Source organism: Hemitrygon akajei, chromosome 17, assembly GCF_048418815.1.
Source record: "Hemitrygon akajei chromosome 17, sHemAka1.3, whole genome shotgun sequence".
NCBI lineage: Eukaryota > Metazoa > Chordata > Chondrichthyes > Myliobatiformes > Dasyatidae > Hemitrygon > Hemitrygon akajei.
The window spans coordinates 41,036,078-41,108,166 of NC_133140.1; the positions used below are offsets into that span (position 1 = coordinate 41,036,078).

Sequence of the window (72,089 nt, forward strand, 5' to 3'; positions counted from 1 at the left end):
CTCTTTAGCATTAGTGTTTACTAAAGCAACTAACAGAAGTTCAGTAACCATCAGAAAACAGTAAAGTGGCAATTAACGGCATCGACTTGTAAAACAATGCATCGAGGTCTTACCACTTGGCGTATTTAATTTTTAAAGGTAAATTTACAATTTCATACACTACACTACTCCCCCTTTGAAAAGTAGTAAACTATTGACTAGTCAATAGGGATTTGATATGAGAAGTACTTATGTATATAAAATTAAGCAATGTAACTACATGGACATTTTTACAGTAATCTTAATTTGATCTTTCATAAATTTTCTTAGTCTCTTCCTGCCCATAAAACACATCCCTAAGAGTTGTGTTTACATTTCTGAAGGGTCCACTCCAGGCACTGTTATCTCCAATGGATCACTTGTCCATATAGACCTCATACACATTTGGTCTCACATCCTGCAATTGTTGCTTCAGAATAATTGTCTTCATAACAATGAGTACATTTCATTGCATTTTCTAAACACAAAAATGAATCACCAAACTTACCACAAGGCTAATAAGTTCTATTCACTACGACAACAGTTTCGATAATACATTGCAGTTGGTGTATCATGAAATGAATGATGATTTTTATTCTTATTGCTTCTTCAGGCCATTCTATCTTTGTGCATCTGCTTTCCCACTATTTTTTAACCCCAATTTTCCTTGTTCTCATGAGACTGGGGGCTATCGAAATCCAAAGCAAAAATAAGCTGCTGGAGTGAATAGGGGAGAGAAAAGAAATTGTGAGATAAGGTGTTGGGGGATTGAAAACAACAGTACATCGTATTTTTTTTTTGCCTCATAGTTCACAACCCAATTATATGAACATGGAATTTTTCAGTTTTAGCTAACTCACTCCCTACCTGTCTCTAGAGATCTTTCTCTTTCTGATCTAACCAGATCCTCTCTTTCTCTCTGAAACACACACACACACACACACACACACACACACACACACACACACACACACACACACACACACACACACACACACACACACACACACACACACACACTTTATCACCAACACCCTCAGGTCTATCACCCAGTTTATTACATCTCCGCCATCTATTCAATCTGCCCATTGTTGGAGTGTGAAGAAAGTCACTGGAGAGAGAGAGACTGAAGCTAGTAGATACAAAAGTGGTTTATTCAACAAAAAGGAGTAGGAAGAGGCCTGTTTAACCTAACATTACATGACATTTTATATACTAAAGATCAAAGGACAAATCTATAGTTATAATGTATCAACAATGCTTCCTTTAAATTACATATAACTTTTACTCCTCTTTCTTCACAATCTACATCCCAGACACTCAAAATGAATGTTTAATAAGTATTGTCTGGTTTTCAATTAACTGCTGTTCACAGCACTCAGAGCCAATTGTCCAGAGCTGCATTTTAAATTCAATCTACAATCCATGTTCAGGTCTAAAGACCGGTTGCTGAAGTTAGATGCTCTAGTTGATATTTACTATACATCCTAAATCCAGAATATGCCCTAACAGTCCCTTCTCTTGGCTCTCCTGGACAAAAGTAAATTTGCAGGTAGAATTAAGTTGGCACCAACTGGCTGCCTCTTTGAGCTCATCTACAAAAAATAGCTTAATTCCTCTCTTTAATGATTTTTTTTTTTGCTTTTCAAGGTGGTTGGGGTTCTATCGAGGTCCCAATCTGCAAGTGACAGTCAAACTGCCATTTTTTCACGGCAGCTGGATTCCCGTTCCCGGAGCTTGTCGGCCAACTGTTTTCTAATATTCTCCAGGCGCAACTTGGAAAATGGCACCTCTGGGGTGCGGCCTTGTCACGACTGATTTCAGGCTGGTGTTGCCGATGAGGCATCACAGGAGATGGAACATCAGGATTTTGCTGTGGTGGACGTATGGAAAAGTGACGTGGCAGACTGTAATATCGTAACAGCGACTGTCAGTCTCTCCTTTTGCTGTGAACATGGGTGATATCCCTCTGTCCCTTGTTAGTGAGAGAGGAGAGCCTGTGGCATGTCGAACTGTCGGGTAAACAATAGATTTTATTGACTGCAGGCTGTGGTCTCTCTTTGAGTGCTTTGCTGTTGCTGGGTAGGGGATGGGCACTGACGCTTTTTGCTGAAATGGGCGGTGAGAGGGGGCAGGTTGCATTGATACTTGCATGGGAGAGGGGGCTTTCAGATTCCAATGTTTTTCTGTCATTCGTTCTTTTAGGTTTCTGCTGTTTTTCATGGTGTCTGCGAAGGCAAGTATTTCAGATTGTATATTGTACACATTCTCTGATAATAAACGGAACCATTTGAAAAGCCAACCTTAAGGAGAATCTACTCAAATAGGGCAGCAAAAATGCCCTGCTTGGAAACCCCTCCCAATTACTCTTTGTGCGTCTACACCAATGCTATCATCCCTAATGACTACCTACAAGACACTAAGCGGAGAGATTGTTCCAAGGAATTTGGCCAACAGTCTATAAAATGCAGCGTTGTCGTTCATGTGCTGTTGCTTCCTTCCCTGCTGGCTGATTGCAGTTTAATAACATTCTCTATCTTCACACTTTCAGTCTCTGACAGCTAAAATTCTGCAGGGGCTACCAATGGTCACTCTCTTCCCAGGGGCACCAGCAAGGTAACTGTATCAGGCTCACAGGCGCTCTCATCAATGTACAGGCGGGGTCTTATTTAAGTGACTGCAAGGACCTCACCCCAGTGGCACGCCCTTTTGGACTGTCTCATTGATGGCTGGCCAAACCACTGACAGGGTCCAGCTCATTTGTATTCTCTCCCCATTGATGCCATATGCAGTTTCTTTTTCTCAGTCTGCCATGTCATCAAAGTTGTGCAACCTGATTCCTCTGTTGTAACTCAGGTCCCTTGCCATCATTCTCCTTAATACTTTTTCTATTCTTGGCTGCAAAACTAATCGTCTGCCTTCAGCACCCAGCCTTCACTACAAACTACCGTTACCGTTATGCTTTAACATGGTATTCGTGGCTTGCTGTCACACTCTCTCGGTGTCCTCTACCTTCGTGTTTACTGCAGTTGTGCTTCCATCGGCTGTGGTCAGGTCTGGTGCAGCCAGCTGGTGTTCATCTCTGAGGCTCCCTGCAATGACACTGTTCCTCAGCACACTTGATCGCCCGCTCAGTCTGTGGGGATGACAAAAAGGTGAGTCAAACGCTTTCACCTGGGTCCAGCGTTTCCACTATCTACCTTGCCGAGTCTGCATACAGACACAAGTGTCTCTTGGACAGTCTTTTCCATCTGAGAGTAAACCGTACATATTCAGGCATGACCTGGTCACCTGGCTGTGGGAGAACTATTTCCTTTCCTTCCAGCTCGCTCTGATCAACAGCATGCTGCTGCTGTTGTGCTCAATCATTCAATACTTCAAGCTGGTTACAAAGGTCCTTCACATCTCCTTGTAATCTTACTAAACGAGCAGTTGTAGTTTCTTCTTGTCTTTCCACTGCCCTCCTCACACTGATGTCTGCCCACCCATTCCCTTTCTTCTCCTTACTAACCCCTTTCTGGTGAGCCTTTACTTTAATCACTGCTACCTCAGGGAGCTGCGTTACTTCTAACAGCTCCTGACTGTGTTCAACCCCTCCCCTTGGGACCTCCTGACATGACTCCCACACATCACCCTGTCGCTCCTCCCTGCTTGGGGCTGCTGTTTCTCTGTGGGCCATGTTAGCTACTCTATGGGTCACACACATTCAGTGTCCCTGTCTTGTCCGTGTTATTTCTCCTTTTCCTGAGTCTATGATTGCACCTTCCTTACTCAGTGTGTCTATCCCCAGGATAGTACCTTCATTGTTTGGGCACACGCAAAAATCTACAGGAAGCTGCGCTCGCTCAATCTCAGGTCCCTGGGGCTGACTTCTCTCTTCCCATTTCACCTCCTGCACTGGTAATGTAAATCGCCTCACCAGTCATAGGCAATGGTAGATGAATTATCAATACTGACGACCCTGTGCCCACCAACTCTTCACATTGCTGGCCGCCTAATAAACCTCTTGTGTACATCTGTGGATACCCCCACTGGCAATAGAGGCTGCTGTCAGCTGCTTGTCTGATCTCACCAGCTCTATAATCTGCTCAGCACTTAATTTGAAAAGATGGTGCTGCTGTGCATTCTGCCTGTTTTGGTGAGTGATTTTCACACTTAGCTCATTTTTTAGAGCACTGCCTCCAACCATGGCCTGAGAAGCCACAGCTGAACAAATCATCTCCTTATCTCCTTTACCCTCCCACGTCTGCTCCCGCAGTTCCTTGTTACATGTCCCATCTGCTGGAGCACAAAGCAAGTTCTCTGTGACATCACGGCAGCTACATTCACTGCAGCCACTTTACGACTTCCCTTCCCCCTCCTCTGGTCTATCTCTCTGACCCATGATACTATCAGGTCAACCCCACATCTAAAACTTCCTGGTGGGCTGAGCTCAGGCCTTCCTTCAGCATTTTCAGGAAGACTGGGTCATCCCCCTCTGGATTATCCATCCCCGAATATTCCTCATATGCTCAATATTTACATTCTGCATAATCCGTGGCAGGTTCATCAGCTCTCTGAATCACTGACGTTATCGCTCCCCAGTTACTTCAACTTCCACCAATCGATGCCTCACTTCCCCTTTAAAGAAGTGATATCGCTGCTGGTGTTTCCTGTAGTTGCCCATGTGGCATCTTGCACTCCCCGGGCTATACTGCCCCAGATATTCCTTGGACACTTTGCTTTTACCAGTAGGTTTATATCTCTGGGGTGCATCTGGTGACTTTCAATCATTTCCTCGAGTTTGCGCCAGAATTCTGAATTCCAACATGTGACTTTAAGTGAGAACAACTCTCACAAAATACTTTGCTTCTCCCCAGGAGTGAAGGGCTTACGAATGGTCAATATCAAGGTCAAGGGGTGGCTGTGGTCATCAGGGTTCTCAACATGACATTGCCTGACCTCAACTGGTGCTGATATATCTGGGGATAACCTCTCCCTCAAATATCTCCACACTCATTCCCACACCATGCAAAACATAGGTGATGGATAAAAATTAAACAGTACACACTCAAAACTGAAGAGTATGTACTCTGCAATCTGCCACTTATGTGCATCTGAACTCATAATCCCTGTTGTGTCCCTTTGCACTTAGATCTGTTACATCAAGGTTACAGACACATTCTTAAAATACACAAACAAACTCGCAAATGCGTCTGCCAAAATACAATTCCTGGAACATGTATACACACCTCCAGTGGCATCCCAAACCTTCCAAAGCTATCCTTTGCAACTGTTGGCCGGTCTCACCAAGTTAACGCACAAAGTTTAGTCTCTTACATAAACACACATGCATGCGCACATACCACACTACTTTTATATCAACCAGTTCAGTTCTCCGCTGTGTTCATGATACCTCGCAATCCCGTAGCCATGAACCTGAACAGGTCAAAGTGTGAGTGCTAGTTTTAAAAATACTCACCCACTTAGACTGCTAAGTTTGCTGGCAACACGATGGGTCACAAACACATCCCAGACGAAGCTCCCAAATGTTGTAGTGTGAACAAAGTCACTGGAGAGAGAGAGACTGAAGCTAGTAGATACAAAAGTGTTTTATTCAACAAAAGCGAGCAGCAGGTATCATAGTGAAACACTTTTGGAGAAAGTGGCCTGTTTGACCCAATATGACATTTTATATGCTGAAGATGAAAGGACAATTCTTTATTTACGATGTATCCACAATGCTTCCTTTGAATTATATATAACTTTCACACCTCCTTCTTCACACCCACACTCCAGACACCCAAAATGAATGTTTAATCAGCATCATCTGTTTTTTCAATTAACTGCTGCTCACAGCACTCAGACGTATTGTCCAGAGCTGCATTTTAAATTTAATCTACAGTCCACGCTCAGATCTAAAGATTGGTTGGTGAAGTTAGGTGCTGTAGTTAATATTTTACTATACACCAGAATATGTCCAGATTATGCCCTAACAACCACTACCCAATGCTCCCCATGGGGTCCTCTTCCCCTGTTGTCCCCATCTGCTCACCTTGACTCCATCATTTCCTTCCTCTTCACCTTCCTTTCTTATGAGGTCATAATCTGAATGTTGTCCTCACCTACCACTTCCCAAACTCTACCACACTCTCCACCCTTCCCTCTCCCACCTTACTCCATCCGCCAATCATCCCTCCTTACCTGGATCCACAAATCACTTACCAGCTCTTACCACGCATCTCCCTTTCAACAATTTACAATGGCTAACTCCCCATTATTCCTCCACCCAAAAAAATCAGCCATTCACTTCGCTCCACAGATGCTGTCTGGCCCAATGAGTCCCTCCAGCAGCTCACAAAATTTGCTCTGATTTTCTCTGGAGCAACTCCAAGGCCTTCAGCTTTGACATGACAGTCATCTGCTATACTACATTGGGCTGACATTAGTAGATCCATGCTTGCTGTAAATTCCTGTGTTTCATGTTCTGAGCATTTGAACAGACTCCACACTGCAATTATCACTTAGAGCATCCAGTTAAATCTGTGTTATAAAAACATAGAACACAGAAGAGTACAGCACACGAACAGACCATTCAGCTCACATTGTTCTGCCAAATGAGCTAAAACACAACTCAAAAACATCCAAACAGTAATCCCTCCTACCTACACTGTGTCCACCTCCCTCCATCTTCCTCACATGTTCTACCAGTCTGTTGTCACCAGCACAATCTCCTATGCGGTGGTGTGCTGGGGCAATGGCATCAACACAGGTGATGCCAACAGGCTCAATAAACTGATTAGAAAGGCTGTCTCTGTAGCAGGAGTCAAACTGGACACACTGGGGCTGCGGGAGAACAATGGACCCTACAGAAAATCCTGGCAATTCTGGACAATGTTTCTTACCCTCTGCATTCTACCTTGGCTGAACAGAGGAACACTTTCAGTAATAGACTAAGACAATTGTGCTGCTTCAATCTGCGCTATATGAGGTCATTCTTACCCTTGGCCATAAGGTCCTTTAGTGAGTCAACCAGAGAACAACCAGTATAGTTCCTCCTGTTTAAGGTAACTTATTTTTTAATTTATTTTTCTTAATTCTCTTCTAATGTTGTAAATCTGTGCACTTGTAATGCTACTGTGACACTGTAATTTCCTTTGGGATCAATAAAGTATCTATCTATCTATCTATCTTACATCTATGTCCCTATCCAAACATCTCTTAAAAGTCTCTAATGTATTTGCCTCTGCTACCCAGACCAGGCAGTGCATTCCAGGCATCCACAACTCTCTAAGTAAAATCATACCCTTCACATCCCCCTTGAACCTACTGCCTCTCACCTTGAATACATGCCTCTGATATTAGACATTTCAACCCTAGGAAACAGATACTTTCTGTCCACAGCATCTATGTATCTCTTAATCTTATCATCAGATCTCCACCCAGCCTCCGATGATCCAGAGAAAACAACTCAAGTTTCTCCAGCCTCTCATGATAGGACATTCCCTCTAAAGCAGGCAGTATCCTCATAAACTCCTTCTGAACCCTCTCCAAAGCTTCAACGTCCTTCCTATACTGGGGCGACCAGAACTGTAGGCAGTACTCCAGATTTGGCCTAACCAGAATTTTATAAAGTTGCAACATAACCTTCTGACCATTGAACTCAATGCCTCTACTAATAAAAGCAAGCATTCCATAAGCCTTCTTAACCACCTATCTACCTGTGCAGCAACTTTCAAGGAGCTATGAACTTGGATCCCAAGATCTCTCTGCTCAGGAACACTGTTAAGGATCTTGTCCTGAACAGGAGACTGTCTCCTTGCATTTGCCCACCAAGGTGCAACACCTCACATTTATCTGGGTTAAACTCCATCTGCCATTTCTCTGCCCATATCTGCCCATATCGTGTTGTATTCTTTGCCAGACTTCTTCACTGTACACAACTTCACCAATCCTGGTATCATTTGCAAATTTACTAAATGATGCATCTATGTTGTCATTCAGGTCATTTATATACATCACAAACAGCAGAGGTCCCAGCACAGATCCCTGCTGAACTCCACTAATTACAGGCCTCCAGCTTGAATAAGTCATTTAATCACTATCTTCTGTATTCTATGTGCAAGCCAATTCTGAATCCAAACAGGTAATTTGCTGGGGATCCCATGTATCTTAACCTTCTCAATTAGCCTCCCATAAGGGACTTTGTCAAACACCTTACTAAAATCCATGTAGGCAACATCCACTGCCATACCCTCATCAATCTCTCTCATCACTTTGTCAAAAAACTCAGTCAAGTTGGTAAGGTATGTCCTGCCATGCAGAAAGCCATGCTGGTTCTCCCTGATTAGGTTCAAGCCACTTTCCAATTCAGTAAGCCACGAGTCTTGTGTACACTTTGCTCTTCCCCCAAGATTCACATTCTCATCGTCACTGACGGTATTTTCCATGCCAGACTCAATCAGTTTTACCTCACTGTGACAGCATATGCTGAATCTTTTGCTTTTCGTATTATTAGGTGAGGAAAAGGTTGAAAGAAATAATTGTATTTATTTATTTATTCAGATAAAGCACAGAATAGGCCTTCCGGCCCTTTGAGCCCCACTGCCCAGCAGCCCCCAATTTATCCCTGGCCTAATCACAGGATAATTTACAATGACCAATTAATCTATTAACCAGTATGTCTTTGGACTGTGGGAGGAAACCAGAGCACCTGGAGAGAACCCATACATGGGGAAGACATACAGACTCCTCACAGATGACATTGGAACTGAACTCTGAACTCCGACCTCCTGAGCTGTAAAAGCATCGCCCTAACTGCCACAGCACCCAAAATCAAAAGAGATCTTCTGGTTGAAAGGTTTTGAAATAAAGAGAAAATCTCTCTGAGGAGTAGCTTAATAACTAAAGCAAAAACTTTGGGAAAATATCTGGATTTGAGCACAGAGCGCCTTTAGAATCTGGAACATTCTACTTGAGAAGGTACTGAAAGCTGATTCGATAAATAATCTTGAAAGGGAGTTGGAAAGGAACCTGGGAATGAGGAACTTATGAGCTTACAGATAGAAAGAGGTAATGCTGAACTAAACATAACTAGCCCATGCACTATGGGCCAAGTAATCTCCTTCCCAGCAGTAAATTTCTATGATTCAATGAATTATTCTGTACATCTAACAGAGTTGGGCTTTTACTTGCCTGTTCTACAGCAAAGCAGTCACAATGCTTCCACCAAATTTTGAAAGGGACAGAGGAGAATTTGTTGGGGTGAATTGGATTGGGTGGGTCTTGGCTATGACATAATTTGTTGCTTTGTTCCTTTAAGTTATTATGGTGCTTTGGTATTGGTGCACTGTTATGCCATTTCAGAAAACAATTTAAGAATTGTCCACATCTGTATAGGAATCCTCGAATGAGCCAGATGATGTTTTACTCCTTATAAAAAATTATTTAATTGTTCATAATTGTTAATCAAGGCAAGAGATTTAGGGCTATTATTTCTTTTTTTTTGTAATTTATTTTTTATTGAAGTTAAAGTTTTTTAAAAATTTCATTGTTTTTTTAAAAGTGATCTTCATTTCTCTGATGATCATTGTGGATTTGAACTCACACTCCCTGGATTGAACATATCAGATTATTTTGCAGCCTCTGGATTGTTGTTTTAGTGATTGACTCATTAGACCACCAAACAACAATGAGTAAAAAAAAACATGAAGGCAAACTAATGTCTGAGATCGCCTTGGGGAAGAAGTACATACAACAGTTCCCTGAAAATTGGAACAGGGTAGACAGGGTGGCGAGGAACTTTTATGGCATGCTTGCCTTCATCAGCTGAGCCATTGATTACAAGAATTGGATATCATGTTACAGCTGTACCAAATGCATGGAGTATTACCTACAGTTCTGGTCACCACACTAGTGGGAAGTACATGATTAGGATAGAGTGGGTGCAGAAAGATTCACAAGAGTATGTTGCTTGGATTAAAGTGCATGAGTTTTCAGGAGATATTGAGTAGGCTGGGACTCCCTTTCCTAGAATGGAGGAGGCTGGTGATGTCATCTGTTAGTCTCATGAGGCCGTGGATCTGCGCCTGGAATGGTTTCCAGGACACAGGCCTGGGCAGGGTTGTATGGAAGACCAGCAGTTGCCCATGCAGCAAGTCTCCCCTCTCCACGCCACCAATGTTGTCCAAGAGAAGGGCAAAGGCCGATACAACTTGGCACTGGTGTCGTCACAGGAGTTGCCAGAGTGAGGGTGAAGGCAATGTTGGACTGCCTTAGGAACCGCAGCTCTGGATTTGTCCTCAGGGTTTACTCCCAAAGCCTTTCCCATAAGTGGGTATGGCCGCAAGGCAGTGGAAGTTTGAAATCAGAGTTTTCCCTCTCTTAGATGGACTGTCATCACTATATAGGCTGACGAGCTCCATCTACCCAAATCTACCCAAAAGGAGGCTGAGATTATAATAGAGATATATGAAATTATGAGAAGCAGAGATAGGGTAGATAGACAGCATCTGTTTCTCATAGTAGACTTGTCTAAATTTAGAGAGCACAAGTTTAACAGGAGAGGAACAAGGTTTACCTGTGTGGTGAATTATTCACATAAAGTGTAGTTGGTATTTGGAATGAGCTACCAGAAGATATGATTGAAGCAAAAACAGTAAAAACATTTAAGAGGCATCTTGTTTGGTATCTGAATGAGTGAAGTATAGATGAGTATGGAATTAATTCAGAGAAGTGGGATTGGTATTGATAGGTATGATGGTCACCATAGAGGTGATGTCCAAAGAATCTGTTCCTATGTTGTACAACTCTCACTCAGTATGAGATCTGAAAATAATAACAGAATATGATTTATCATGGGATTAACAAATTGATGCTTCAGAGAAGGAAGCCACTCAGTCCATAAATTTATATGAACTCCTAATAAAGCAAAAGCATCAGGCCTATTCCTCTGCTGTTTGCTGTGAGACCTGTAAGTTATTCCCCCTCAAGTGTCTATTCAATTGCCTTCTGAAGGCACTTGCCTGTATCTGCTTGCATGACCTTGACAAGCAGTGAATTCCAGAACATAACTACAGTTCAGGTGACAAAGCTCTATGACATGTCCTCTTTCACTGCATGTTTACCTGTATCTAGTCCTTAAACCATCTGTTAATGCAAACAACTAAGGCCATTGTGGGCACACCCCATCCAAGCCAATCATGGCCTTGCCTAACTCCATCAAATTTCCTCCCAATTTTTCCTGCTTCATACAGAATAACTCCAGCATTTCTGATCTAATTCCTCATCTTTTATTCCTCAATTTAAATTCCTCAACCCTGGAACCACCTGATTACTTTTCAATAGATCTTGAAGGCTGAGGCAGGAAATGATTTAAGTGTCTGATACTCAAAGAAACATAGAAAATAGGTGCAGGAGTAGGCCATTCGGCCCTTTGAACCTGCACCGCCATTCAGCATGATCATGGCTGATCATCCAACTCTGAACCCTGTACCTGCTTTCTCTCCAAAACCCCTGATCCCTTTAGCCACAAGGGCCATATCTAATTTCCTCTTAAATATAGCCAATAAACCGGCCTCAACTGTTTCCTGTGGCAGAAAATTCCACAGATTCACCACTCTCTGTGTGAAGAAGTTTTTCCCCATCTCGGTCCTAAAAGGATACCCCTTTATCCTTAAACTGTGACCCCTCATTCTGGACTTCCCCAACATCAGAAACAATCTTCCTGCATCTAGCCTGTCCAATCCCTTTAGAATTTTATACGTTTCAATAAGATCCCCCCTCAATCTTCTAAATTCCAGTGAGTATAAGCCTAGTCGATCCAGTCTTTCTTCATATGAAAGTCCTGCCATCCCAGGAATCAATCTAGTGAACCTTCTCTGTACTCCCTCTATGGCAAGAATGTCCTTCCTCAGATTAGGGGACCAAAACTGCACGCAATATTCTAGGTGCAGTCTCACCAAGGCCTTGTACAACTGCAGTAGAATCTCCCTGCTCCTGTACTCAAATCCTTTTGCTATGAATGCCAACATACCATTTGTCTTTTTCACCGTCTGCTGTACCTGCATGCCCACCTTCAATGACTGGTGTACAATGACACCCAGGTCTTGTTGCATCTCCCCTTTCCCTAATCGGCCACTGTTCAGATAATATCGGTCACTGTTCTTGCAACCAAAGTGGATAACCTCACATTTATCCACATTAAATTGCATCTGCCATGAATTTGCCCACTCACCTAACCTATCCAAGTCACCCTGCATCCTCTTAGCATCCTCCTCACAGCTAACACCGCCGCCCAGCTTCGTGTCATCCGCAAACTCGGAGATGCTGCATTTAATTCCCTCATCTAAATCATTAATATATATTGTAAACAACTGGGGTCCCAGCACTGAGCCTTGTGGTACCCCACTAGTCACTGCCTGCCATTCTGAAAAGGTCCCGTTTACTCCCACTCTTTGCTTCCTGTCTGCCAACCAATTCTCTATCCACATCAATACCATACCCCCAATACCGTGTGCTTTAAGTTTGCACACTAATCTCCTGTGTGGGACCTTGTCAAAAGCCTTTTGAAAATCTAAATATACCACATCCACTGGCTCTCCCCTATCCACTCTACTAGTTACATCTTCAAAAAATTTTATAAGATTCGTCAGACATGATTTTCCTGTCACAAATCCATGCTGACTTTGTCCGATGATTTCACCTCTTTTCAAATGTGCTGTTATCACATCTTTGATAACCGACTCTAGCATTTTCCCCACCACCGATGTCAGACTAACCGGTCTATAATTCCCCAGTTTCTCTCAGCCTCCTTTTTTAAAAAGTGGGGTTACATTAGCCACCCTCCAATCCTCAGGAACTAATCCAGAATCTAAGGAGTTTTGAAAAATTATCACTAATGCATCCACTATTTCTTGGGCTACTTCCTTAAGCACTCTGGGATGCAGACCATCTGGCCCTGGGGATTTATCTGCCTTTAATCCCTTCAATTTACCTAACACCACTTCCCTACTAACATGTATTTCTCTCAGTTCCTCCATCTCACTCGACCCTCAGTCCCTTACTATTTCCGGAAGATTATTTATGTCCTCCTTAGTGAAGACAGAACCAAAGTAGTTATTCAATTGGTCTGCCATGTCTTTGTTCTCTATGATCAATTCACCTGTTTCTGACTGTAAAGGACCTACATTTGTCTTGACCAATCTTTTTCTTTTCACGTATCTATAAAAGCTTTTACAGTCAGTTTTTATGTTCCCTGCCAGCTTTCTCTCATAATCTTTTTTCCCTTTCCTAATTAAGCCCTTTGTCCTCCTCTGCTGGTGTCTGAATTTCCCTCAGTCCTCAGGTGTGCCGCTTTTTTCTGCTAATTTATATGTTTCTTCTTTGGACTTGATACTATCCCTAATTTCCCTTGTCAGCCACGGGTGCACTACCTTCCCTGGTTTATTCTTTTGCCAAACTGGGATGAACAATTGTTGTAGTTCATCCATGCGATCTTTAAATGCTTGCCATTGCATATCCACCATCAACCCTTTAAGTATCATTTGCCAGTCTATCTTAGCTAATTCACGTCTCATACCTTCAAAGTTACCCTTCTTTCAGTTCAGAACCTTTGTTTCTGAATTAACTATGTCACTCTCCATCTTAATGAAGAATTCCACCATATTATGGTCACTCTTACCCAAGGGGCCTCGCACCACAAGATTGCTAACTAACCCTTCCTCATTGCTCAATACCCAATCTAGAATGGCCTGCTCTCTAGTTGGTTCCTCGACATTTTGGTTCAGAAAACCATCCCGTATACATTCCAAAAAATCCTCTTCCTCAGCACCCTTACCAATTTGGTTCACCCAATCTATATGTAGATTGAAGTCACCCATTATAACTACTGTTCCTTTATTGCACGCATTTCTAATTTCCTGTTTAATGCCATCCCCAACCTCACTACTACTGTTAGGTGGCCTGTACACAACTCCCACCAGCGTTTCATAAATCAATGGGATAAATCAAATTGCTGAAGGTGTGCAGAGACCACTATAAATAATATTGGGGCAGATTTATGCACTTGCTGCCTGTATTATTCCTAATTTTTCAACCCCATCAGTGCTATTGTACAAAAGGTCTCCAGCTTCTGCAGGTGTCATGTGAAGTGGAACAAAACTGTAGCGAGGGCCTTGATCCTAAGACTGGCCTCTCTCTATTCACTGTTCTCAAAGACTTTTGAACTGCTTTTAGATAAAATCGATCATTTAAAAAATATATTTTTATATCTTTTCAGTACTGGAGTTCAACTAAAACCATCAAGATTAAGGAAAAAAACTCTAACCACTCTCCTACTTTCCTGCAGTCTTTCAAGGTCCATGGCCCAAATTATTGGCACGGGCTGACCAAGGCACATGCACACCCTTAGCTCAACCTGGATTCAGTAGGTGAGCACACTGTTGGAGCAGGAGTCTAAAACTCGGACATCCTGGGTCAGAATCAGAGATCAATATGTCTGTGTATTAAATAGTTGAGTGAAAATAAGTAGTGCAAATTAATAGAAATAAAAAAGTAGTGAGCTAGTGTTCATGGGGTCAATGTCCATTTAGAAATCAGATGGCAAAGGGGAAGACGCTGTTCCTGAATCGCTGAGTGTGTGCCTTCAAGCTTCAGTACCTCCTTCTTGATTGTAACAGTGTGAAGAGATCATGAACTGGGAGGTGGGGATCCTTAATGATGGACTCCACCTTCGTAAGGCACTGCTCCCTTGAAGAGTCTTGGATACTACAGAGGCTGGTACCCATGATGGAGCTGACTAGTTTTACAAGTTTCTGCAACTTACTTCAATCTTGCTCACTCTCTCCACTTCTGATCCCTCTATGAGGATTGGTTTGTGTTACCTTGCTTTACCCTTCTTGAAGTTGACAAACAGCTCTTTGGTCTTGCTGACGTTGTGTGGCAAGGTTGTTGCTGTGACACCACTCAACTAACTGGTGTATCTCGCTCCTGTATACCCTCTTGTCACCATCTGAAATTCTGCCAGCAATGGTTGTATCATCAGCAGATTTATAAATGCTGCTTTGGTTATGCTTAATCACACTGTCATGGGTGTAGAGAGAGTAGAGCAGTGGGCTAAGCACACATTCCTGAGGTGCGCCGGTGTTGATTGTCAGCAAGGTGGAGATGTTATTTCCAATCTGCACAGATTGTGGTCTTCCGGATAGGAAGTCAAGGATCCTGTTGCAGACGGAGGTGCAGAGGCCCACGTTCTGCAGCTTATTGACCAGGACTGTAGGAATGGTGGTGATAAGTGCTGAACTATAGTCAATAAAAAACATCCTGACATAGGTATTTGTATTGCTCAGGTGATCCAAGGCAGCATGGAGAGCCGTTGAGATATCGTCCGCTGTAGACCTATTGTGGTGATGAGCAAATAGCAGCGGGTTCCTTTCTGAAAGCAGTGGAAACAGGCGGTGATTCTGGCCATGACCAACTTCTCAAAGCATTTCATCACTCCCCACTCTTTCCTGATCTGCTGGTGATGCACAAATGCAGAAAACCTGAGCAAGCTGGCCAGTTCACTGCAGCCAGCCAACAGTTCCTTGTGGATTTGCCAGCTAAAGGTAGAATCCTCACACCCACTGACTCAACATCAAACTACAAATGATCTCAGAAAGAGAACAATCTACTGTAGATCACAAGACATAGCTTTTCTGCAAAGTATCAGCTATGTGTGCAGTGCATGAGCTACTTCAAAACAAACTTGCACTTACCTTTGTAAAAGGACATTTGTTAGGAATTTATGTATCCCACGCTGCTTAATCAGGAGGAGTTGTAAAATCTAAAGAGCATGATGTCCAAATCTCAATATCACTGATAATTTCAAGCTATTTACCAACTACACTGTTTAAAACACAGAGAATGTAAAACACTTCTGCATTGACTATTGATCTTGTCTTCGTGTTATGTTCTTACAGTATTGCTCCTTAATTCAGTTGCTTTTGATTTGCCCTAACTTTCAGAAAAACAACTACTGAATATATTGGAGATGTGTGGCAAGGGCATTTGAAATGCCCCTCCTAGCTGCTAGTCAGTTTCACTTGGCTTTTTGAATCGTATTGAGCCCTAATAATGTGCCCCAACCTTCATACAACTCTGACTTTGCCACTGCTACCAGTTTTGCCATTTCCTGTTGTTCCCGACTGGACTGTCATTTAGTTGTTAATTACAGGTAGTCCAAAAATATGGACAAATCAGGCCAGTTATGTTGAAATGACTGCCAATACTTTCATTGCCCTTAAAGCAAGGGTTCCTAACCTTTTTTATGACATGCAGCTTTATTATTAACTGAGGGGTCTATGGACCCCCAGGTTGGTAACCCTTGCCTTAAAGTTTGATGTCAAACTGTTATACTCAAGCAGTGTATGAAGTATCTTACATTCAGTGTCAGAAATCTACTACATTGTTTATTGTGTTGTGTTGGCATCCATCTGTCTCGAAGGATAATGGGTGATGGTGATCACAAGCCTGGGCGGAAGGTATGGATATCCTGAAAAGCCAGGTTGTCAAGATCCCCCTCTCAGCCTCACCTGTGTAGTCCAAAGGAAAGCTTATGAAGCAAGACGTTTGGCACCAGCTTGGCTGCAAGAAAGATGTTCAATGACATCCAGCCACCTTGAGGGCGCCACTCTGGATGTGTTGCCTGGGTTTACTCCCATAGCCTTCACCCTCTCTGAGCTGCCCACAGGCAGTGGGGCTATTTGCCCATAGCTGGGCTCTGGTTCACAAGCACCAGGGTGTTTCCACACACCAATAGGCATTGTTTATTAGATTTTAATACTCACCTTAATGTTCTTGTCCTGGCCCACTACAATTAGTTTGTGACCACATTTTTTCCCTCAGAAGTATAGAACTTTGTGAATTGGCACATTTACACCCTGCCAGAAAGAATGGATAAAGTTGAGAATTCTCTGAATCCAGTTATTTCTTCAAATCACACAGCCAGAAGATCAGTTTAAATAATACAATGCAATATGCTTCAAATTTATACTCAGGGTGTATGCTCATGGTCTTCTGCTGCTGTAGCTCATCCCCTTCAATGTTTCGATATGTTGTGCATTCAGAGATGCTCTTCTGCACAACGCCATGGTAACGTGGGGTTATTTGAGTTACTGTCACTTTCCTGTCAGTTTGAACCAGTCTGGTCATTCTCCTCCAACCAGACAAGGCATTTTCACCAACAGAACTGCCACTCACTGGATGCTTTCCGTTTTTGTTTTTGCACCATTCTCTGTAAACTCTTACAACTGTTGTGCATGAAAATTCCAGGAGATCAGCAGTTTCTGAGATATTCAAACCACCCTGTCTGGCACCAACAATCATTCCACAGTCAAAGGCACTTTGATCACATGTCCACTGCATTCCGATGTTTGATTTGAAAAACAAATGAACCCCTTGACCATGTCTACATGTTTTTATGCACTGAGTTGCTGCCATATGACTAGATATTTGCATTAATGAGCAGGTGTACGGGCATAGCTCCTGAAGAGACCAATGAGTGTATTTTCTTGCATGCATTTCTAAATTTCAAAATTTCACTTAATACTTTAAATAATGTGTTCAGTTATTACTCTGGTCAATACTAGATAAAAATTCCAGAATGGACAACAATTTCTTCTGGAATCATTGGAATTAAAACACTATAAAAGATTTCTTCATGAAATTTGATATTACTTGCTAATAATTTAAATGCTACACTTTATGTAGTATGTAGTCTTTATCAAGGGGAAACGTATCAAGCCAATAGTGTAATAAAATATAATTTTTCCAATCACTTTTTATTTGTTTCTGTATAGCTTATAGGTAGAATAAAATTTTGGATTTTAATAGTATGGCAATTAATGTCACATAGCTTTATTACCTTCTTTGTAGATAGTATTTCTTTACTTTAAATACAATTGATAGTGCACACAGAGGCAATGTTTATTTATTTATTTATTTATTTTGAGATACACCACAGAACAGGCTCTTCCTGCCCTAGTAGCCCTGCTGCCCGGCAACCCACCTATTTAATCCCAGCCTAATCATTGGACAATTTACAATGAGCAGTTCAGTTACTAACCGGTACGTCTTTGGACTGTGGGAGGAAACCAGAACACCCAGAGGAAACCCATGTTGTCACAGGAAGAACGTACAAACTCACTGTGACAAGGGGCAGAACAGAGAAACAAATGGCAGTCAGATAAAAAAAAAGACGAAGAAAGGAAAAGAAAATGGAGAAATAGTGAAAATGATTACAAATATTTAATATCAGGGAAGCAGGAGTATAAAGTTACATTTGAAAAAGAAAAGAAAAAAAATTAAATGATGTGTCACAATCTGGCTGCAACACAACGGCACAGAAAATCAAGAACCTCAGAAACTAGATCAATATCCCTTAAAGAAATGCAAAGGAAAAGCCTTACTTGTTAGATATTTAGTGACTTAAATAATTAGAATAAAACACATAATGCCCTTGAAGTAAATTTCTGGAGTACCTTAATCCAATGACTTATTTCCCCAAAGAAAATGTCAACATATTTAAAATATTAATTGAATTTTTACACAAATTTTTAAGCTTGATAGAATGATATGTCTATTTATAATGAGAATAATATTCACCTACAAAAATAGTGTATTCATGTGCAATTTAACATACAACGATACAGAATGATTGTAAAAGCACATTGCAGGGAGAAGGCTTTGCAGCCAGCAATAAAGAGATAATCGGTATAAAAATAAATAAATTTGATAGAAAGAAAGGGAACTGCATTAGATGTCACAGTAAATGACTTCTTCAAGGTTGAATGTGCTACTGTTTGATCAATATGAAGCTACTTACAAATCACATTCATTGATCACTGTAATCATCCAAAGGAATGTAGGGCGGTCACTAAAACCACATGCACTTAGTCTTAATTGCCCACATTAAAGCAATTATGTCTGCAAACTATTGCTGTCTAACATTATGCTTATTATTAATACCATCTCTTTACTTATATTGACATAAACTGTATTTACTGGAAATCAATCAAACCCTGCTCTCTGCCACACATTCAGGCTGCTGATGTTCTGAAATATTACTTCAGTAATAGCAAATATGTCTTCTTCCTCTGAATGTCAAAACTCTTTTGGTAGTTGCAGTGATAACTCTGTTAGATGATCATGCATAAGCAATTTTATGAGCTTCTATAACTCTTGCTTTCTCTGGTAATAGCATTACCAGAAACATATGACCTTTTAATGAACAGACTGCGGAATCATTTAAAATTAAGAGAATAGTTTAGAAAATATGTTTGTCTATAATCCTTCCAAGAAAATTATGCTAATTTTAGCAAATGTTTGTGTGTTTTTTGTTTGCTGTATAAATGTATCTGTGTACATTTTTTTAAAAAATGACTCTATGTTTTACATTGACTTCCATTCCAGCACAGCCTGATTATATTCAAAGCAATATGCACTTTAATTGCCATATCAGAGTTGGACAATAAATTGTACCTGAGTAACTCACCTCTAATTTCTATCATTATCACTACTGTGAGTCATCATGGCCTTGTTACATGACTATGCTGACACAAAAACAGATTGCATACTAGATAGTAATGCTTTAAGGTAGATGGAACTTCACTGTGTCACTTATTCCATAACATTCCTTGTCTTGGAAATGCATGAAAGGCCTATTAATATGGTACAGGTGATTGCTGGTTTTGGTCTGTGCTATAAAACCCAGGAGTCATAAGTAAGTGCTGAATTAAAGTTACTGTCTACTACCCAAATACTAAAATGTTCCTGGTATCCAATAATAATACCAGTTTATTACTTACAGTATGTCTCTTTACAAATATGTAATGCTTTAGTTCATCTGGATTCTTGGTGCACTTATGGGTCCAGCAACAATCTTCTGGTTTTTACTGGGTGTCAGTCTTACTAAACTTCTTATATCCAATAATACTATTATTACAGAAAGCACTTTTTTGCAAAAGGTTATGAAAGAGTTTGTCTATTATCAATGGTCATCGTCATATTATGACTGCCTAAAATGTTATTATATTCAGGAAAATAAATTTGCGTATCTAAGAGCTAAAGACTGTTTTTTCAAATTTCCTGCTCCATATTCTTCAAACACGGTAACCTAAAAGATAAGCATAAAAGGGATGACATCTTCTAACTTTTGGGGTGACCAGATTTCTGGAGCAGATACTCTGAAGGTAGTACTGTATTACGGCAAGTTGATCAAGCCTTTACTGTAAGATAAAATAATGCATTAGAATATAAATGTATCTTTTATAATTCAGAATGAATTAGAATATAAAAGAATGTACAAAATAATTCACTACAAACATTAAGAATTTCTTTGTTAACTTCAGAAACTTTTGTAAGTAATATGTACATATCCATGTGAGAAAATGCCCTAATGTTTTTCTCATTATTTAAAAAATAAAAACTGTTCTGCAATGGTTACAGATGGAGTGGAATTGCAGCAGAAGTGAATATTGTATATCTTGCACAGTATCTCTAGTGTTACCATGAAGCATATCTAGTAAATTGAAATGATCTCCTGACCAACAGACGACAGTTTCAAATCTGAAATGCAGATTCCACATTCCAGCCTAATTTAAGTTAGGGAGCTTTACTACAAGAACTAGGGGGAAATAATTATATTAGAAAGTATTTCTCATACTCTCATGAAGATAAAGTAAATTTAAAATCTAAATACGAAGTATTAGGTGAATGAATATTGTGATATACAGTAAGGGCATCCTCATTGCATGAATCCCTTGAACTGAGGTTCCATTTTGGAAGTGCAGATGTAAGAGGAAGGAATTTAGGATAACATAGTTAATAAGTTTCACCAATGGGATAGATACGTGTTTGCAGTGTTTTGCATAATACACAATAACTAAAGAGTTTTAAAGGGTAGTGACAGATTGAAATGCTTATTAGTTCATCTAAAAAATTGAGTCAATTTCCAGTGTATGTTATTCAAAAATTTCAATGTTCAAAGTAAATTTATTATCAAAGTACATATATGTCACCATATACAACCCTGAGATTCGTCTTCTTGCAGGCATGTTCAGTAAATCCAAGAACCATAACAGAATCAATAAAAGACCACATCCAGTAACTATAGTGCAAAAGACAACAAACTGAGCAAATATAAAAGAGAAAAAAAAACAAACAAAGAAATAAATAAATAAGCCATAATTCTCAATAACAGGAGATGAAAAGTGCTTGAAAGTAAGTCCATCGGTTGTGGGAACAGTTCAGTGGTGGGGCAAGTGAAATTGAAAGAAATTATCCTACACTGAGCCTGATGGTTGAAGGGTAATAACTGTTCCTGATCTTAGTGGTGTCAGTCCTCAGGCTCTTGTACTTACTTCCTGATGACAGCAGCAAGAAAAGGGTTTGAGCCAACTGGTGAGATTCTCTGACAATGGATGCTGCTTTCTTGAAACAGTGCTCCATGTACATGTGTTCAACGAAGAGGAGGGCTTTACCCATCAACAAATTTCACGACATGCCAGTGATACTAAATTTGATTCTGATTCTGAAGAACTGGGCTGTAACCACTACTTTTTGAAGGATTTTCCATTAAAGGGCATTCGTGTTTTCATACCAGATTGTGATGCAACAAGTCGATATAATCTCCACCACACACCTATAGAAATTTGTCAAAGTATTAGATATCTTGCTGAATCTTTGCAAATTTCAATGAGCATAGAGGTGCTGCCATGCTTTCTTCATAATTACAGTTACATGCTGGGCTCAGGAAAGGTCCCCTGAAATGATAACACCAAGGAATCTGAAGTTGCTGCCTCTCTCCACCTTTGATCCCTCAAAGGGAACATGATCGTGGACCTCAGTTTTCCTCCTCCTGAAGTTAATAATCAGCTCCTTGGACTTGCTGGCATTGAGTGAGAGGTTGTTGTGGTGGTATCACTCAGCTAGATTTTCAACCTCCTTCCCATATGTTGAATCTTCACCATCTTTGATTCGGTCAACGTCAGTGGTGTCATCAGAAAACTTAAGTATTGCATAGGAACTGTGCTTAGCCACATAGAGATAAGTATAAAGTGAGTAGAGCAGGGGGCTAAGCACACAGCCTTGTGGTGCACCTGTGCTGATGGAGATTGTGGTGGAGATGTTGTTGCCAATCTGAACTGACTGGAGTCTGCAAGCGAGGAAATCAAGGATCCAGTTGCACGAGGAGGTATTGAGGCCCAGGTCTTAAAGCTTATTGATTAGTTTTGAGTGGATGATAGTATTGCATGCCAAGCTGTAGTCGATAAAGAACATCTTGATGTATGTACCTTTGCTGTTCCAACGTTCCAGGGTTAAGTGATGAGCCAATGAAATGGCATCTGCTGTGGACCTGTGCTGGTCGGTAAGTTTGAGTGGATCCAAGTTGCTTCTCAGGCAGGAGTTCATGTGTTTCATCACCAACCTCTCAAAACTCTTTATCACAGTGGATGCAGGTGGTACTAGACGTTAGTTGTTGAGGCAGGTTGCCATGTTGTTCTTAGGCACCAGTGTGACTGAGGCCTGTTAAGCATTTGGGTACTTCAGACTGCTGAAGTGAGAGGTTAAATATATCAGTGAACACTCTACCCAGATGATCAGAACAGGTCTTTAGTATGTGGCCAGGTACCTCACCTGGGCCAGCTACTTTCCATGGGTTCACCCTCCTGAAGGATGTTCTCACATCGACCTCAGAGACTGAAATCATAGGGTCATCGGGGGCTGTGGGGGGTTGTGAAGTTTCTTCTGTGTTTTGATGGTCATTGAGCTCATCTGGAAGTGAAGCCCTGTTGCCACCTACGTCACCCGATTTCTCTTTGTAAGAGGTAATAGAATTCAAGCCCTGCCACTGCTGTCGAGCATTCTTTATTGGCCCTGTAAGGTGAAAACGTTACCTTTATTTCCTCCTTTTGTATTTTCATTTTTGCTAGCAGGTATACTGTGGCAGATTCAAGTTCCTGTGAAAGAACCATATATTTGGGTAGAAGTGATGTTTTATCTTCTCATCTGTTATATCTTTTCATCACATAAGAAGTAATACCCGTACTTGCTTTACTCTGGAACAGATAAGTTACATTGTGCAAGGTTTATCACATTATGCTCAATAATACAATGAGTAACTATGAAATTGCAGTACAGTTATTTAAGAACTTCTGCCTCATTGAAAATAAACGGTATTGCCTGCAGAAATAATCAGAATTTCTTTATCTTGACATATCTCCTGTTGTCACTTTAGTCGATTTTAAAATTATCATTTAGTTGTGCTAAACCTAAAACCTTTTGTGTCAGTTTGTCTAGCACCTTATCCAATTACTTCATTTTACCACTTCAATAGTCAAAGTGGCTAGGGGCTGAAAACTGAGCAGATCTCTCCCCGCAGCACCTTTCCTCACATTTCTCATTTAACCGCCTATCAAATCATCCTTTGTCTCACGAGTTCCCTCATGTTGCCTCTGTTACATCTAAAACTTTACCAGGTCACATGGGTCAGGAAGACTTAGAAGTAGATCATATAAGAAACTGTTGAACAGACTTTTTAACATCTATGAATAGACCGGTGCTATCATTTGCCTTTACCTCTGGTATCGTATTACACAAATTGATGATTCGTGAAAACTTTACATCTAAAAAATAACTTTTTGCTTTTTAAAAATTTTCAATGCTCTATTTCCATTTTGAAATGCTTCTTTAGTTTATTCTTCAGTGCTCCTACATGTTGCCATGTTTCTCTTGCATTCATTTTCTTTTTGTTATTTCCTTCTTTAAAATTCTTTGCATATATCTTTATTTTCCTGCTTTTGGTATATTTACCCTTATCTGTCTTTCTATTAGCTATAGTACTTATGTCTCTTTACAAACATACCAATGCTTTATTTCAGCTGGATTCTCAGTGCAATTATTGCCCGAGCCTCGCAGATCCAGCAACATCTTGTGTATTCTTTAGGCTTTTCTGGGTTTTAATCTTACTGAACTAGCAAAATGAATAAGAAAATTTAAAAGAAGACTTTAGAGTGGCTGAAAGAGAGAGGGTCTAAGATAAGTGGATTTGAACAGAGAAGGTTCGGACAGGCCACAAAATCTTCAATCAATGGGGGGGAAGGGGTTATGACACAGGGTGAAAAGGACTTGAAATGCCAGAGCGGGGACAAAAGTGCTGGAAAAAAATCAGCGAGTAGCAAGAACGTAGACAATGAATTCAGAAGTAGAATCAGTCATGAATTTTGGCAGTGGAACCAAGAACGGTTGCAGATAGTATAAATGCACAGAGAGGCTAAGTCTGAGGGAGATAAATGAGAATAAAGAGAAGCCAGAAATTGCAAAAGAAAAGTAAACACAAGGGGCATACATACATTCTATCAATATCTGATTAATTTAATAGCTACACTGCTACTACGATACTGAATGCCATGTATCTGGCTATACTCTACACACAACAGCCACTACACCAAGAGAACATAATCACACTCCTATTTGATGAGCACCAGGCAATAAATTCATTAATCATCATTTTATGCCTCATCAAATCTTTTCCAAGCTGCTCCATGGGAGTTATACAAATTAGCCAGAGAAAAGCCAGTAATTTTAGTTTAGCTAGGTAAGTGCTTTTTGATTGCCTTCTTGAACAATGCTTCCCTTGACAAGCTAATAAATCAGTTCTTTCTAAACCAGAAGCGCAGCAAGTGTGAACAATAAGTTCACATAGTTTTGCCACTGATTTCAGCTAAAAAAAAGAGCTAAGTGAATGGCCCAAGATCAAAGTCCCTAAGTTTATTGCAGAGTAAGGCTTTCTCCATCAAGAACAGCTAGTGAAGAGAAAGATTTTGTTTTATTATTAATGAACAGGAGAAAAAGTCCGGCGACAAAAGGAACAACTGTATGTAGCTGAAATTGCAGCATTTGACCCCAGTGTTTTCCAGGCCACCATTCAGACTTATTGTCTTGCTATTTGTAAGGGTAGAAAACAGAAGCAATATTGCAACTGTTGTATTAGGTGCCCTGCTGTGCTCCTGAAATATCTCCATTCTCACACAGTTGGACAGGTGAGGAGGAATGCTTGCACACAGCTAGGAGATACTATTGTCAGGGTAACAAATTACCAGAGAAACTGGTAATAGAGACTGCATTTAATCAGCAGACAATTGATTGCTTGACTGTTTCAGGTATTTGTGGTGTATGTCTTGATTAGTTGGGTGGTTTACAGTAACGTGAGTGAAGCCTTGCGGGTGTGCTATCTTGTCTTTTTGAATTGCAGACTTGACAGTATCATCCTTTCTGTTAGGTTGTAAATCATCTTACTAATCAGCTTGCACCAAGCCAACATGCATACGTTGGCACTCAGCCGGAGAATTTGTTTTGGAAGGCCTTTAGCAATGAAAACAGTGTTTGTATCAATAACTGTCTACTAATGCCTCATGCATATGGATGTAGCAGCAAAAAAAAACAAGTAAATACAGTGATATAGGCATTTCTGTAATAATTGCTTTAGCTGCTGTTGCCTGATTGAACGCTGTGTGATGAAGTAATTGAAACTGCAGCCAAATAAGCCAAATATGCCCACAGAAGTAACTTGAAACAGCATTTCAATTCATTGTGCACTATCAGAATGTTATCTGTCGAACAAAATAATCTTTCTCAGATGGCTTTAAGTTTCTCACAGCATTTAGCTTATATCTTCCGCATACCACTAGCTGTACTACCGAGGAGCATGCGAATGCTTCTCTTAAATTCTCCTGCATGAAAAAAAAACTCTAGGCTTGCTTTCAACAAGTCTAGACCCAAGGTATTTTAAGTACAGTTTGTCTCTTAGTTTCTTCATTAACTTTCCCTACACAGATCGCTGCATGCCTCTGAAAATAACTTGGCAAACTGGGAGCCGTTTATCTCTTTTATCTTGGGACCCGATCCAATTAAGTAAGTGCACATTTACATTTGCATCTATCAAGCTTAAGCTAAGAGAGTCTGTGGTTTGCTTTCAGTGACTAAAACCTTATTTGCAGGAAAAGTGGAGCAAAAACGTGCTATTTTGCCATTAAATATAAGCATTGACTATTATCTCTAAAGCCTATAAAATTGTATTATGAAACAAGTGGCAAAAGACAACCATCAAGCTGGATACATTGTAAAAACACAAAAATCAAATATAATTTTTATTAAATAATGGAATTATGCTGTCATATCTTTCCAGGTAATGCAGAATTGTACATATGACTGTCTCCAACCCTCTAGGTCGTTAATTGTTACTTATGTTACTCCCTAGACAACTGCGTAGAAGATTCATCAAAGATATCCCCTCTGCAAATGGCATAATTTATAGCTTTACAGAAATCAGTTAGATGTTATGTTTATAAAGAATGTATAACTGCAGGCATACTAACTAGTTAATAGTTTATAGGAAACTTACACTCTTGTTAACATTATCATGCAGAGCTTGCTTACTGTAATTCTGTAAAGACTAGCCCTTTCAAATTAGTACATTGGGTGAAATGTTTTCCTCAAATCAAATCAAAAAGTAATCACAAAATAGATGTGGATAAAAAGAAATGACCAATACTACATCAACATGTAAATTATTTAACAGCTCTTCCTCATGGCCTTTTGGTTTTTTTTTAATCTTTCCTTTACAATCTGCATCTTCCTTAATCAGGACTATCACCCTAATGGAATAATTTAGATCTGTTTCTCCTGAATCTGACTTTGGCTTGGCCTCATTTGGCTGAATTGGTGTATTGATCCTACTCTAAGCTTGCTTCTCTTCCACTGAAAAATCTCTGTTCCATTGCACTTCTGCCATTGTTTTTTAAAAGAAATAATTCTACAATTACATGAGACATCAGAACTCCTACAATTCTCGTTATTGTCATTTAAAGTAAAATTGGATAAGTATATCCAATATACTTTATATAAGTATATAAAAATCAAAAAGAAAAGAAAATGTTGAAGGTTTTCTGGGTGTCAGAAAGCTGTTAAATTTTAAAGTTCACTTTCACTGTTTTAGTCATTCCACTGGACCCTACATTCATTATGCAGACCAAACTGACGTCTGGTTGATATGGAGTTGTACAGCACTTTGGCCCACCCTGTGCATGTTCTTCCCCATCTACACTAATCCTATTTGCCCACATCAAATCTGTATCCTTCTACGCCTTGTTTATCTAATCATCTCTTAAATGTAATGATTGTATTTGACTTCATTACCCGCTCTGGCAGTGAATTCCAGACATCAAACACTTCCTGTGTAAAAAGCTTTTTCATGAAATCCTCATTAGAACTCCTTCCTCTCACCTTAAAACCTATGTCCTCTTTTTTATGATACCCCCTACTATGAGACAGTTACTCTGAATATGTATCCCACATATGACTCTTTTAGTTTTATAAAACCATAAGAGGTAGGAGTAGAATTAGGCCATTCAGTCCATCAAGTCTGCTCTGCCATTTCAAATGGGTGCTCTAATTTCCTTCTCAAGCCTTCTGTCCTGCCTTTCCCCCTAACTTTTTGTGCCCTGACTAATCAAGAACCTATCAACCTCCGCTTTAAATATACCCAATGACCTGGCCTCCACAGTGGTCTATGGCAATGAATTCCTCAGATTTACCACCTTCTGGCTAGAGAAAGTCCTCCTCATCGCTGTTCTAAATGGATGACCCTCTATAAGAGATAGGAGCAGGATTAGGCCATTCAGCCCATTGAGTTTTCTCCACCATTTCATCATGGCTGCTCGATTTCACTCTCAACCCCAATCTCCTGCCTTCTCCCCATAATCATTCACACCCTGACTAAAGAACATATCAACTCCCACCTTAAACACTCCCATTCAGCCACCTGTGGAGATTAATTCTATAAATTCACCTGCCTCTGGCTAAAGAAATTCCTCCTCATCTCTATTCTAAGTTGACATCCCTCTATTCTGAGGCTGTGCCATCTGGTCCTAGACTTCCCCACTATGGGAAACATCTTCTCCACATCCACTCTATCTAGGCCTTTCAACATTTGATAGGTTTCAATGAGATCCCCTCTTATTCTTCTAAATTCCAGCAAGTATAGACCCAGAGCCCTCAAATGCTCCTGATACGATAACCCTTTCATTCCTGGAATCATTTCTCACGAACCTCCTCTGAACCGTCTCCAACGTCAGTGCGTCTTTTCTTAGATAAGGGGCCCAAAACTGCTCACAATACTCCAAGTGAGGCCTCACTTGGAGTAAAGCCTCAGCTTTACATCCTTGTTTTTATATTCTACTCCTCTTGAAGTTAATGCTATTTATGTATCTCTATCAGTTTCCTTCACTCCAAGGAACACAAGCGCAGCCTCTCCAGTTTTTCCCCACAACTAAAGTCCTCCAATCCAAGCAATATCCTAGTGAGTCTCATTCACAGTCTCTCCAGCACAGCCATACCCCTCCTATTAAGTGATGAGCAGAAACACACACAGTACTCCAGGTGCTCTCTAACCAGTGTTTTGCAAAGTTAAAGCATAACAACCCGACTTGCCCCAACCTAGGAAGTCAAACATGCCCAAGTTATTGGAGGAGATGTGTTTTTCATAGATTGAAAGAAAGCTGTAACCTAGAACAAAATCAGTCCTTTACAGGCTGAAGTTATGTAATTAGCTGAGCACTCTGAACCCTCAGTTGTTTGTTATTTATATTAATGACCTGGAGGAGGGAACAAAATGCAAGGATTTCAAGTTGGCCGCTGATACAAAAATAATGGAAGGTTGAGATGAAGACATTGTGATTCTGCAGTGGGTTGTGGATAGTTAGTATGTTTGGACAAATTGGGTTTAATGTGGAGATGTGTGAAGTCATACACTTCACTAAGAGGAATCAAAGAGTGCTTGATTAAGTGAATCGAGAGAGACTGCTGATGAATATTGTTAGGAAGGATTCGGGTGATCTAATGCATTAATCACAAAAGTTTAGCAGGCACATCCAACAAGTAGTTAAGAGGACTAACAACATGATGGCCTTTATTGTGTAGGCACAGGAGTTTGAAAAGGAGAGGTCTTGTTACAGGGATTTTGTGAGGTCATACATGGAATACTGTGTTCTGTTTCGGTCCCTTTACCTAACAATGGATACGATAGCAGTCTAAACAAGTTCCACCAAGCTAATTCCTGGGATGAGATAGTTGGTAGGATGTGGAAGCTTTAGAGAGGGTAGAAACCAACTACCTGTCTCTGAATGTGAGCAAAACAAATGAGATGGTTGTTGACTTCAGGAGGACACGGAGCGACCACTCTCTGATGAACATCGACGGCTCCTCCATTGAGATCGTTAACAGCACCATTTTTCTTGGTGTTCACTTGGTGGAGAATCTCACCTCATCCCTCAACATCAGCTCCACAGCCAAGAAAGCCCAGCAGCGTCTCTACTTTCTGCGAAGGCTGAGGAAAGTCCATCTCCCACCCCTCCACCCTCACAACATTCTACAGAGGTTGTATCGAGAGCATCCTGAGCAGCTGCATCACTGCCTGGTTCAGGAATTGCACCATCTCGGATCGCAAGGCCCTGCAGCAGATGGTGAGATCAGCAGAGAAGATCGTTGGGGTCTCTCTTCCCGCTATTACAGACATTTACACCACACACTGCACCTGCAAAGCTAACAGCATTGTGAAGGACCCCACGCACCCCTCACACAAACTCTTCTCCCTCCTGCCATCTGGCAAAAGGTACCGAAACGTTCGGGCTTTCACGACCAGACTGTGCAACAGTTTCTTCTCCCAAGCCATCAGACTCCTCAATACCCAGAGTCTAGACTGACTTTGTAATTTGTCTTCTACTGTGCCTATTGTCTTGTTTATTAACTATTGTACTGCCCAGCACTGTTTTGTGCACTTTACGCAGTCCTGTGCAGGTCTGTAGTCTAGTGCAATTTTTATGTTGTCTAGTGTAGCCTTGTGCTGTCTCACATAGTCTAGTGTAGTTTTGTGTTGTTTCATTTAGCACCAGGGTCCTGGAGGAACATTGTTTCATTTTTACTGTGTACTGTACCAGCAGTTTATGGTCGAAATGACAATAAAAGCAACTTGAACTTGAACTTGAAAGGAAATATACCAGGATGCTGCCTGGATTAGAGAGCATGTCTTCTGAGGATAGGTTGAGAAAGCTAAGGCTTTTCTCTTTGGAGTGAAGAAGGTCATTTGGTATAGGCATATGAGATGATAATTGGTATAGATCAAGTGGATAACCAAAGACTTTCTCCCAGGGTAGAAATTGCTAATATGAAGGGGCATAATTTTAAGCTGGTTGGAGGAAAGTATAAGGGCAAGTACAGAGTTTTATTTTTTTACAGAGTGGTGGGTGTATGGAATGCCCCACCAGGGGTGCTGATAGACACAGATACATTAGGAACATTTAAGAAACTTTTAAACAAGTACATGGGTGAAAGAAAAATGGAGGCCTATGCAAGAGGGAAGGGTTAGATTCATCTCAGAGTAGGTTAAAAGGTTGGCACGACGTAATGAGCCAAAGGCCCTGTAATGTGCAGTAATGTTCTATGTTCTGAATTAGTTTATGTAGGCAGGCAGGTCCAACAAATAGTTAAGAAGGCAAATCGTTTGTTGGCCTTTATTGTGTAGGGCTTGAAGTTTAAAAATAGAGAGTTTGTTTTTATCGTTGTTCAGGAGTTTGGTGAGGCTACGTCTGGAATACTGTGCATTGTTTTGGTCCCATTACCTAAAAAGGATACAATAGCAGTTGGAGCAGTCCAAAAGAGATTCACAAGCTACTTCCTGGGATGAGATGCCTGTAAAATTAAGAGAGGCTAGACAACTTGAACGTGCATTCCTTTTTTTTTAGAAGAATGAAGAGTGATCTTATGTTTGAATAAGGTCACTCTTCATTCTTCTAAAAAAAAGGAATGCACATTGAAATTGTCATATAGGATCCTAACGAAACCAGATAGATTAGACACTGAGATGGTCTTACCAATAGGGGAGTTGCGAACAAGAGTGCAAAGTAAGTGATCAGTCATTTCAAAATGAGGTGTGTGGAAATTTATTCTTTCAGGGGGGTTCGAATCTCTGGGTTTCTCTGTTCTTGAAGATGATGGAGATCATTAGATATATTTAAGATGGAGATAGATAAACATTTGAACATTTAAGGATTTGAGGGCTGTGGGGAACCAACACAGAAGAGGATTTGAGCTCAGCATAGATTAGCTATGATCATATTGAGTGGTTTGGAAGGCTTGAGAGTCCTGTTAACTGACTCCTGTTCTTACTTTCTAAGTTGAGTTGAGTTCTCATATGCTTTCTCCACCACTCTATCAACAAGCACTGGTACTTACAGGTACTTACAGGTAACGTTCCGAGTTGAGTTCTCATATGCTTTCTCCACCACTCTATCAACAAGCACTGGTACTTACAGATAACTTTCAACCTCAAATTCCATTCGTCAATATTTCTGAATGCTCTACAATTTACTGTCTATATGACCTCCCAAAATGCATCTATATTAAAGATTATGCAGTATCAAATAATTAACAACAAAAAGGGAGAAAGAATGGAATTGAGTAATCAGCTCTTTGAGATCCAATAGATTAAAGAGCTGAGTCTTGTGTATTAGAGGGCATAGTTTGAGCATGTTAATATTTGATAATATCCTTGACCAAGCACAGTTCTTTCTTAACTCCACCACGGGCAGTCCCAATCCTGGATGCGAAAGGAGTAGGGATGGACATGGGGCTACCAAACCCATTCCATAAAAATCTACAGCTACAGAAATACCAAGAGAAGCTCCAAAGATCTCACCCCTGGGAGAGGAAGGATACCCCAAGATGGGCTACAGCAGAGGACAACTGGAAAGACTGGCACAGGATAGACAACGCTGGTGAGATGCTATCAGCAGCCTATGCCCCAGTAAGGGTGATGGGTCGAAGAAGAATAAGGTATAATCTCACAACTACATCCTGCATTTGTTTAGCATTTTATTACTTAGCATTCTAACGTACTGGAGAATTGTCACACTTGGCACTACAGAGGACTGCTGGCCAAAAGTTTGAAAACTGTATGTTTAAAGGATTATCATAAAGGAGAAGAAAGAGACAAAGGTGTACATGAGAGAACTGCAGAATGTAAAGACTGGAAGATGAAGGCACAGTGACCAGCCCAGAGGTGATGCAAATATGGGATCTCAGAGATTAGTAGAACCAGAAGCACTTGGAACTCAGGAGGATCAACATTATGAAAGGATTTGAATAAAGTGTAAAGCCGCTAAAGGACGATAATCAGTGCTGGTTGACAACAGACATAATGGATGAAGACACATTCCTAGTTATGGGAGTTAACAAACCCAACTGCTTTAAGAGTCATATTCATTTTATAGGCCAGATAACCCGTTGCCAAGGAAAATCTATATGTATTATTTCACCCATTGTTACCACGGAAGCTAATGGGAAGAGCGGCTAATTCCGAATGTACAAAATAACATAAATGCGTCTACGTCTGCAGGCACGTTTTTGCTCATCAATATCGGAAGTGATTTTTTTATACGCAGATGCGAAGCCATGATGTTCCTTGATTCTGTTGAGGACAGACATCAGTTTATGAGCTACGTATTCAGTTAGCTGGGAGGTGTTCGGCGTTAGCTTTTCGAGATTATGCCGGCGTAACTGGAGCCGCTCGTGTCAACTCGGATCTGGAAAGGGCTTTCCGAATTACTCTTGCCTCAGCCCAAAACTGAAACTGCTTTATTTTGATGTAAAGTGCGAAATACAGCTGGTCTATATATGCAACCCATGAATATCTGTACAATCTACTTTGGGAATGAGTTTATTAGATTGAGTACAATTTTGATAGACCTAGAAGCTTAACAGTATTGAGTACCGTTAGTTATACGCAAAAATATATCGTGAATCGACTCGTGAGATCAAACTAAAGAGACATGCCTATCTGCTTTCCTTACTTTTAAACTGTTTTCGCCCTCCCCTTAATAATTCTGCGTTTTTCTTTGTATCTGTATTCTTTACATAGATGCATAAACTTATGTAAATTATGTACTAACAATTTACACTTTCGCCGTAAATAGAAGTTATTTTTTAACATTTAGGGACGCAGAATCATTATTAGGCACCATTTGGGTTGGACAGCATTGTACTGTATTGGGCGGACAATAACCCATCAGTCATTAGCACGTTCATTTTCACCAAGGATTATCATTAGGAAGTGATTTATGCTGAATGAGCTCTAACATTTCTCAGCTCAGAGTTTGTCTTTCTCCACTCGAGCCAGCGCCAAGCCAAAGAAACAGCTGGGCTGAATTTTTAGCGCCTATAATTAATTAAGAGCTTCATTCCCGGGATTTGATGATTAAATAAAGCAAGACCCTTATCCCCTTTGCGATTTCACTGAAAGTCTACTCCAGCCCAGTACTCCTGATCCCACGCTGGTGGTGCATTATAATCCCTTTTTGTGAGGAAAATGCCACAAGATTGCACATAGACACAGGCACAATAGGTAAATTCAAAAACAGCCACTTGTTCTGCAGTCGCTTCTGTTTTCTCCAGCTTGCTGCATATTTGCCACTTTTTCAGAACCGATCGAGGAGACGACTCAAAAGTTCCAGTGTATTGCTTTTTGGGAGGGGAGGGGGAAGGAGTTTTGGCGGGTGAATTCCTGGTAATACTTGGTGAGCTGCCAGTCACACATGTCCTTACTAATAATCTAACTGGGTCAAGTAATAGGAATCCCTTTACACTTTTTAACTGAATTTGATGTTGTTCTGAAGTGGCAGCCTCGCTCTTGTCAGTGCCTCTAGTGGTTTGTTTGTGCAAGCTGCTGTAGCAAGATTTGACTTGTACATCTGCATAATAACAATAAATTAACAACGTATCACCTCGTTTGTCAACAGACCCCTAATATATAAAGAATAGTCCGGGTCTTTTTTTTAAACTGGAATCCTTCTTAAAGCTAAGACGAGAACAAGGACCGGCGAAAATAAAAAACTACAAAGACAAGAAATGACAAAAGGAAAGTATGAGATAATTTCTCGCCAAGGCGAGATAAAAATTAGTAGCTTCGGAATATCTTTTAAGCAGTGTAGAAAAGACAGTGCTTTGCAAATTTACTCTTGATCCCGTGGAGAGCTTGCATTCCGCATAGGAATCCAACAGGTCCGGTCTCAGGGGCCACAGTGGTCAAATCGCTTCTGATAATCCGTGTAGAGTAACGGGATCGGCCATTCAGCCCATCAGTTCAATCAATCAACCTGTCATGCCAATCAGTCAGGGCGTGAGGCCGAACAATTCGAACGAGGCGGAACTGTGTTTCAGCTCCATGTACCCGCTTTCGCTGTGACAAATTAAGCACTTAACATCTCCTCGTGATGCGAAGTTAAGCTTCCCTGAAGTTGTTTTGGTCTCGTCTACTTGAGCAGGAACGTGGACAGATTCATGTCATTCATACCTCAAAACTCACTCGCATAACAAGGTTATGTAGCTCCACAATGTACTCCGCACCATTGAGGATCTGTTTCACTGCAGCCTGCCTCTAAGCTTACAGTCAAAACGCGCGAGGTAGAAAACGTCATATCAGATTATTTTTTCAGAATAGCAACCCCTGATGCACAAGTTGGGAATCAAACGCACACTGCTCATTCGGTACTGACCATCCGGCAAAATGTGGTTTATTTCAAACAATTCAAGTTTCGTCTTTGTGCGAGCGATTTCTGGTTATAAACCGTAAGGACGCTTCCCACTGCAAACTCGAAGGTTTTGCAACCATTTTCTTGCACTTTACAAGATGATATTAACCGCACGCTTTAACAAGAAAGTTTTGAATCTGATAATGCTGTTGACTAGAGTCAATTTAGGGAAAGAAATAATTAACCAAAATATAACTATACCCCTCTAATTATTTCTGCGGTACGCATAATTCTCAATTGGACCTCAGAGACCAATATATAAGGCACATAAAAATTTGTTACAGTTTCTATAATAAAATCTATTGGTTTTCGAGGGACCCTGGGTCTCTAGATGGGACAGAGCGCATTGTACGTACAAGGCATTTTAAAGCAATTAGGAAAACAGTCGAAGAAATTATTAACTCTCTACTACGTAATTTGATTTACTTACGTTAGTGATGGCCATCCATTCATTACCACACTAACAGGACTACTCTGACATATGCAATACAGGGGCTTGCAATTCATTAGCAGCCATCACAATGTTCCCATCCGCGGCGCCAGCCAGCACTTCAAACAAAGTTAGTATTTTCTATTTTTAAAAAGTCTCATTCGCCGTCCCCTGCTTTCCGCAAATGTATTCTGTATGCTTTCTTAGAACGGTCTCCCAGTTGGGTGCATGTCAGGGGTTGGGATCAGTGAAGTGTTTCTCGCTAGGTACAGAAGCGAGTTTCCTAAATATGCTCACAGGACACAGACGGACTAACATTTCAGCCCAAGCAAACCAAGGCCTTTGATCATCTCGATCAGCTCCAGATGGACTCGATTTGTAGGCCATTTTTTAGTTTTCTCTCCAAATGATTATTTATGTAGTGTGCAAACGGCACCTTTTGCTCCCTGACGCAGACAAAAGAGCACAAGAGCAATCAGCTCACACCTTGTCCGGATACTGAAGTTTATTCCGAGGCGACGGCGGTAGATTAAATGGGCAACTAAACTTTGCCCATTTAGCTGTAGAGAGAGTACGGTAAAATAAGAAACAGCCTTGCCGATGGAACCTCTCAAAAGCATATATAACAAAAGTGGAGTTGCACTTTTTATACAGTTTTCATAATAACATTGGCTAACGCTCAAATGCTTCCACATTCTAAGTACGCTACACATTGAAATGTTAGATTTTTCCCACATGTTATGCATATGCAATGACACAAGACACCTTTACAACAACGTTCGCTCTAATTTCCCAGCTGTAGTTACAACTGTAGGATTCGGCGTCTTTTGTAAACCATAAGGCATGGATTATACTTCGGAATAAGTGGGACTAGTTGGAATATTAAATTCGTACTTTAGAAAAAAACAGCTAAGAATATATGAGATCGCGCCAAACCGTTTTAAATACATTGGTCAAACATCATTCTTTTTTAAAACGACGAGCTGCCTCGTCAGAGTTTTAAGGCCTCGTGATAAAACCCTCACAAAACCAAACCTTGTTAACAAAAACTCGTTAAGACAATGCCTTGAATATCCGAGCGTTTGTGTGCAGTGATTTGTGAAACATGATTAAATTTCAATATCTCCATAAAATTAAGAAATACCTCCACGATCTTCACCAAGTTTGCAATGAATTAAAATAATATCTCCCTTTTTTTTGCCCTTTTATTTTTTTTCTTCCTGATTGGAAACTGATACCGGGATTGTCCGGTTGAAGAGTAATGGAAACCTCAAGTCCACTGCTTTCAGCGACTTGTCCGGCTGATTAGAAGGACTTGGGACAAGCAGCACGCTGGAGGTGGCTACTAATTCTTTGACAGTTCAGGCGCAAAGATACGCACAGTGATGTTTGGCGTTTCAATCCCTTCTCTTTCTCGGCGTATCTGAGATTGGAAACGATTGCTGCCTGTTCACTGTTGCTTCACGTATTTTTTTTCTCTTCACTACGCAGAGAGAGGAATGCCAGGAATTCACGACTGGGAACAGGAGAGAGTTTTCACCTCTCACCAGTCAATGGGGGCGAGCTAGGATAGGCAGCGGAGTGTGGACGGAGCAACAGAGTCTTTACTGGGTTAGAACGGATAGGATTTATTTCAGCGGAGTAATGCCAAAATCAACTTCGCAATTTAGTTTGGGAAGTTTCTTCCTGTTTCTCCAATGGCCCCTCTCGCATTGCTTTTCGGTCACCTGGAATAGATTAATCCCCAGGGATGGAGGACATCCCGTGCCTTCTTTTGCTTTCGGTTCTTTGTGTAGAAATACAAATGTTGTCTGAATTAATATTATCAGTTTCTCTCGTTTATTGTCTTGAATTGATGTTTTATTATAAATGACGGGCATTTACTTTGTTATGCCTCCATATTAACAGATGGTGTCACACGTGTGGTGAAAGTTATATTTTATATCTAAATACGTGACTGTCATGTCTACATGGGTCATCAAAGTGCATTTTCGAAACTTGCAGACACCTCGACCCTCCCCAGGGTGATTTGTTTTACATATATTTGAGGTGTTCTTCGGATGGCCACTTTCAAAAGTAACAGCTGTAAAAATAAAGCTTGATTTAAATTTTCTTTCTCTTACCAATTCTCAGCCACAGAACTCATCCGAAACTCAGCATCGTAACACGCTAGTGTTGAAGCAATGCGGTGAGTTCGGGGGAGTTTCAGAGAAATACAACGAGCACCGTAAACGGGAACAGTGCTTCCAAAAGTGTGTGCAGTTCTTCAAAAGTCGGAACAGGCTTGCCTCATTGATGTTAAAAGTATGTTTTTCTCTTCTGGACGCGAGAGATAATAGGCAGGAAATTTTGAAAATATTATTTAATATGAAAATGGCTCAACTGAATTTGCACCACATAACTTGAATGAGCCTTCCGTCATCACCCCCCCCCCCCGCTGAATGTGAAGACGCCAAATACAAAATCATTTACTTTCGATTTTAATGGAGGAAACTGGTGAGATTCGGATGGGTTTTAGGACTAGTCTTACTATAGTTCTGCGTATATGTATATCACTACGCAGTTTAAATGCGTGAACAATCAGGAGTGCTTATTCTGCATTGTTTGCTACCACCTGTGATCAGATAGTAAATATTCCGAATAGTTGGAAGAAAAGTTTGCCGAACTCAAAGCGCCATTAATTGTATTCATTTCTAAATGGGTGAAACTGAAGAAATGTAGGCAACAGTATAAAAACTGCTGTGATGTATACACAGCTATAAATATTAATAAGTTCGGCCATCGGTCCTCTAATATAAAGAGTGCCCTGGAGGAAAACTAGAGTGAGATTATACAACAGCAAATCCCACGCAGGCCACCAAACCATATCATTCAGTCAAAAACCACAAAGTAACTGAAATTCGTATCTGATACTCCCGGTACGAGGAAATACTCATTGTGGGACACAGGAAATAGTGTTTGTAAATCTGCACTTACGCTCTTGAACAACTCATAAAAGATCATTTCTTTATGAAAGAAAATATAAAAATCAGCTTAAGACTAATACCGCCTGTAAGAGACTAATCCTTGAAAATTAAGTAAAGATTAATATAATTCCTAAAATAGATACGATAGTCACACTACTAATTTGCATAGTTTCCATGTTTTAAAAAAAGCAATTTACTACTAATTCCTTGCTTGAAATTGATCATAACTTTAAGATGTGGGTTACTTTATATGTTTTTTAAGGAAAATTAGATTGAAGAAAGCCAGATGGGGGAGGAGGCGAGGGAAACCAATAATTATGGTGCTGACTGATGATATATCGCAATCACGCCAATGCAACTAACACTTTAACACCAGATAAAAATAGGAGTTCTGATTTGAATGTCCTGGAGATTCTGAATATTTTAGTACTGTTACAAGGGTATTTATATTCGCCCCGAGACACTTTTCCACAATTTACTGAAAAGCTAGAAAGATGAAATAAGATTAATAGAAAAACCACTAGCGAAACTGTACTTTAAAGATAACTGATAAATGAAGTCGCATTTCTTCTACGTTTTGTTAGATTCGCTCCGATTACACATTTAATAAAGGCCCAGTATATCGTTTGAACGGAGAAGCCTCGGCGCAATCATTGAGGGTAATTTATGAATAATTGCAAAATAACATTGGAAAACGTTTAACTCGGGATTAACATACTGTGTCTCAAATTCGTTGAGTGTGCCTAAGGGGTGTGTGTGTGTGTGTGTGTGTGTGTGTGTGTGTGTGTGTGTGTGTGTGTGTGTGTGTGTGTGTGTGTGTGTGTGTGTGTGTGTGTGTGTGTGTGTGTGTGTGTGTGTGCGCGCGCGCGCACGCGCGCGCTACCATACACCTGAAAATGTTTAGGCTCTGAATTAATTATATATTAATGACAAGTAATGTTTTAAATATCTAATTGGTTATAATGACATCTATATAGCGATAGTCATCCAATATAGTGGAACTTTTTGTAATATTTAAAAATGTATTTCATTCATTTTGTGGAAGCATCTAAATGGTGATTTTATTGATACAATTGTTGGAAATTTTGCTACATTTCTGAAGCATAGTGTGGGTGTTCGACTTAGCTTGACAGTGTCTGTATTCCCTGTATTGTTTGTGTTAAAAGGCCGCCAGAAATACAAACATGGACAATTTGACGTTAACTAAACATATACGAGCCAACTACGATATTTACATCAGTTATTTTCCAACCATCTGACCCTTTAAGCAACCACAGATCTGACCGAAATGCACTCGTCTTACAGTATCTAAAGAGATCAGTGACTACATTCAGTTGAGGGACGGGGAACTGAAATCTTCAATTTAATTGCCACTATAGATTAGATCTTTTTTTTTCGTTTTCCGCTTTCCTGTAGCGAAATAATCAGATGGGTTCGTCATTAATATTTGATTTCCCAATCTGTTGATCTTTTAAATTAGCATGGTCGGATTCACTGCAATTCTACAGAAGCAGAAATAGGAAGCATCAAGTCGCATTTGGAAAAAATCAGGCTGAGATTTTATTTACAATCATTTCCGAGACCATTGTTTCGCAAAGAAAAAAACAACCGCATAAATTAGTAAAAGCTCTGGGTATAGTCCTTACAAAAATACAATTCAAAGATATTTTTTCTCCTACTCCCAACACACTCGATGCACAGAGACAATATTTCATACACACAAAAAAAAAATCTGGTTTTCGTCGCATCACACTTCCAAGTACGGTGACATTTTCGGGTCATTGGCCATATTCACAACATATAATGAGTTGAATTTCTTTTCCATATTTCTTTAAAATTTATGTTAATTTGTTAGTCACCCGTTTGTGGACTGGGAAGTTTATATGACAAAGAGTGCTATTTGATGTTGATACTTTTTTTCTCCCAATAAAAAATGCTTTTTTGACACTTCTTTGGAAGGACGTCGGTTTTCTATTCAGAACAAGTGTGACACCTACCTGCGAATCTGGGAAAAGTTCAAGTCAACACTCTTAGTTGAATGAACTCCAGTATCGTAACATACAGGATGGGGGAAATATGAGCAGCGGAAAACAGAGCCTGAGAAAGCTCGCGGCCAATACCGGAAAATTAAACGAATTTACATGGTTTACAAAAATAACTTGGGTGGTTGAGAGTTGGTGATGAGAAGGGTTTAGGCGACGTTATCTTATACGGATGTCACGACGTATTCCGCTCTCATTCCCTCAGATATAGCACCGCTATGCTTTTTTTTGCGATAGTAATGAGGACTAAATTTGGCATAAAATCGAACTCATTAGCAAAGTTCACCAGCTGATTGCTTTGCATAAAACACGACACTGATTAGATGTAATTAGGTTAAAGGATGGCACTTTAGTTTTAGCCGTATTATTCCAGCCAGTTTTTATACTCCACCAGCTGCTCTGTAAAAGCGCCACACACTCTTCCCTGTATAAATTTTCTTTTAAAATAACGATTCGTCACCTAAAATAAAACAAAACAAGCCAAACGACAATGTTTGCCTGGATGTGTAAGCTAAAACTGTGTTTTAATTAAATATTTACAATTTTTTTTCAGCAGCGACCTTTGAAATTATTTTGTTTCTGGTATGTCTTTTAGTTTTGTTGAAACCTTCCCCCGATTTCCATGAAACAGCTTTTATCTTAAATTAAACTGCCATTGTGTTAATTATGAAACATTTCAAAAACACAGATTTATATTATATATGTATATATATATTATACGAAAGAACAACATTAATATCTGTACAAGAGACTCGTTTCATAATTTACTTCAGAGGCTGTATTATCCTTTTTAAATACAAAAAAAATGCTACATTAAATATACAGAATTAGTCTAAATACAAATTAATTCGTGGTTGGTTAAGACTTTTCCGGATGTTACTTTTGAACAGTTTGAATTAAACGTTTGGAATTTATCAGAAATTAAACTGCTTTGTTACTTTATACCACGTTGACGGGGAAATAATTTGCCAAGGTAAAATAAATAGTGTCCAGAGTTTCGGCGAAGAACCCCATTATTAAATGTTCGACATACCTTTCTTCAACTCATAAGACGATGTGTCCTTGCAATGATCTACTGGTGCCGGGCTCTTTGTTTTGGATTCTGGGCAGAGTTTGGCTAGTGCCTCTGCTCTGCTTAAGACAGTCTGACTTAATCCATTAGAACTGAAGTGATTTGTGCTGCTACTTCCATGGTGGCTGTGAAGGTGTCCGAAAGTGCCATAGTTCGTGTAGCCCGTGTAGAAGGGCGAGGTGTAGTAGAGAGGCCGACCCAGCACGGCGCTGTTAGGATAAGGGCAAGGGGAACGGGACGGCGAGGAGGCGCTGGCGGACACAGCACAGCCATGGCCCGGGCACGTACTCGGCTGTTCGCTCTGTTCTTTCGACTTGTCCGAAGTGGCGATTTCTGCTAGAGACCAGAGTTTGGGTTTGGAGGTTGTTGCCGGGGGCGAATGAATGACTGAAGTCACGCTGCAGTTCGCTGTGTTACTGGGAAGAGTATGAGCTAGATTTGTATGTACATTTTCCAAATCGGAGTCGTGGCTTTCGTGCAAGATCTCAGTTCCGTGAGGCACAACCAGGGAAGAAGTGGTAGCTTTGGGGGAGTGAAGGATCTCTTTCTCCTCCGAGTCTTTGAATTCCGAATCGCTGAGGATTTGTTCGTCTTTATTGGAATGTTGTTCCTCAAACCTTTCGCAAGCAATTTCAACTACGCTCGTTTTCTGATTTCCTGTTTGATCAGTTGACAAAAGAGAGAAAAAATCACATTATATAAATCAAATATTTCAATTACACTCTAATTGTTGTATTTATTCATGGGGAGACTCGTAAATATTCACATTTCCTAACTCAATAAATGTTGTTACTTGTAGACAATATTTCTGATGGATGCTACGATATTGTGTTTTCAGAAACATCTCTTAACTACACATGTGATGAAAATTACAATTCAAACGAAAATATGTCTGTTATTTGCATATGCGTGCGTTATAAATAATAAACCAAAATCAACTCCACGTCTTTATTGGAAATGATTTCTCTAAAATATTCATTACTTTCTTACCAGGCTCTGGTTCCGATGAGTTCCCCTTTTCTAAAGGTTTCTGTGGCTCATCTTCGTCGTTTTTCTCCAGATCTATGTTCTCTTCTTCTTCCTCGTCTTCACTCCTATTTCTCGGGGTCCAGGTCATTTTATTTTCCTTCTTCAACCTCCTCCTGGCGTTCGCAAACCAGGTGGACACTTGGGTCAGCGTCATTTTCGTGATGATGGCCAGCATGATCTTCTCGCCTTTGGTGGGGTAAGGGTTCTTCCTGTGTTCGCTGAGCCAGGCTTTCAGGGTGGCAGTGGCATCTCTGGTGGCATTTTTTCGGTAAGCTGGGTCACCATAGGGGTAAGAGCCTAAAGGAGCGGCGTACGGGTGATATCCTATAGATCCAGCCATGCCCGTCGAATGATCATAGGGAGAGCCCTGGGACAACAAACACCCGTCAAAATCGCGCTTTGTACCAAAAGCATTCAACTGTAAATCCTTTAACCTTGTGAAATAATAGATACATACATATTTTTAATCTGCCAGTTTGTTGATACATTTAATAAAGCCGGGTGATTTTAATAATAATTTGCCCCAAATTGTTCTTAACTGAATCAAAATTACATTCAAATAACAAATTGAGATGCCTGAAAAGTTTGTAGAGGGATGTGCGAACGTTTTGTTAAACGATCTCAGCGAAGTACCATTGTGCACAGCAATAGTTACAAATGCATTTTCATGGTGTCTAGAAAGCTGAACTTACCACATAGGAAGTGAAGGCAGCGGTCGGGTCTGTGCCGTACTGGAGGTGGCTGTTATAGCCTGGGGAAGGGGCTGTAAACGCTGTAGATCCGGCGTATGGGCTGAAGGCAGATCCCGAAGAAGATCTCCCAAGTTCATCCGTCCTGGGTCCCGATATGACGCTCGTGCTGTACGCTGGACACGAGTAAAGAGCTAACGAAGCTGACGGTTGGTACAAGTAACCCTGAGGATACGACATGGCTAAGATTAGTGATTGTGTGTCTCTGTGTGAATCAGCCCCCTATTTCCAAGGCTTTTATGTGAATTGTGTGAAGCGGAGTCATACACCGGCAGATTGCCTGGGTCCGCGCTGTCAGCTGCAAGCTGACTCCCAGTGTTTACTTGCTTGCAGAAGTTTTCCTTTAGATGGGGCTGCTTGGAAAAGGTCCTGCAAGATGCAAGTTAGAAATTCAGGATTTCTGACGCCTTCTACGCACTCGCAGCTCCTCCTATAAGGGTGTTGTCAATAGAAGAGAGGCACCAACAATGCTGGGGTGCCACAACCAACCTAACAGAGTCTGCTACTCTCTCTCTCACACACACACTCGATCCCCCTCCTCTCTCTCCTCCTCCCCTCTCTCTCTCCCTCCCTCCTTCTCTCGAGCTGTGTCTGTACTTTCTCTCTCTCTCTCTCTCTCTCTCTCACTCACTCACTCTCTCTCCCTCCCTCCCTCCCTCCCTCCCCTCTCTCACTATCTATCTATCTATTTGGCGGAACAAGACTCATTTCAAGGCTCAAGTGCGCCGGCCCCTGGATGGCAATCTTTTACCAGGCTCCAGCAACTTAAACTTTAGTTTGCTAATGTTGTACGTGACGGAGCCTGGCGAATCAGATCTCGTCAAATCGGGGACAAATTTAAACTTACTGGAAATATATGCCAATTCTACGCTCCAAAGTACGTTTGTTAAACTTTCCTTGAAATTTAAATTTACTGCCAGGAATTAATTACAATCCTGTCGTGTGCTAAAGATTCTGTAATGTTACAGGTGTATAACTATTGTAGAAAATGCCGTGAAGCGGAAGCTATTTTTAGACGGTTCACTGTAAAATATATTTAACAAATGTGATGCTTTAAATTGGGATTTAACTAATTTTAAAATGCATCAGCAACTCACCCACCCCGTCTCCCCGTGCCCACGTGGTTCAGCTAATTATTCAGTCAACAGTTAAGTAATAACAGAACACGGCCGGTGCTAATGCGAAATGATAGACAGTGACTCTAGCTTCGGCGCCTTGCGAAGGGGAAGGGGAAGAGCATCTCGTTTTCGCACTCGTGATTAACCATCCAGCAGCTTTGCTAGAATTATGTGCGGTCCGTGTCTTTGAACGTTGGGCGAAGACAGGATCGGCCTGGCTGTGATGTCATTTGCCACCAGCTGACTTGCCACACTTGAATAACAGGCCAGCCTCGTGGAAGCGCACCCCACCATAGAGAAGGGTAGAGTGAAAGAATCAACAATAAATTTTTAAAAAAGGACTAACGGTTATCTTGAAATCACTCCAGGGTATTGGCTATTTTTATATGCCGTTAACAGCGTACTATTAATCTGATGAGGTGATTTGATTCAATTTTAAGTCTGTCTGTTTTTTTTGTTCTGACAGCAGCTGTCAGTGCAGTCTATAACATTAATGCAAAATGAGGCTCGCAGTGAAGGATCAACAATTGTGATGTCATTACTGAAAATTTATTGAGAAATAATTTGCAGTAGGTGCATGGAACATCCTGTGCTAGAGTACACAGGAGAATCCCCTCCCCCCACCCCACCCCGCACCACCCCTAGTGTTCCATTCCGTTCTACAAAAACCTTCAAAATAAATGCTGTGTTTAATTGTTGCAGATTGAAGGAAGGTAATTTTCAAAATTGGCTACCTATTGACATCAGTATACAGCAGTCATTAGAAAGCCATGCCAAACTACGATTAAGCATAATGTGTAGACAGTGCACACATAAATGTACATGAAGAATTACTTATGCAACAATAGAAGCCTGTCCAAGAATTCCAAATAATAATAAACAATGATTATAAAATCTATTCTTTGATTACAATGTACTCTTGCACATATGAAAAAGTATCATTGGAAATTAACACACAATGGATTATATTAAAACCATTTTACAAACATACTCATAGTCCTCCTTGGATTCATATTAGAGCAGAAATTGTGTTGGTGGTCTACCTAATGGATTGCCTCCATCGTGAGCAATTTCACCTTTAGAATATGAGGTATAATTAAGTTGAGCTCCATACGTGTTGTCTTTTAATTATTCATTTAAAGTGGCCTGTAATGTATCAATATTGGATACCTACTGAATTTAGATTCATATGAGTTTTTCTTTTGATGTTTGGACTAATATACACTAAAACAAGGCATAATTCCTCTTAAAAAGAAGTCCTTGTTGTTCTCTGTCTATGTTTGCAACCACCCTTCCTCTCCCCAATGTCTTTTACACCTGTCACAGGGAATGGCAGCTAAGAAGTTGCCAGCAGAAGTTGTGTAATATGTAAATCAGTGAGTAGTCACACTCACCTGGGTCAGAGAATTCACCATTTATTGTACTTCTCAATAAATTCAATCTAGTCCAGTTCTAAAGGAATTTGTATTATCAAGAATGCTATATATTGGATGAAATGTTAAACCCAAGGAAACTTTGGCTTTCTTAAATGTACATAAAAGGTATTGTGGCATAATTTGGAAGAAGAGCATGAGAAATAATCTTGATATTCTCCACTATTTATCACTCAAACAACATTTCTGAAATAGATTATACTGTGTGGTCATTATCATATTGTGGTTTATGGGAGAATGCCACACCCATGTTGGTGTTTCTGGTTATTTCCAATCACAAGACAATCTAAGATACTTGATGGACTGCAAAACACGCCCAGCACATAGTGAAAATAACTGCTAAGTTACAAATCTTTCTTTTAACACAGCAAAATGCTTTTCTAATCTTCTTAATATGTTGTATTCTGCAATTCAGAAATTATCCAGTATTGGAGGTTGTACACTCATTTATTGATTTTGTAAAGATCCTTCTAAAAATGAAGAAGAGGACCATGCTTATCCATTCCATCATCTGTACAAACCATTGTAGACTATAGGACAATGACACATCAGAATAGTCTGAGTATTCTTGATGCCCTTGTCCTCTATGCATCAAAGATATCATCTTATAACTCAAAAGAAAGTCCCAGGTGTTAACATATACTTATAAGAACTTATTTGCAGACTCCAGGTAGTATAGCTGATTTAATAACGTTTGTATTTAAGGCTTTCAGAAGACAGTTAGTATCAAAATCCAAATACCTTATGCTTATATGTATTTTTCTTATTGCAGTCCGCCATTGCCAGTATGATTTCAGTCACATTTGTGTGTAAATAATTATTTATTAATTGCTGTATCAACAGTTCCTATTTAATTGTGTACTTAGCTGACTTGTGAATAGTTACAGGTTATTAAGAGGCTTAGTGAAGCAAATTTTTGAAGTCTTATTACTCCACTGTCACCTTGTATTGTGCATAAAAACATTAGTTTTATCATGTGACCATAGCCTGTTTAAATGATAATTAGTTAGTAAAGAAGAATTATTAGGATTGTGAATTCTGTTGAAATAATGGTCTCTAGCATAATGCACATACATATTTGTGAAAATTGAAAAAGTTGAACATGTGTCTAAGAACTACATTTAATATTTGATGTATTATGGCAAAAGGTGCTGGCACCACAATCTATATCAGATTGTTACACAATACAAGGCTTGTCCGGATAAATCCCATAACATTTCCCATTAACTGCAGAAAGCAGAAGTACAATAATCACAGAACTTCACAATGATTGTATGGCCATCAATAATAGATTCACAACAGACATAAGAGTTAGATATTTTGCAGCTAAGTGACAACCATACCTCGATAAGATGTTATAATGTTTTTATGACTGTTTTTATTGTTTTCTAATATAACCCATTTAAACATAATGCTTATTGTGGTTATTTTATTACTTTCTACAAAATCCATTTTAACACATGGCAGTTTTCAATCAATCTTTGTTTAATGCTTAGAGTCCAAGTGCATTATATTTACAGACACACATAAACTGATGAGAAGAGCAAAGATATTTACTTCATAATCTGACTCCCCACTTACTCTTATAATGTGTTTTCCTTCCTTTTGCTATGATGAACAGGTAGTATGACATGTCGACTACTTATTTCTATGGTTGAAAAATAATTGTTTTCTCTTATATACATTAACCTTCCTGAAAGGACATGAGAAAATAGGAATTCCAACAACTTGGTCACATGTTTTGGCATTGTGAATTTTAAGAGAAGTATTCCTGGTCAAATCTCAGTTTGTATTGGACAATTTGAAACAAGTTGACAGCAGTGCTTCTCTCCAGCTGCTGCACAGTTGTGCAACAGCTGCTGACAACATCTGTGCTTTCTGAGGCACTGCACTTGCTGTTGCATTTTGGCATTTGGAATGTTTTGATCACTTTAGTTAATGCTCCTCACCCTTCCTCTATAAGAGGGCTATTCGGCTTTTATAGAGCAATGGACCACTTGATATTTTCTGTATGGAAAATAACCTGTTTTATTTCTTGTAATTATTGAACACATAGCTGGAGATGGAGACTTAAGGGGGCAGACTATATTGTAATACGCCGGATAAACACTCTCAGTTACTAATATATTTGATAGAGTCATGCTACATTATTGTTATCAGACCCAATTATGCTGTGGGGTTGGGGGATTAAATAAGAGAAGGAGGAATGGACTGCCAAAATTCAGACTTTAATCATAATATGAATTCAACATAGATCTAAACAGAGGCCGAATTGTAGGATCTTGTTCATACAAGATCTTACAATGAATAAATATTTCTTCTAATGTTAGTTTTGTTATTAACAGGATATTATTTTGGCACCAGTTTGGCACAAGCCTACACATTTTTTTATTTTAACAACAAAGAAGTTTCCTATCAATTGATTAAAATTAACAATGTCTTGACGTTGACTACGTGTATTCAGCTCAAATTCATAGTGTACATTGATGCATAAGTAGTTCAAAGCCTTTAGTTTTAAACCATTACACAAGATGCCACCTGGCCATATCTATAGATGTGATCGATTTGTAATACAAGGAGGAAATGTTGGTAGTATTTACCTTTAATTGTAATCAACTTTGAGACTTAAATCTCATAAAGCAGATACATCGTTGCCTGTTGTGCTTTAGTAGGTATCGCAATTAAATTCTTCGCGAAATACGTATTTGAAATATACACGGTGGCTGCTTCAGTTATACTTCTCTGCTTTCGAGCTTTATCTCAACTGTAAAGCTATGTAAAACAGCCGATGTTGTCTACCCGCTATTCTCAGCACCAGGTAAATTATGTAGTTTGGATTGTCCCCATTTATTTTGAAAAATGGGAAAAGATTTTTTTAAACAGATCGAAGGAAAATGAATAATCTACTCAGCCGTTCATTCAGCGGAAACCGTTTTGGACAAGCTTCATTATGTAAGTTCCAAATAACACTAATTACTTGGGCCATTCAGAATTTAGAAGAGCGTCCTCACAATGCAACGCAAACCAGCTGATTCGATGCCTCTCACACTCTTAATCTCAAAATGAGTGTTTACTGGTGGATATAAGCGAATAAACGAACCAGGTATCCCCTCTCGAAAACTCATAAAAGGGTAGAAGCGAAAGCAGATTAAAACCATATGAACTGGGATAAATCCCTGCCGATCAACGGATGTAATCTCCTTTGATTCCACCAGATATATTTCCCAACACGAACATATCCCGGTTTATTTAATTCTCTTTGTCTGCTTATAGCAGCTATTCTGCCCAAGCCCATATCTCAGCGGGAAATCTCGCAAATCGATAGTTTTCTAAGTCTTTTGCCCTGCGAAATTAATCAACGCATTGCATATTGCCTTTAGCGCCTCAATTATAAGAAGGTTCTTTAATTGTACAATACTATGCTCTGATATCACTCTATGTGGATGATTGATTGAGATGTTTGTTCATATTCTCATCTGTTTATAATCCGTTTTGGTTACTTTCAATTACTTTTTTTTTGCGTGGATTAAAGGCTTAATGCTACATCTTTCTGAAATCATCTTTGGGTATCGCTATATTTATACAAGCAAATGACGACTGTCGAAGTGTGCACGTTGTTTAAATGTGCGTTTCATTGTTTTAACGTATTGCGTTAACAGACAATTGCAAGTATTCCATTATTGATACATTTGTTTCTAAGTCCATTAATACTTTTTAAAAAAAATTTACTTTGAATTGACAAGATATTCTTAACAAATCCCAAACGTTTAGACATTCCGGGAACTTCACGAAAAGCAATCCGTAAATGTGTTTTGGCATTATTCGTGCATTACAAGATCGAGGATATCCCGCTCCGAAACAGGCCGTTCGGCCCAAACAGTTCATACCAGGTTTGAACTCGATCACTTATCCAGCTCGATTACTTATCTAAACCTATTAACATATAATATCCTTCTGTTCGCTCTCATATGCTTTTCCAATTGTCCCTTAAATGGATCCTTGTCATTCCCTGTAATTTGTTTATACCACGAAATATTATTTTCTCTGATTATAGGATCGGAATTTCCACTGTTTTTCAGGCTTGGCTCATCATTGCGCATTCGTGTCACAAAAATACAATGTTTGCATATGATATATAGTAAACTATCATCTTTTCTATCTCTATTACTTAGACATTTCTGTGCAAGTAAACTACACACAACGAAAACCGAACGAAACCACTCGGAGCGCTGAGCAGGTAACGACACTCTTTGCAATACACACATCTAATTATCATCGGGGAAATCCTGATTGACAGGAGCGCGAGACCGCTTGGGAAATGTAGTTCGCATCACGAGCGCAACTCGCGGATGAACAACAGATCCCGAAATGCAGTGCAGCCCTTTTCACTGTCCTCTCGCTGATTGGTGGTGCGCCTCTGCTTCACATCGCCTGGTAACTAGCGGCCCGGACGCCGGGTAAGGAGGCGGGGGAAATACCATTCCGTATCGCAAACCCCGCCTACCCCGTGCGGCTCCCCCCCACCTACTTCCGCTTTACCTGGGTGGTTGCCAAGGTAGCCGGTCGGGCGACCGGAAGTGTTCCGGTGCAGTGAGACCCTTACGCTGAGAGATGGCGGCCAGGCGGCGAAATGCGGCTTTTATGTTAACTCTCGTTCACCTTCGAGGGTGCTTCAGGCGGGCCTGCACCATAGCGCCCGACCCGAAGGGTAAGTCACTCTTGTGTTCATCCCGAAGCCTTTTTTTTTACATACCCCATGCGCTGTTTATTCCAGTGCACACACATGCAGCTGCAATGCGCTTAATCCCAGGAAATGGACAGGCGATTAAAAAACGAGTCTGTGAAGTATTCATTACATTGTGACAGCGATTTAAATAGAGCTTTTTTTCCCGAGATGGATGCGATAAATGCTCTGTCGCATGTTTGAAGTTTTCTCTAGTTGTTGCTCGGTGTTTGTGCAGTGTTATAAATCAGACGTGAAGAAAAAATAGATTTTTTATGACCAAAACGGGGAGAGCAAACGGTTCTGTGAGGATTGAGAGCGGGTTTAGTTTCACTTGTAGCACACTTTCAGTGAATACTAAGGTTCTGGACAAATGCGTGGTAAGTACCGGGACGTTGCCGCAGGTCTTTTTTTCAGAAGGCACACTCAGAAGCAAAGCCGTCAAGGGGAACTTACCCCTTCATTTGAAATTCTTGACCTGAAACTGATTGCAACCCGCAGGTTTGCTTTGATGAAACTGGCACTCGCCAGCACCTTTTTGTTAACAGTCAAGTAAACAGACGCCGCCGTGCTAGTTTTTTTTACCACTGCAGTAGCACAGTACGTACATCGAGAAACAAAGGCGATATTAAAATCCTCCACTCAGGAATAATTAAGAACGTGTAAGTATATATTCAAAACAATTGTCATTTCCCCCCCTCCAAAAAAATTGTACATCACAGAATTCATTGTAAATATCGGCATAGTTCACATTTTATATAAAGTGAATATAACTATCGTGGAACCTGTATATCATTAAGATACATTTCATGTTGAAATACTTATACTGCTAAATATTTCTTGAAGGAAATAAATCTGCAGAGGATTGGATCTAAAACACAATACTGGTTGTAGTGTTTCCTTTTTTTATTTCTTTAAAGGAGGAATTGAATGCATAATAAAAATGCTGTTTTATCTGCTTATTCAGCAGTTATATGAATAAAATTTTATCTTCAACATTTGCTTTAAAATGTTTTCTAAGGAAGTACTCTTTTGATTTTTAACCTTGATAATAAGTTGAATTGTTATTTGCTGTTGGCCTAAAAATTGCTTAATCGGGATATATTCAGTCATTAAATTTATAACTAACCTAAAATCTGGCTTACCACCATTATATATACTGCATTGATTATGGAAGTGTTTCAGTAAATCTGATCGTTAAATTTAGTATCCCTTTCATGTTAATTCAACCTATCAGTGTTGGCTTTGCAAGATAAAAATGAGGCACCGAAAACTGAGAATGATCATTTATACCTGTCGCATTTTTGTGCTACAACTTTGCAGGGGGAGGCAATTTTCAAATGTAGTATGTCTTGCTGCTGTTATGGAGGTATATAAAGTTAATGTTACTTCATAATGTTTATAAAGTGGCTGTCTGTATAATACACTGTAGGTTATTAATTACAGTTGAAGTGTGATCAATTCCTGATAAGATGTTTTATTACTGGAAATTATATAATTATGTAAAGTAGCAACAGAATACTGCATCTAAACTCCCTCAATTTAAGATTAAAATGATTTGACAATGGCTTTCACTTTTCAGGGGATACCAGAAGTCACTATTACAATCCTGAAAATGAATACCTGCTGTCTGATCTTAATACACTTTTGTAATTAAATTTTGTAAAACAAGCAAATATGATGAATGCATTTATAAACATAATTTTGGTTAGAATTAAAATTGGACCAATTGTCATGATTGACTTTATACATAGCAGATCGCAATGTCCAATTATATTTTTTGCAAATATTCCAACAGGAACACTAGATTAATGGAGATGCAAGCTGGGTTCGAGGCTCAGGGTGGCAGCTCACAATTATCTTAACTCATATTTTAGTTGCTTTTTCAAATTGTAACTTGGAGTTCTACTACAAAACTGTGCATTGATAATGCTTCTCTCTGGTGCTTGAAGCAGCTATTAACCTGTCACAGGTGGTAGAATTCTTGACCCATGAAAGAACGCTGCAAGTTAAAGTGACAGTTAAACCTGTCAATTACATTTGCCTGCCACTGCTTGAGCTTTATCACTGCTCAGCTGCTGCTACTGTACTGCATGCTAAGAGAAGATGCTCCATCTTGGGACAGCAAACCGTTAAATCAACATGTTTTAAGACGTATTCTGGGATCAACAATTTACAAGCTTATGTCTAATGGAAAGTATGAATAAGGTTAATAAAAAATGATAATTTTGTCAAAGATACTAAAAATGTTTATAGATAAGCTTTATTTGAAAATTTTTATCCCTTCAGAAACAAAATATTCCAAATGTGTTTTTGCTTAAGTTGGATCTGATGCAGAAGATGAGGTAAGACATATTGAAACCAATTTTGCTAGAAGCAAGTTTAGAGTGTTTGGTTATCAAAATATCAAAGTATTGTTGTAGTAAGTCCATGTACAAAAATGCAAGATTTGCTTTTTCTCACGGCTTTGATGATACTGAAGTGCAGATTTTCTTAATTCCATCTTTGTCAGATCTCTTGGAGATTTAGCTTGTCTTCCATTAGTGATTGGTTGGCCCACATTTGAATAGCAGTCTATTCTAGGGATATTAAACAAAATATGACATCGTAACTCAGATATTGGGGCAAAAATCATATATTAACAGAGGTAGGTTTTACAGAACATTTTATGGAAGGAAAAAGTATTGAAGTGGTGGGGAGATTTAGGGAGAGAATTCTATAGCTTTTGCTTGTAGGGGCAGAAGGCACAAGTGGTGGAGCCATTCATTTTGCTGTTAATCAATAAGACAAAATTGAAGAATTGCAAATATTCCAAAGTATATTAAGAATGGAGGAGATCACAGAAAGAGAAGCGGGGCAGGAGGTGGCATTATGGATACAAAAAAAAAACACAATTTTAAAATGAAGGCTTTGTGGCCCATTTGGAGGGTGAAAAAGTGAATAAGAGTTCTTTTGGTAAATTCTGGTTTATAGTGGAATTAAAGAAAATATAACAGCTGAGAGCCAGTTGCAATAATCTAGATTTGGAGTGGTTAAAGAGGTTCAAGGTTTCAACATCAGTTAAACTGAGATGGGTGTTAAGATTAAATGAGTGAAATTGAGCAATATTAAATAAGTGAAATTGAATTGATGCAGATAAGTTGCCTAAAGCTCATTCAGATAATTTTTTTGGCTTTCGTTTTTGTCTGATTTTTTAAAAATTGAGTGGGAATACACTTACAGGAGAACAGAAATAGAAAAGTATTGTACTAGAAGTAGAAAAGTTTTTGTGCTAGATGCGCTGAAGGGCCTATTTTCTATGCTGTAGTGTTCTTAATTTTCTATTTATCTTGAAATTATTGAAGTCACATTGTAGTTTCCTAAATTTTTAATATTGGCAACATAGGTGTAGTACTGTAGAAATATTGTGTTTAAAAATAAAAATGGGGAAATTTGGAATGAATGCAATGTCAACTCAAAGTGAAGGAGAATCATAATTGCTATCAATTGCATAAAATAAACGAAAGATCCAGACTTTTACAATTCAAATAATTACATTTAATTGCAATTATCTCAAGTTACAATATGAAATATATTTTAAGAACAAATTCAACTTTGTGTATACTCTACTAAGTTACAATATATTTTAAAAGGTTCTCTGTGATTTTGAAACAATAACAATTTGCTAGTGTGATGAAAATATAAACAGATTGTCAGATACTGAAATTCCCTTGTAAGAAATACAAAACTGAATGTTGTGGGTAAAGCCAACGTTCTGTGAACTGTTGAATATAGCATTGCATAAATATAGAATTGAAGACAGAAGTGCAATGTTCTGTTTCCTACATTTTATTTCAGCCATTCTGACAAACTTAACATGAAAATGTGTCTAGATTTATACTCTTCGAAATATTTCTGTAACATACCTTTTACTATCTGCCATTTTTAAGTTTTCTTATGGAGGTTCCAAATTATAAGTATCTCTATACTGAAAAAGGTGTACTTATGATTTCTTCTTTCCTGGAATTGAAATGATACAAGTTTGAAACTTGAATTTAGAAAAATAAAACAATTGGGTATCTAAAAGAATATTTTGATTAGTTAAGAATAACAGAAGAGTTAAGGGTGACTTGTGTGGCCATCCATGGATCGATGGCCTCTGTGACCCCTGCAGGGGGCCCCAAGGTATCAGAAAGCTGCAAGCTTCACCCTGAGCAGGTCATTTCTGGTTACAGTCAGTAAACTCCCTTAGTCCTCCAACAAGTTGCTTCACTTCTCAAATATATGAATTAGGTCATCATGTCATGTGTAATAGTTATATTTTGAATGGTTTTGCTTCTATTGCTTATTTGGTATATTATTTCCAATGTAATCAGGACTAAGCCTTTTGCTCACTCCAAATTTTCTTTCAATTTTTAATTTATGCTTGTGGCTCTTTCTGTAAGGTAATATAGGTTTAACCACCATTTAATGTTATGTGCACTTTAATATGACCTCCTTATGACTATTTACATCTTAAGCTTTAGACGTTTTATAGTTTATCAACTTTTTTTTATATTTTCTGAGATAATGGCCTTTCTGTACTCATTTAATAAGATAACTTGTTTTATTAATGCCTAAACTCAGGATACTAATTAGTATCAATACTTGAACTCTGAATGGTTGGTATAATGACAATACGTCTGAATTCTGCTGTTCCTTGCCACATTGTATTACATAAACATGTTATTAATTTTCATTCATTGCTGTGATAGGACATAAACCAATTTGAGTGAAAGAGAAAAAAGCAATAGCAGATGTGTTGTAAGTGGGGAAATGAAAGTATATCACATACCTTCAAATCAAAACACATTGGAGTACTTTTCAATGACGTGAGACAGAACTATTGAAGAATTAAGAGTTTTTGTCCATGTAAACAACTCGTTAACAAATCATTGCATAGTGATCAGTAAGTTTTATGAAATGTTGAACGTTTTCTTGAGATAATTGTAAAACTGAGGTGACAGTGATTCTATAGTTTTGAAGAGCCCTGGCCACACGTCACCTGGAAAACTGCATTTAGATTTGCCTAATCCTTCTCGAGGCATATAGCCTTGGAGATGGTTACAGCCTAGCTTCAGCAGAATGATCTGCAGCTTAAAGAATAATCATTATCAGCTTTTTACTTCCAATGTTTTTATGTTTGACAACACCTAAAGCCCTTCTGAAATTACTCTTCTGTAATCAGCATATTAAATTTAAGGAAAGAGGGCAACTGGAAATTTTTTAAAAAGCCAAACATGCTCATTGCTCATCTTTCTAGCTCAAATAACAAAGTAACAAATTCATTTTGAATACTCATATTTTGATGTCATTACAACCTTAAATTTATGATTAAAATATTAATTGAGAAAACAAATGTCTTAAAATTCTGGATTCAATTTACTTTCCAGTTAAATGGGTTTCCAGAAAAGAAGTGGGCAAAGCTTGCTGACCTAGGGGCAGGTGACTACAGAATGAAATGTAAGGACAGAATGGGAGAGGTGAAAAGGGAAGGGATGATGATAGAGGAAATGGTAAGGAAGAACAAGAGAAGATATCTAGAGGAAGTCAAAGGATTCTGAGCTAGGTGGGGTTGGGATGGTAAGAAGAGGGAAATGGAAGGGAGGGGATGGTAAGGGGGTGAATGAGTAGCTGAAGTGGGTAGGGTGTCACGGCAGGTGGGAAGGGCATAGAGAGAAGGGAAGATTTGGACAAGGGAAGACAAGAAGACTGAAGGAACAGTAAGGGAAAATGCAGGACATGATAGGTGGAGTAGCTTGAGAAGCTTGACTGGGATCAGGAATGTTTGAATTGTAGTGTGGAATTATAGCTGAAAAGTGGAGGTTTTGGCAGGGGTCTGGAGTAGGGGATGGCAGGTGAGTTGATGGTAATGAAGTTCTGAGGATGGGAGAGGTTGGTAAAGGGGAAGCAGGGTATTAGTTGAAGTGGAAATCTTGGGGGGGTGGAGGGAATAGGGGGAAGTAGGCCTATATGGCAATTGTTGGATGAAAGAAGGGGCTGTAAAGCAAGATGTAAGGTCGAGGTAGGACTGTTTGAGGGATTTTTCATGGAGGGAAATATTCTTAGTGAAGTGAGTTAAGAGCATCTAAAGGAGAGGCATGCGGATGTGAGAGATGGTGTGGACTGAGCAGGTGGGATCACTGTTAAGATTGTTGAAAAAGTGACTGAAGCAGAATGAATAGGGTGGTTTGTGGGTGTTTGATGGGGAGAATGGACCCAATTCAGGGAAAAGGTAACAATTGGGAGGCAATGGGATGACTGACGGAGAGGATGGTGAGTAGAAGAGAAAGGAGGGATGGTATGGTGAGGTGGAGGAAACCGTTTTGAAGGAGGGGTGGTAAGATAAATCTTGATACACAAGTGTGTGAAAAGAAAGGTTATGTGGAGCAAAGAATTATTGGATAAAATTTGTAGGGAAGGTTTGGTGAGAGGAAAGAGCTGCAGTACGAGGAAAGGATGGAGACTGAAAAAGGGTGGAACAGTTAGTTTTGCAGGAGAGTGTGAGTGTAAAGGAGATGGAGCAAAGGAAAGATGGAAGGGCGGAGGAGTTGTTGGTTTGGAGAGAAGCCTGCTGAGAGGTTCCAGGGTGTGATCCTTTGAAGGATTGAGGAAAAATGGGTGTAGACAGAGGGATGTGGAAGGGAAAGTGTTCCTAAGGAAGAGTAAGGCAAGGGTGAGTGTTTATGTGATGAGAGTGGGGATGGTGGGATCTGTAAGAGGGAGTGATTGAGGAGAATAGACAGTATGAGGTGGGATTGGAGAGTTTCTGACGAATGGTCGTTGGGGTTAGTTATGGGGATCTCTGAGGTGTTGGGCAGGGAACAGGAGGAAGACTCCTTAGGGGAGTGTGGTGTTCCCTGTGAGAGGCAGGGTTGATTGTTCTGGGAGTAAATGGTGAATTGGGTTCTTGGGGTGGGAGTGGACTGGGGAGAATTGAGAATAGTGTAAAACTGAGGGTAGAGGTAGTTAGAGGTTTGACTCTAAAATGGCAAGGGGTAGGAGGCTAGCAACCAGGGAGAATGGTTCTAAGGAAGGAGCTAGGATTAGGCTTTGTGAGTGGGTTGGGGAAATATGTGGATGGGGTTCTAGGGAGGAGTGTTGTGGAGGAGAGGGGTAAGCGTGGGCTGTTTGGGCAAAATTGCACTGAGATTCTGAGAGAGGAGTTTTGAGTGATAGGAGGGCAGGTATTTTGGGGGAAGGTGTGGTGACCGACAGGCTCTTGAGAAAATCTGATTAGCCTGAAGGAAAATCTGGGGAGGAAAATGAGGTGGTGGGAAGTTTGTGTTGTGATATAATAGGAAGTGAAAGCATAATAGAGTAGGTCTGAGGGATAGTATGGGTTGGGGGGTGGTGGCAGTTTTCTGGATTTTGATGGAATCAAGGGCATGTGATTATGTGTAGGGATAGATTGCATTTGTGTTTGTATGTGTGTGCCTGTGTTCAAGTGTATGCCTCACATCAATGGACCAAGATCCCTCTCTGTCAGGACTGTCTAGTAGCTCTTGTGCAACAGTTGTGCTTGGACATCTTTCTCTTGATGGAAGCATGCCATTCTACATACCTAGAGATTCTCTTAAACAGTAATTCAGGATTTAGTTTTTCTCTATTTACATATACTGATTCTCTTCCCACCAACACTTTTGACTGAGCTTAGAGGAGAACAGAATCTGTCAAAGAAAATTGTTTAATGTTTATTGAGTGTTTCAATAGAGTTTTGTACTGTTATCAGAAATTTTATTGCTGTTCTTTACTATTAGGGAGTGTCTGGAGTAGCTCCGTTGGAAATGTAGAGGACTGACGAAGCTGTAGAACAATCAGAACCACCAAAATGCTCCATTTTATGCATTTATTTCTGTCTCATAATTTACATTTATTTTTTGAAACCCATATCCAGATCCAGCATTGGTTTGATAGTAAAGTATTAGCTAAATTAGATTGTACAATACACCATTAGTACCGGTAGTTGAAAAATGTTGTTGTCTGAATTTGTCTGCTGTTGGACATTTATTGTTATATTTCCATGGTTCCTTCATAATCAATTTTTGTGCACTTATTTGTTTGAATGCAAGTACTGTGGTTTAGAATTTGGACCAAGCAGAGCTTATGAAAAAATGTACATTGGATACAATAACATTCATTTGATAGATATTCAGACGTGTCCAAGTGCCTATCTATTAATCTCGATTGTTTAATCTGAATTTTCACCATATGTGCATGATCTCTCCCGTATCAGCATTTCACCAGGAAAATGGATGAAAGGATAAATATCTGTTTTTCTCATCAATTAAATGCCCTTATCTATCTAGTTACTAATTACAACATTCTTTCTGTGCTCATTCACTATCTTTAATGGATCAAGTGCCTTTATGGTCTCATTATTCAATCTTCTAAATGTTTTAGAGTTTTATCTTTAAAGATTTAAGCACTAAAAGACTTGTAGCTATATACAAGTCAATATCCACAAATAAAGGTTCTAGTGCTTATAAAATATTGACATGTTTTTGTTTTCAATTGTTCTTTTTAATTACCATGTTTTGATTGCTTTCTAATTTTGTTCTATAAATGAATGCATTAAATGTTTGAAGCTATTATAACAATTCAAAATAATTTGAATGTCTAACAGAATGAAGTGTAATTAAATCTTTTTTGATATTACTTTACAAGTTTTGTACTTGGTAATATTTTCTTTTTAGAAACGACTCTTCTGCCTGCAGTTATTTTTTTCCAGATATAATTTAATGTTAGTATTATGTCCAAATTATTTGGAATCAAAATAACACCTCCACTTTTAATTGCTGTATGAAAAATAATATAACTCTCCAAATAGCATTCTAGTTATTAACTCCGATTAATAGAATGAAAAGTATCCCTTGAGTTTGGTATTGAGAATGCAACATTTTCTTTGAGTGCATAATGCCCATTTTACACATAATCAGTAATGGATTGTAAATCAGTGTAAGAGCTGGACATGTATCTAGCAGCTCACTTTTAAATGAAATGAAACAATTCTTAAGGCATCAGTGTTATCACTGTTTCTTCTCTGCTTCATTTATATTTGGTTACTAAAACTAATTTTCTTTACGTCAGCATATTACTTCCAGGTATTGTAGTATATACTCAGTGGCCACTTTAGTGGGTATATCTGGACACCGGCTCAACACAAATATCTAATCAATCTATCATGTGTAGCAACTCAATGCATAAAAGCATGCAGACATGGCCAAGAGGTTCATTTGTTCAAACCATACATCAGAATGGGGAAGAAAGGTGATACAAGTGATTTTGAGTGTGGAATGATTGATGGTGTCAGACAAGGTGATTTGAGTATCTCTGAAACTGCTGGTTTCCTGGGATTCTTACAAATCTCCAGAGTTAAGAGAATGCTGAGAAAAAAATGAAAAACAGTTCTGGCAGAACAGTGAGTGGCAGTTCTGTTGGCAAAAATGCCTTAATGACAAGGTTAGAGGAGAATGGCCAGAGTGGCTCAAGTTGATGGGAAGGTAACAGTAATTCTAATAAGCTATGTATTTAAACATTGGTGTGCGGAAGAGCATCTCTGAACACAGCACATTGAACCTTGAAAAGTGGATGGGCTACTGCAGCAGGAGACCACACTGGGTTCCACTCATGTACCTAATAAAGTGGCCACTCAGTGTGTATGGGTCTTCTAACTGGTCAGTAAATTACATTTAACATCCGATAAATTGGTGTTTGTGAGTGACAATCTCAGTGACTACAGCTGCTAATAATTTTGATGAGATTTAAGAGAACAACTTATCAGTCAATTAAAATGAAGAAAAAGTAGATGGTGGAATTATGAAAGAAAAAAACTAGAAACTCTCAGGAGGTCAAACAGCAGCTGTGGAAAGAGAAACGATTAACTTTTCAGGTTGAAGACCTGGATCATACAATCGATCTTGACCATATTGAAAAAATAGTCAGTGTGTCAACTAATAATTGATACAATGTATAAGCAGCATTAACTTCATCCATCATGAATAATTTGCCAATGTGAACTTCATGATTATAAGTAAAAATGTTAATGACATTGACATGTGATGTTTTCAGATTTTTTTTGTGAAGAAGTCTTGGTGCCATTTTTATTTGTTACTTACAAAGAGCAGTTTATTGTAAGACCAGGTTTTTGCAATTTTTTAACAATTGCATATACTTTCATTACGATTTGCAAACTTTTCTTTGCCTGTGAGTCATTGAATGTTTGCAGTATAATCATACAATTTTTTTTCTATTTTGATTTTGCATTTATTCATGGATGCACATATTGTGGAATAAAATGTGTTTTTCTTTTAATTTCTGGCATCAATATGGGCCACAATTACTCCAAGTCAGTTGTAGTTCAGAATTACTGTAACTTCAGAATAAGCCTCTCTCTGTTCCTATTTTAATATAAGCAATATTTTTCTTTTAAATTTCATTTTTCTGGATTAATGTAGCATTTCTATTTTCTGCACCCATCATCCTCAACTATCTGCTTGAGATTGCAGTTCAACTAAAGTCTTTCATCTTTGTCCCATGTCACTAGAAAATCGGCAGAACATCTAAACTGATTTTATCTAAGCACATTGGAAGCAGATGCATTTGTCTCTCAAATTTGATTACTAATGTGGAAAAGGAATACTGTATATATTTACCGATTTAAGCTCAGAGTCTGGATTTTTCTTTTGTTCATATATAGTTACACCTGAATGATGGCCAATCGACTTGGAAGGAAAAGTCCAATTGATCCTGAATGCTGTGGGATAAAGGGAATATTTACTTTCCTATTGAACTCAGATCTTGGAGTCATTTTTAGTTCATATATAGCTGTACTTGTATGGATGTAGAAAAAGCCTAATTCTACTGATCATCTTTGTGACAGTTTGCATTTTAGGAGTTATTTCTGTATATAACAAACCTTTGTCCACCTCCTTTGTCTCTTTGAAACTCCCAAGTCTATCTTAACTGTTGTTGTCCTCCATAAGGTCGCCTGTATTGCCATTTCCTTCCTGGAAACTTATAGATTGCACAATCTTTCCTTAATGAAAATTCTGGGTGCCATCTCACGTAATGGGTCTCAAAATGAATACAACTTATTAATCCTGAACATCTTCTATTATTATTATGTCTGTTTGGGAAATTGATCAACTCCATCATTGTAAAATGACATTTTGCTTAGTTGTTTGAAACAAAATATGACCTAGGCAGACATGAGTATGAATTTTATTTCCACTTCTGAGGATGACTCTAACTTGATTTATGTTGCTTAAGAATATTAGGTTAACATTGCTTGTGGCAGTTTCAGTATTGAGCACTTTGCCGTGATTTCACTTCTTCCCAACCTCCTTTTTTTTTAACCCTTTCATTTTTACATATTGACACACACAAGTATCTTAATTAAAAATGTATTGGTACTGTGTTGTGTTACATTTATGATCTGAAAAAGTTCAGTGTTTTAAAACAGAATGGCAGCAGTCACTTGAAATAATTGAGCACCTTGTTTTGTATTAAATGATGAACTCCTAATTGTTATATACAAACTCCTAATTAGAACTGATTATGTTTGTTTTTGTTCGTTAAAATAAATTTACATTAGATTTCAGGTGGTGAGATAAACTAAAGAGACGGGAAGCAAAATTCTGTATGTGTATTAAAAGAAACAAACCTACTGTGAAACCCTTGAATCAGTGTCAGTGGAGAGGCTGTGCTCTATACAGTATCTATCATAATATTCTCTACCATGCTGTTCATGCAACCTTTAGTCCTTTAAGTAGCTGGATAATAGTCACCCGTCCAATACATTTGCCCTAAGGCAATAGATAGAGACTTTTTCATCATTTTTCTCCTTTGGGCATTGAAACCTAGTGACTCTTGAGGTGAAAGACAATGTTCTTTTCACATTGCACCAAATTATTATACAGTGTATAGATACATGCAACCATGTATAGAGTGATTATATGAATTTTATATATTAATTGATTATCATCTTAAATTGTACTACACAAGGTAAGAATATTTTTATTTTGGGAAGAATAGAAAATGGAATAGTTGTATTCATAACATCTAGAAAAAAGCATTTAAGTAGAATCTTACTTTTATAGAACCTATGGATATCAAAGATTTTAAGTTCCTGCAGGAGCTAATTTGCAGTGAAATTGTTCATGTGAGGCATACATAATTGATTAGTAGGAAGAAAACTGCTATGTATTATTGACAGACAGTTGGCCTCACATACAGCTAACTAATGCAGAAACCTTTTAAATTAAATGTTTGTTTATATAACAGTGGTGGTTTATCTTCTGCTCATAGTTTTCCCATTCCATGTTGAGAGCAGCAGTTGCAATGACTGTTAAGTGTTTAAAAGATGACACCATTACAGTATGTGAAGTGATTTTAAAATGAGAGATCTCACTGGAAGATTGCATCTGCTACTTTCCCTCCTTATATCACACTCCTTGGCTGTGCAGATTATGATTGATTTGTTTGTGACAGATTGCAGGAAACAGTCATTGATTTTTCAATATTTTACCAAAAAATTATTTACAGTTGTAACCATGGGGAGGTATTTCCATGGGCTGTCAGCCCTTGAAAGACTGGGATAATATTCCTTGCTCCTGACAAGACAAATTACCTGTAATGAGTGCAATAGCTGAAGGGTATACTTTTATTTTAAAATATGTCAATAACCCCAGTGACTAAACGAATATTGATTCAGCATAATGAAGCCTGAGTAATGCGAAAATGAGCTCTTCAAGAAACCTACTAAAGGGTTCCATTCAGCTCATAGCAGGAGGTTTTCCATTCTTCACTGCTGGGTCATGAAATGCTGCTGCTTAGGAACAAATCATTAGAAAATTCAGTGCCCTATCTCACTATGAGGACTGAAAATTGGCTTACTGTAAGTGATAGATAGCCTTGCTTGTCCACGTTTTTATTCCAGTATTTATATTATGTACACAGAAAACACCTTTAATATTAATGCAAGGCCTGTTTATTTTGTGAGTTGTTGCCAAAAGTCATTTTGACATCAACCCATACCTTTTAATCATTTACATTCATGGAATAAAATATTTCTCCCATACTCCCAAGTTGTTCAATGATTTCTTGTCAGAAGCAACAGTGAAATGCAGGAAAATTGACAGAATAAATGATTTGAATATTTAATTCACCAATGCCTTGAGGAAAAATGCAAAATTGCTGTATATATTGTTAAGAGCATTCATTCTAATGTTTGAGCTGCTTTATGACAATCTGACCACTTGATGAGCATCCTTCCTTGTACTATTTCTTTACAATTTTCATATTAAAAAAATAAATTTAAACTCTAAAACTCCAATGATGGGTTTTGAATCTGTTTATTTTGGATTGTTAGTCTGGATTATAAATCCATAAAATGTAACCGGTATAATATTAATTGTATTACTGATACCTACTGAAATATGACACCTTATTAGATGAGGTAAAGCATGATTTGCATGTGAATATAGTTTTGTGTGTATGTGTTTAGAACTGTTCTGACAAAACCTAGCAGGTCCAAAACATTAGCCATTTCCTTTTCCACAGAAGGCAGCTGCCCAACTTGCTGAGATTTCCCAGGAGTTGCTGTTTTTGTTCTATGTTTTTGCAGTATTGACTTGTGGGCTTAATGTAAACTTGTTATTGGCTATTGGTCATGAGATTCTCAAGAAATTTCCATACGTTTCTTTCTTCTAAGTAGAAGTAGTGTTCTAAGACTTTCTTGTAGACTGTAACAGAACATTGTGATGTAGCTAGTTCCATATTCTAAGTCCTTAATAGGTCATGGGGAGAAGGGGAGGGGTTGTATTGAGATGTGGAAGAACGGAATGAAGTACCGTAATTTGTGCGGATGCTAGTACTGTAGCATCTTTGATAAATTGTGATGAGAGTTTGTATAGCAAATGAAATTTAGATCATCAGTGAAGGATTCTTCAAATTTTTGCCAAATACTGATTAGCTTGAGGTTCAGAAGAGAGAAGCAGTGCTGAATTGGAAATCTTGAAATGTTACAAAATGGGGAGAAAAGAGGTACATTATTTCAATATAACTGGAAGCAATTTTTAAATTGTTTTCAGATAATTGGAGTTGATCTAGTAAACAGTAGGAAAAGTACAGGCAGTAATTGTGGTTTTAATCTGGTAACAGACCTATTGAACTTTAAATAGAATTGTTTATCCTGCTCAGTCTGGTAGGCAACATTTGTCTGACAATATTACTGAGGCTCCAAGTTAAATGGTTCTGAGCTTGATCTCCATTGCACACAATCCTGTCTGATGCTGTTGTGCAATACCGAGGGATTGCTGTATTGCTAGAATTGCCTTCTACCAGGTGGGCATGATTTTAAGATCCTATGAATTGTCAGATCCTATGTTTCCTCAGGCAACTGGAGGATATAAAAAAATGAATATAATGAGTTAATAGAGTAACTTGTCCAGCAGTTCATTCTTCACAACTACATAATCTCCAATGGACTATGTGGTGAATTACTAATCTACTAATTGAAGTAGCTTTTGATGTGCAACTAAATTGCATAGATTGCTTGCAAAGCAACAATTAAAAAAAATTTAACTGAAGTGATACATCTATTGCATTTTCGGATGTGTGAGGTTATGATAAAAATGCTATATATAAAAGGGTTTATGTTTTCAACTTTGGAATTTTTTAATTGATTTTTAATGCATTTCTACAACACTACAACAACAAAAAACAAGACCAAAATAAGAGATTAATACAGTGCAAGATAAATATACAATGATAATATGATTCAAAATAATGATAAAAAAGCACCCAAACTAAAGTCGTGTAAAGTTAGTACTCACCCCCCCCCCCCCCGCCCCCGCAAAGAAAAAACAACTCCAGACCAACCACAGCAAAATGTAGGAAATATAAATCAGAACATTCAAACCCCCAAAACTGTACATGAAAATAAGAACAAAAGATAATAATGCCTACTACTAAGGAAAAAAAGCTGAAAGTAAGGGACTGAAAAAAAAATTTAATCTAAAGAAAAGTTATGAAAATATTCAAGAAAAGGTCCCCACACCTTATGAAACTTTATGTCCGAATTAAGAAGTGAGTAGTGAATTTTTTCAAGGTCTAAACAGGACATAATATCATTAAGCCATTGAGCATGTGTGAGTGGGGCAACATCTCTCCACCTGAGAAGATTTAAACGTCTAGCCAGAAGAGAAGCAAAAGATAATGTTCGACGTTTAGTCGGACTCAAATGTATATCTGTCTCACCCAAGAAACCAAAAAGAGCAATCAGAGGGTTAGGTTCTAAGTGGCAATTCAGAATATGGGATAGGGTTAGGAAAACATCTCTCCAAAATTTCTCTAGACTAGGGCAAGTCCCGTACATATGAATAAGAGAAGCCTCTATTGCACTTTTTGCACTTATCACAAACAGGACTAATGTTAGAGTAAAATCGGGACAATTTAGATTTGGACATGTGAGCCCTATGTACAATCTTAAACTGTAAAAGACAGTGGCGAGCACAAATAGAAGTTGAGCTAACTGACTCAACTGATATTAACTGATATTTTTGAGTGTAGACTTTGAAAGTGTAAATTACAAAAGAATAACGCATGAAGCGGTCAGTGGTAGTGTGTATTAGGAACTGAGTTGGAGTCCGGAGTGAATATAATGGATAAATTAAGGTTGAGGAAGGTAAACAGTACAATGAAAAAGGGGCAAAAATAAACTTATTAAAATTGTGATATTGGGCATTTTCATGACCTTCCAAAAGTGCTTTGATTATTTTGATTTTGTCTGCTTCGTTATAAAGCCCAGGATACCATATTTTTTTTTAAATTAGATTCTCAACTTGCTTTACAACATCAAAGATTTGTGCAAATGTACAACAAGATCTCTCCACATCCCTTAAAAGTACAGTGGATTCTGGTGAATTACGCCATTGTTTATTCAGGACAGCCGCTTATTTGGGACAATTAAAGAACCGAAACAAATCAAGGAAATGGCCAGGATTCCTTTCACTTATTTGAGACATTATGCTGCTTAATTGAGACAGGAGACTGTTGTTGAACAGCATCAGATGCATGCACATCGTGTGGCCATTAAACACTACACTGTGCTTACAGCGAACAGTTTCTAAATAGCATCACTTGCATGTGTTAGTGTTCAAAAAGTAGTGATTTGTGTCACTGATAGTTGGTGTGTAATAGTAGTAAGACAATTCAGAACTCTTCAGATCATTGAAGTTTCAAGCATTCAAGTTTGAAAATGCCAGAAACAGCAGCAAGTGAAAATGAAATGATTTCACTACTTCAACAAGATAGGAACAATGAAAAATTTTAAGCTATTGGCAATTATCTGGAATGCTACAATGGAAATAAGAATTTGGAAGATGTGATCGTCAAAAGCATTGTTTGAAGGCAGTCCATTATCTGCACCAGGTGCGCTAGTTTTGTTCTGTTATAGTCAATCAAAAGAATACTGCAGTGCACACTAGATTAATTCCTCTAATAACTATTAGGAGCTAATACAGAATTCATGGTACTATAGTAGTTTTGGTTCAGTGTTCTAATTTGTTCTGAATTTAATTTAAATACTTAATTTGTTGCTCAGCTAAACAGTAGTTTCTTTTTTATACTACCATAACTCTTTACATAAAAGTTTGCTATTTGGGCAGTGGCGTAATTGGGCCAAACTGTAGTGGTCCCGATGAATCCCAAATAACCACAATTCACTGTATATCGTATTATAGCCTTCATTCCTGATGTGAGTACTACGCAGACGCAGCAGAAGCATTCCCATACAGGTCTGGCAAAGAGCTTTAAAGATCCAGTCTCTGTAATAGAGATGTACTGCCTAGTAGAGCAGTCATCATGGGAGCGGTCATTGTCCGAGTAGTCTGAGGCAGAGTAGTAAGGCTTTGGCTCCACAAGCCTTCGGAGAGAACAGGTGGAGGCAAGGTAAGCAGGTGAGTACATTTCGTATTTTGAATTACCGGTAACAGTAGAGTGAATAGTGGGTATATCTACAGAGCCAGTGTTCTGTTCTGGGTGTTGGATGTGGTAGTAGTCTTGGGACTGCTGACTGTGCCACGCGACAGTGAGGATAGAATAGAATGAGGTAGTAGATAAATGCATGGCTGAAGAATTGGAGCAGAGGGCAGAAAGGATTCAGAGTTATGTATAATTGGGACCTCCTCTGGGGCAGGTGGGACCCATACAAAGGGGATGGGATGCACTGAATCTGAGGGAGATGAATATTCTTGAATAATGTTTTCTAGCGCTGTTGGGAATAGTTTAAGCTAATATGGCGAGGTGATGGGAACCAGTATGATAGAGCTGAGGAAGAGACAGCAAGTTTGCAAATAGATGGTGGATTTAATATGAATGTAAGGAAGGGCAAGCCAATGATTAGGTACAAATGCAGACACAGCAAAGAGTTAAATTGTACCACCGAGGCAGAGTTCAAAAGGGTGAAAAATGTGCTGTATTTAAATGCATGTAGCATTCGGAAAAAGGTGGACAAACTCGTAGCACAATTAAAGATTGGTCAGTATGACGTAGGAATCACTGAGTTGTGGCTGAAAGAAGGCCATAGTTGCGAGCTTAACATCAAAGGATATACTTTGTATTGAAAGTACAGGCAGGAAGACATGAGCAGTGCTGTGGTTCTTTTGGTAAGAGATGGAATTACATCTTTAGAAACAGGTGACATTGGGTCAGATAATGTTGAATCTTTGTGGGTGGAGTTAAGAAACTGCAAGGATAAAAAAAACATTGTGAATAATATATAGGCCTCCAAATAGTAGCCAGGGTGTAAGGTTGAAATTGCAAAGGGAGCTGAAAAAAGCTTGTAATAAGGGTAATGACACAACTGTAATGGGGGACTTCAATATGCAAGGATTTTGGGAAAATCAGGTTGGTGTTTGGATCGCAAGAGAGGGAATTTTTTGAATGCCTACAAGATGGGTTTTTTTAGAGCAGCTTGTGCCTGAGTCTACTTGGGGAAAGGCTGTCTTAGATTGGATGTTGTGCAGTAACCCAGATCTTATCAGGGAGCTGAATGTAAAAGAACCCTTAGGCAGTGATCATAAAATGATTGAATTCATACTACAATTTGAAAAGGCGAAGCATCAGTCACATATCAGTATTGCAGTGGAACAAAGGGAATTACAGAGTCATGAGAGAGGAGCTTGCCCAGGTGGATTGGAGGAGGACACTGGCAGGGATGAGGGTAGAGCAGAGATGGCTGAAGTTTCTGGGAATAGTTCACAAGGCGCATGACAGATATATCCCACGGGGAAGTAGTTCTCAAATGGCAGGGGTAGGCAACCATGGCTGACAAGGGAAGTTAAGGACTGCATAAAAGCCAAGGAAAGGGCATATAAGGTTGCAAAAGTGAGTAGGAAGTTGGATTATTGGGAAGCTTTTAAAATCAAACAGGCAACTAAAACTCTGATGGTAAAAGATAAAATATGAGGGCAAACCAGCCAATAATATAAATCAGGATACTAAAGGTTTTTTCAGTTATATAAAGAGTAAAAGGGAGGGGAAAGTTAATATTGGACCACTAGAAAATAATGCTGGTGAGGTATTAATGGGGGCAAAGAAATGGCAGAAGAACTTAGTGGGTACTTTGCATGTGTTTTCCCCGTAGAAGACACTAACAGTGTACCAGAGGTCAGTGAGTGTCAGGGAGCAGGAGTGCTATTACAAAGGAAAAGTGCTAGGCAAACAGAAAGGTCTTATGGTGGGTAAGTCACCTGGACCGGATGGACTACATCCCAGAGCCCTGGGAGAGCTTGTTGAAGAGGCAGTGGATGCATTGGTCATGATCTTTGAAGAATCACTTGATTCTGATTGGTCCCAGAGGACTGGAGGATTGCAAATGTCACTCTACTCTTTAAGAAGGGAGAAAGACAAAAGAAAGGCAGTTATTGGTTGGTTAGCCTAAGCTCAGTTGTTGGGAAAGTGTTGGAGTCTCTTATTAAGGATGAGGTTTCTGGGTACTTGTAGATTAATGATAAAAGAAGTCAAAGTCAGCATGGTTTCTGTAAAGGGGAATCGTGCCTGACAAATCTGTTAGAGTTCCTTGAGGAAGAAACAAGCAGAGTGGACAAAGGAGAGGCAGTGGATTTTCAGAAGGCATTTTTGTAAGGTGCCACACGTGAGGCTGGCTGCTTAACAAGATAAATTCCTTTGGCATTACAGAAAAGATTCTGTCATGGATAGAGGAATGGCTGACTGGTGGGAGGCAGTGAGTGGGAGTAAAAGGGGCCTTTTCCAGTTGGATCCCAGTGACTTATGGTCCTCATGGGTCAGTATTGGGATCACTACTTTTCACATTGTCAGTGATTTGGGTAATGGAATTGATGGCTTTGTGGCATAGTTTGTGGATGATACGAAGGTAGGTGGAGGGTTAGGTGATGCAGAGGAAGCAATGCAATTGCAGCAGGACTTAGACAAATTGGAAGAATGGGCAAAAAAGAGGTAAATGGAATACAGTGTTAGGAAATGTGTGATAATGAATGTGACCACAAGAAGAAGCGGCAATTTTATTTGGGTACGCTGCTGAAGATTAAAAAAAGCAGTGCTTCACGGCAGTTTTAGGACTTTGACTGTGTCTAATCAGTGAACGGGATTCATTGGAAAGGATGAATAAAAGTAAGGCAGGGTTAAATGGAGCAGCCATTGTGTGAGTGGTCCAGTGTTGGAGTGACTGGCTCATTAGACTTCGGTGAGGTAAGTATCTGTTAAGCTTCTTTTCTTCTTTATTCTTCATTCCCTGCCACAGTTAGTGCAGTGAGAATGGCTCCAGGGGCTGTGTATTGTTCTGTGTGTGAGATTTCGGGAGCCTCCAGCCTCCCTGATAATTACACCTGCACCAGATGCACTGAGCTGCATCTCCTTGGAGAACATGTTAAGTAACTGGAGCTGCAGCTCAATGCCCGTCAGCTCATACTCGAGACTGAGAAACTGATAGGAGCTACAGGGAGGTGGTCAACCCTAGGCTGAAAGAGTCAGGTAGCTGGATGACTGTCAGGAGAAGTAAGGGAAATGGACAGTCAGTGCAGAGTACCTCTGTGGCTGTCCCCATCAATAAAAACTATACCACTTTTGAGGGGGATTACTTAGCAGAGTGAGCTACAGTGACTAGGTCTCTGGTGCTGAGTCTGGCGCTGTGTCTCAGAAGAGAAGCGGGGTGACGAGGACTGCAGTGGTAATAGAAGATTCCATAGTTAGAGGAACAAATAAGCAATTCTGTGGACAAGATAGAGACACCTACATGGTATGTTGCCTCCAGGTGCCAGGGTCAGGAATGTCTTGGATTGGTTTTGGACCAAAGCTGTCTCGGAGAGAAGCCATTTTTTTTTACTGATCGGGGGGAAAAAGGCTAGACTCCTCAGGCGCGTGCTGTAGCGCGCCAAAGGTTTAAAAAAAGACCGCCATATACAGCGGCCATCATCGGAGTGGACTGAGTCAGAGTGGGTCGACTTGGGCTCAACAGGCTTCGGCGTGAACCGGCAGAGGTGAGGGTAGGTTCCGGTAAGTTTTGTTCGTTTAGAGTAGAGAGAATGCCAGGCAGGATGTTGGAATGCTCCTCTTGCAGGATGTGGGAAGTCAGGGAAACCTCCGGTGTCCCTGACAACGACACCTGCATAAGTGCATCCAGCTGCAGCTCCTAACAAACAGCATTATGGAACTGGTGCAGGAGCTGGATCACCTCCGATCATTTGGGAGAATGAGGAGTTTATAGATAGTAGTTTCAGGGAGGTAGGGAGCAGTGCACAGGTAGTTGGGTTACTGTCAGGCGAGGGAAAGGGAAAGGGCAGGCAAAGCAGGGCTCCCCGTGGCCATTCCCCTCAACAACAAGTATACTGATTTAGATACTGTTGGGGGGGAGAGAAGAGGAGAGCGGTAGTGATAGGGGACTCAATAGTTAGAGGTACAGACAGGAGGTTCTGTGGTTGCAACAGGAACTCCCGGATGGTTTGTTGCCTCCCAGGTGCCAGGGTCAGGAATGTCTCTGATCGCGTGCACAGCATTCTGAAATGGGAGGGCGAGCAGCCAGATGTCATGGTACTCATCGTTACCAATGACAGACAGACAGACATACTTTATTGATCCCGAGGGAAATTGGGTTTTGTTACAGTGGCACCAACCAAGAATAGTGAAGAAATATAGCAATATAAACCATAAATAATTAAATAATAAGTTAATCATGCCAAGTGGAAATAAGTCCAGGACCAGCCTGTTGGCACAGGGTGTCTGACACTCTGAGGGAGAAGTTGTAAAGTTTGATGGCCACAGGTAGGAATGACTTCCTATGACGCTCAGTGTTACATCTCAGTGGAATGAGTCTCTGGCTGAATGTACTCCTGTGCCTAACCAGTACATTATGGAGTGGATGGGAGTCATTGTCCAAGATGGCATGCAACTTGGACAGCATCCTCTTTTCAGACACCACCGTCAGAGAGTCCAGTTCCACCCCCACATCATCACTGGCCTTACAAATAAGTTTGTTGATTCTGTTGGTGTCTGCTACCCTCAGCCTGCTGCCCCAGCACACAACAGCAAACATGATAGCACTGGCCACCACAGCCTTGTAGAACATCCTCAGCATCGTCTGGCAGACGTAGGAAGAAAGAATGAGGAGGTCCTGAAGAGTGTGTACTGTATAGAGAGCTTGGTAGGAAGTTAAAAAGCAGGACCTCGAGGGTGGTAATCTCAGGATTGCTACCTGTGCCACATGCCAGTGAGGGTAAGAATAGGATGCTCTGGAGGATGAACATGTGGCTGAGGAACTGGTGTAGGGGGCAGGGTTTCAGATTTCAGGATCT

At 39.5% G+C, this 72,089-nt stretch overlaps 1 protein-coding gene across 5 annotated transcripts; it reads right to left on the bottom strand.

The window, feature by feature from the left end:
• Positions 1 to 626: 626 nt before the first annotated feature.
• Positions 627 to 43,510, bottom strand: irx5a (iroquois homeobox 5a). Of its 5 annotated transcripts, XR_012101890.1 has the most exons (5): positions 42,908 to 43,510; positions 42,177 to 42,582; positions 41,148 to 41,843; positions 3,031 to 3,154; positions 627 to 732 (listed from the first exon to the last, which is right to left on the bottom strand). XR_012101890.1 is itself a non-coding variant. In XM_073069982.1 (4 exons), exons 1-4 carry the CDS (start codon positions 43,142 to 43,144, stop codon positions 3,150 to 3,152), a joined length of 1,344 nt encoding a protein of 447 aa, XP_072926083.1. In that variant the 5' UTR covers positions 43,145 to 43,510; the 3' UTR covers positions 1,222 to 3,149. The 5 variants fall into 5 exon arrangements, 4 of the variants coding, with proteins under 4 accessions (XP_072926083.1, XP_072926082.1, XP_072926084.1 ...); XM_073069982.1 differs by lacking the exon at positions 627 to 732 and having other exon boundaries at positions 1,222 to 3,154; XM_073069981.1 differs by lacking the exons at positions 627 to 732; positions 3,031 to 3,154 and adding an exon at positions 21,061 to 22,994.
• Between the last annotated feature and the right edge of the window lie 28,579 nt (positions 43,511 to 72,089).

Bases quoted from the DNA above. Each gene is read 5' to 3' on its own strand.
- irx5a (XM_073069980.1), bottom strand. From the start codon at position 43,144: ATGTCGTATCCTCAGGGTTACTTGTACCAACCGTCAGCTTCGTTAGCT. The intron at 42,583-42,907 runs GTAAGTTCAGCT...TTGTTGTCCCAG, and splicing joins CTGCCTTCACTTCCTATGTG to GGCTCTCCCTATGATCATTC. The intron at 41,844-42,176 runs GTAAGAAAGTAA...CTGATCAAACAG, and splicing joins CTCATCGGAACCAGAGCCTG to GAAATCAGAAAACGAGCGTA.